The sequence below is a fragment of the Musca domestica genome, unplaced genomic scaffold (genome assembly GCF_030504385.1).
Source record: "Musca domestica strain aabys unplaced genomic scaffold, Musca_domestica.polishedcontigs.V.1.1 66, whole genome shotgun sequence".
Classification (NCBI taxonomy): domain Eukaryota; kingdom Metazoa; phylum Arthropoda; class Insecta; order Diptera; family Muscidae; genus Musca; species Musca domestica.
Genome location: NW_026712376.1, coordinates 918497 through 990585, shown reverse-complemented (window position 1 = coordinate 990585; position 72089 = coordinate 918497). Strand labels below are relative to the sequence as shown.

At 36.0% G+C, this 72089-nt stretch overlaps 1 protein-coding gene across 1 annotated transcript; it reads left to right on the top strand.

Moving 5' to 3' along the window:
• Nucleotides 1-30139: 30139 nt before the first annotated feature.
• Nucleotides 30140-66283, top strand: LOC101897413 (carbonic anhydrase-related protein-like). Its single transcript, XM_020037168.2, has 4 exons — nucleotides 30140-30611; nucleotides 54528-54940; nucleotides 64234-64458; nucleotides 64521-66283. The coding sequence occupies exons 1-4, from the start codon at nucleotides 30563-30565 to the stop codon at nucleotides 64737-64739; spliced, it is 906 nt and encodes a 301-aa protein (XP_019892727.2). The 5' UTR covers nucleotides 30140-30562; the 3' UTR covers nucleotides 64740-66283.
• Nucleotides 66284-72089: the final 5806 nt, after the last annotated feature.

Genomic DNA, 72089 nt, shown 5'->3' with positions numbered 1-72089 from the left:
TTCTAACAATACTTGTTCCAAAAGAGCTCAACGTACATAATTTAGTACCATTTGGAATTATGTGGACGGATAGTGATAAAATCTTGAAATTTGGTAGGATAATCAATTCTTTGAAATGGGGTTAATATAATATGGCGATTTTTGAAATGCCTACTACACAATTGGTAGAATTCCGTTGTGGGTGAACGGAAGTAACTAGTAATTTGAATTGTTGTTACTGGGATCACTGCTGGTGGATAGGTTTAAGTTAATTAGATGGTTTTTGGAAATGTCTAGCACAAGTGCATGAAATTTACTAAATAGTACTTTATTTGGTATGGGCTTTTGTCGGTTCAGGTCTTCGTATAGCCCACATATAACAGTACCTCCCTTGATTTGGTACTTTTAGGATATTAACGACATTATTGTCTGGAATTGTATCAAACTTACTTGAAGTTCGAAATCGGTACTACAGCCTATGACAAACAATTATACAGTTCCACGTCTTCATATAGCCCATAGCTTCATAGTTGATGTTTATAATAAATCAAACCTCCACCATTTGAAATAACTTGAAAAATTTCAAGAAAAAACAAGTAAAAAAACAGTTAAGTTCGACCGGGCCGCAATTCCGAAGGAACTTGAAGAATTAAAAAAAAATCGAAAACAACCACTTATATGAAAACCGTCATATGGGGGCAATACGAAGACGTGGACATGCATACGAAATTTTTTGCCATAATACCGAATATCGTGAAGTATCGTTGTATGGAGGCTATAGGAAGATCTGGACTTGCATACACAATTTTTTATCATAGGTTGCAGCACCCATTAGGATCTTCCAGTACGAAATTTGAAACGATTTCGGTGAATAATGTTGCTAATATCATCAAAATACCGAATATCTGGAGGTACCGTTATATGTGAGCTATACGAAGAATTGGACCTGTATACAAAAATGTTTGTCATAGGCTGTAGTACTCACTAATAACTTCAAACACGAAATTTGAAATAATTCCTGTTAATAATGTAGTTAAAATCATGAAAATACCGAATATCGGGAGGTACCGTTATATGGGGGCTGTAAAAAAACGTGGCCCGACATGGCCCATTTACGAACTTAACCTGCCTACTGGTAAACTGTGCATGTATGTAAAATATTAGCCTTCTATCTCAATTCGTTCGACAGATAGCGTGATTACCATAGACAGACGGACGTCGTTAGATCGTCTTAGAATTTTACGCTGATCCAAAATATATATACTCTGTAGGGTCTATTATGAATATTTCGAGGAGTTACAAACAGAATGATAAAATTAATATACTCTCCATAAAATGGTGGAGAGTATAAAAATCGGTCGAAAATACAGGCCCCGTTGTATGGGGGCTATAAGAAAACATGGTCCTGCATAAGGTATTTATGGCATAGGTTGTAGTAACGAAATTTGGATCAATTCCGGTGAATAATGTAGCTAATATCACAAAAATACCGTATATCGGGAGGTACCGTTATATGAGGGATATGCGATATCGTGGACCTATATAGACAATTCTCTTTCAGGGGGTAAAGTATTCACAAAGAACTCCTTGTGTAGAATTTCAGGCAATTCCTTTAAAAAAATGTGGCTAAAATCATCAAAATACTGAATATCGGGGGTACAGTTATATGGGGGCTATACGATATCGTGGACCGATATAGCCCATCTTCGAACTTGACCTGCCTGCAAAGAGAGATGTGTGCAAATTTTTAGCTTCTTATCATAACTCGTTTTGACTGTAGCGTGATTACAACAACAAAATAATATGTATACTTTCTTAGGTCTAACATTATTATTTCGATGAGTTATAAAGGGAATGACGAACTTAATATGTATGGTGGTGGAGGGTATAAAGATCAGATTGAAACAACTCTAATGGACATTATTACTTTACACTTTTGTAGACGGACTATGAAGCGGGCTGGTCTTCTTCTTCATAATCGTTACTATAATAATAATATTAGTAATAATAAATAATAATAATAATAATAATAATAATAATAATAATAATAATAATAATAATAATAATAATAATAATAATAATAATAATAATAATAATAATAATAATAATAATAATAATAATATTAATAATAATAATAATAATATTAATAATAATAATTGTAATAATAATATTAATAATAATAATAATTGTAATAATAATAATAATAATTAATAATAAATAAAAACAAGTAAGCAAAGGCTACAGTCGAGCGGGGCCGACCGTTGAATACCCTACAACACTATAATAAACGATACATTTTATATAGGCGAGATACTAGAAAGAATTCCACAAGATATTGTGACAAATTATAAAAGAATACCATCAGGTTTCGTTCTCTAATTTTCGAATAATAGCAACTTAAACTAATTTGCTCATTTCCAATTTATTGGTAGATGTTGCACTTAAATGGTCTTCCTAGATCTGGAACCAATATTTCCCAAAGACCTATAATTTCTTAGAAGTGGTAAAAGATTAAAATTTATTATTGGTTTTTGACTGAAACGCATCTATATGAGATACAGACATTTGACTATATTCGTTAACGAAATTGTCAGAAGTGCGTCTTTCCTGTATTTGTGAATTCTCGAAAAAGTCTCTGGAATGGACATTTTCGTATTTTGTCTACAAAAGTTGGCAAACTATTTCACACATTGAATATTTTTGGATGGCCATCCAAAACTGCTTGGCTTTCGCAATGTCCCCCTTTCAAATGTGCGTGATGATCGGGCGATAATTACGACCTGCCGACAATTTTGCAGTTTTTTGGTCCATTTCAACCCCTAAATATATGGCGATCATCTCCAAAAAGAGTAGGCTTCTATTCTGGCCCTCATCTTATCCCCATGTAAAATTTCGTAAGGATCGGGCCATAAATGCGATCTGTATATGATATTCTGATGTCATAACTACTTAGTTTTGTTAGCTGTAGAAATATTACCAAATGTTTAATTCAAAATGAAAATATGCCAAAAATATGACAAAATTGAAAAAATATGAGAAAATTTTAAAAAATCAATATTTTCATCTTTAGAGAGATATTTTTATGCGATTTTTTTAGACGTTTTTTCTTTCCTGCCAAGAGGCCATTCTGAATTAATGAGAACTGTCGAAATCAGTTCAGCCGTTCTCGACATATAAGGGATCTTCAAAGCATATCTTCTTTGATAGACATATATATCGAACATATTTTGCTATATATCCGATTTGTTGGATGTTAACATCAATGTAAAGGTCAGAAGTAACCTTGTCATGGCTTTGTGATTTCGCCGGGATATAAAATTTTCGCGTTTTAATGAAAAATGTTGAATTTTTTCAACACAAAATATATGGTCTATTTTACCCGCTAAATATTATCCGATGGCCACCCAAATTGGTAGGCTTTTTCCCCGTCCTAAACTCTAGCTAATTCCGCGTCGATTGGTCTATAATTGCGACATGTATAGCTACTGCAAAATCCGACATTTTTTCAGTATTTGGTCCATTTCAACTCCTAAACATTTGGCGATCATCTCAAAAAGAAATAGGGTTCTATTCTGGCCCAACCCGGACCTCCATTCCAAATTTCGTGAAGATCGGGCCATAATTACGACCTGTAGAGTGATTACAAATTAACATGGACAGACGGACAGACGGACGGACGGACATACATAGCTAGATCGACTCAGCTCGGCGAGCTAGGATGATCCATATATACTTTCCTATGTGGGAAACCAATATTTCGTGGTGTTACATAATTTTTGGCCCAATCAAACTTATAATACCCCCAACACATAGTGTTGTAGGGTATAAATAGTAATAAGATTGCTTAACAAGTTTTTCTTCATTTTTTTAATTGTTGGTGTTTGAGGATTGCCTATTTTGACAACCCCGGAATGTGTTTCATATGTAATTAAACACACTCCTAACTCAAGGGTTCGACTTGAGTATGTAAATTGACTTACTCTGGGCAATTGTGTTGTCTATAGGGCCACTTACGACAAAGTGTTTTAATACACCTCTCCACCTTTAATCTGACCACGGTTATCCAACAGCAAGTAGAATTCCCTGAGCAAGTTCTTTCTCCTGGAAGAGCAATTTGTCCAAATATGTTGTTTCTCTATTGAGACACGCCAAAATTCTCGCCTTCGTTTAGTTCCACAATCAAGACAATCAAATTTAATTTCTCCAAAATTAGTTTGCAATTTTTACTCAACCACTGTGTTGGGTTATTTTTTCCTTTTTTGTTTGCCTCTAGCCCGTCACCAAATTAAAACACTTCTTCACTCTTTAATTGTTTCAAAAAAAAAGAATGTTTTATTTCTTTTCTATTCTGGTTTAACAACCAAAGGAATAGCGGGACAATATTTTTTGCATTGAATAGCAGCAGAGCGATCAGCAGAGGCAGAGCAATAACATAAACAGAGATGATGCACTCAACGTATGTATGTATGTTTGTACGTATGTGCGTTCTCTGCCTATCACTTGATCGTCTGACTGCTCATCCATATTTACAATAACAATGCTAGTTATGATGGATTCTCTTTAGGGCGAATTCAAAGTAAATAATAGAAAAGGGAAAACAGAAAAAATGACATTAAGGTGGCTCTTGTAGCGTTAAAATATTAAGTACTGAAAATAATTAATTTAAATAATGTTATGTTTTCAAAAATGCTCTTTGAGCAACAAATCAAATTTAAATAATATTAAAAAATCATTTGAGTGATTTAACATCCCGGGCCCCATTGAAACCCTGGTTTCAATCAAACTTTATTCTTTAGGAAGTACGGCTAACTTTGCCACGGGACGCTTTAATGTAGTTTGTGATGTCTTGACTTCTGCCACTCGAACAAAACCGTCTGCTCCTGGAATAAGTTTGGTAACACGACCGATGGCCCATTTCATGGGGGGAACATTGTCTTCGTGTATGAGCACCATATCGTTGACTTGAAGATTTAGTTGTGGGTTTTTCCAGCGATAACGATTTTGTAACTGAGCCAAGTATTCTGTGTGCCACCTGCTCCAGAAATGAGACTTTATGGCTGAGATTCGTTGCCACTGTTGTAGATGAGAAATGTCAGAGTCATATTTTATCTTCTCTGGAATACACTGCAACGGGCAACCAATGAGTAAATGCCCTGGAGTAAGCGCTTCTAAGTCGTTGGGATCTGTGGATATCTGGCAGATAGGACGGGAATTTAAAATTGCCTCTATTTCAACAAGGGCTGTGCATAGCTCTTCAATTGTAAGACGAGCACTAGGGAGCGTTCTGAGCAAGTGGCCTTTAGCTGATAGAATGAAGGAAAATTCTATGAACTTCGCAGATGAATAAGGAGCAACTGCTTCCTTATTTTTGTCGAGGTGGAAAAATTTATGAAAATCAGTCAATTTCCTCTCTGCTCCAACAAAATTGGTAGCGTTATCGCAATAAATTCTTGACGGTACACCTCTGCGGCCAGCAAACCGTTTTAATGCTGCTATGAAGGCCTCGCTGGACAAGTCGAATACCGCTTCTAGGTGTACTGCCTTTGATGCGAAACAAACGAAGACAGCAATGTAGGATTTTGATAGAGCTTTCCCTCGAATCCTGAGATACGTTGGTATGGGACCAGCAAAATCAACTCCAACAACATCAAATGGGCGGAAACCGGTAACTCGATCCTTGGGTAAGTTGCCCATTTCCTGAGTGAGTAATTTCGGTTTGTATCTTGTGCAATGTATGCACTGATGAACCACCTTTCGGGCCAAAGACCGACAATTGACAATCCAAAATTGCTGCTGAACCAAAGATACTAAGGCTCTTGGACCAGCATGGTAATTAGAGCGATGAATGTAGATCACCATGATTTTTACGAAGGGATCGGTTTTGGGCAGGAGCAAAGGAAACTTCATCTCTGGTGTAAGCTCGGCATTTAATAATCGGCCGCCAACTCTTATTAATTGCACTCCAGAGACATCTTCTATAAATGGAGCCAATGATGACAGCTGACCAGAGTCAAATCCATGCTTTGATATTTCAAGGAATTCCTCCAAAAAATAATGTTGTTGAATGCACCAGACTATCCTATGGAGAGAATGTGTCAACTCATCTGGAGATATAGAGGGCAAGTGGAGCGATTTCCTTGAACGAATTCGAAATATATATGAGAATATTCTGAGACATTTTAAATAGTTACTGAATTTATGGACTGCTTTTAGGATATAGGGTAAGTCCTCCTTTTTTGTTACCAATGTAATTTTTCGTCTTTCAAGCTGCATGTCCGCTTCGCTTAGACTTGGGCCAGAATAATTTGGCCAATTGAAAGATGGGCCAATAAGAAAGGAAGGGCCTACGAACCAAGGCGAAACCAGTATATCGGAGACAGAACAACCTCTGGATACTAAATCAGCGGGATTGTGTTCAGTAGGAACATATTGCCATAGGCCATCAGGGCAAGTTTCTTGAATCTCAGCTACTCTGTTACCCACAAAAGTAGACAAGGTTGAAGAGTGGGAATTAATCCAATGAAGAGTAATCTGAGAATCCGACCAGAAGTAGATTTGGGAAATCGGGAAGTTAAAATATTGCTTTAATTGGCTCCAGAAGGTTGCGAGTAAATGAGCAGCACACAACTCTAATCGAGGCAATGTTCTCGTTTTCAAAGGCGCAACTCTTGACTTTGATGCGATTAAATTTACTGATATGTTTCCCAAAGAATCTTCACAGCGAAGATACAAACAGCAACCATATGCCTTTATTGAAGCATCTCCAAATCCATGGACCTCTATGTTAGTTGAATTTGGTAGTCGAATGTATCGAGGAATCTTTACTTAGGACAAATTATTGTAATCAGCCATGATGGATTCCCAAGCTGATTCAATTTCTTGAGGAACTGATTCATCCCAATCACATTTTATGATCCAAAGATGTTGGAGCAATATTTTTGACCTGATGATGAGAGGGCTTATTAAACCCATTGGGTCAAAGAGCGTCGACGTCAGGGAAAGAATGTTTCTTTTCGTATTATGTGCATACGTTTTGGATGGGCGAAACTCAAAATGGAATGTGTCATTATCTGAGTGCCATGTCATACCCAAAGTACTTGTGACGTCATCATTTAGCTTCATTTCCTTTACTTCATCTTCACTTGAGACATAACCTGGGTAATTGCTATGCCATTTCGAGAGTGAAAATTTCGAGTAAGATAAAATTTCGGTGACTTCGTTCTTAATGCGTTTTAAAGATACAAGGTCATCCGCTCCAGTAACCATATCGTCGACATAAAAATCATTCATGATTATGCCTTTTCCTACTTCGTATGGGTTGGGAAAACGTTCTGCGGCATAATGTAGGCTTCGAATTGCGAGATATGGTGCCGAAGCTGTCCCGTATGTAACGGTGTTGAGGGCAAATGTTTTTATCGGTTTGGTGGAGTCATCTCTCCACAGTATAAGCTGAAGTTGTCTATCCTCAGGGTGAACCAAAACCTGACGATACATTTTGACGATATCAGCTGTCATTCCGTAACGATGACACCAGAAACGAAGCAGAGTAATTAATAAATTGTTCTGGATTGTTGGACCCACCATCATAATTTCATTCAGGGATGTTTGTGAAGAGGTTCGACATGATGCGAAAACAACACGCAACTTGGTCGACACACTGCTGGGGCGAAGAACACAGTGATGTGGTATGTAATAGTTGGGAACTGAAATATTAGTGTCGTCCACCTGAGACATATGGCCCAATTCCTCATATTCTTTAAGAAATTGTGAGTAATCCTCTTTTAATTCAGGGTTTTTGTTCAATTTTCTCTCTATGGAAAGAAACGACGCAGGGCAATGTCTCGTGAATCGCCAAGCACATTTGGGTCACCTTTAAAGGGTAATCTCACCATTAAGCGTCCATCCGATTGAACTGATACATTTTTCACAAAATGGTCTTCACATACTTTTTGTTCTCGGGACATATTTTGGCATTTACTTTCAACGACGTCAATTTTCCATAGCATTTCAATATTTTTATTTATCTCTTGGAAAATATCTTTGTGTTGTACAATGGAGTAAGTAGACCTTTGTGATGATATTGCCGTTTGACTTGTATACTTTCCAGAGACAATCCATCCCAAGAGAGTTTTTTGTAAAGTGGGCAAATTTTCTCCAAGTTTAATTTCACCAACGGATAAGAGCGAAAAGAATGATTCTGCTCCGAGTAAAATATCGATTCCTCGTCGACGATGAAATTCTGGATCAGCTAGCTCTATGTTGGAGGGCAAATTGAAATCATTAACGGAAAGATTCTCATCAGGATGATAACCAGTTATATTGCGAGAAACCAGGAACTCTAATGACATATTGAAGTTATTAAGACGAGATCTTATTGTCGTTTGTGTTTTATGAGTGACTCTCAACTTCGAAGAGCCAACTCCAGAGACATCTGTTGAATTTGTGCATTTCTTGAGAATAAGAGATTTGCATAATGTCTCACTTATGAAGTTAACTTGAGAGCAAGAGTCAAGCAGAGCACGGCCCAGTTGATATTTTCCCTCTGAGTCACGAACCAATACTAATGCAGTAGCAAGAATAACAGCACTCATTTGGGGACTGGGTTTGTTTTGAAAGGTGCTATGTGTAGCAGCAGATGATGATGACGTTTCTTCTTCTTTCTGGGGACAGGTTGGTTCTAATTGCTTATGAAGAAGCGAGTGATGACGTTGTTTACAAAATCTGCATGAATATTTTGAGTGGCATTGTATGTAACCATGCCCTTTTGATAAACAGTTGAGGCAAAGTTTTTGTTGTTTAGCTTGTTCAATTCGTTGATTAGGAGTAAGAACGATGAACCGCTGACAAGTTGATATCATATGACCCGATTTGGAGCAATGACTGCACACAAAATCTTGAGCCACATTTTTTGTTACGAATGAATGTTGTTTTTGATTATTACTATGTGAGTAATTTGTTGTTATGGAAGGGTTATGCTGTTTTGAAGACCGTCGGCACTGTGCGTCCAATTGCTGACAACGCTTGTCCAACATGGAGCAACATTCAGTCCAAGAGGGTAATTTAGAGTAATCGATGTATTCATCCCATCGTTGTTTGGTTTCAGAATCAACCTTGCTCATTGCGAGATGAATTATGAAGGCATCACAAATTTGTTCAAAGGAGCCAAGCGATTTCAAAGAGCTATAGAGAGCAGAAATTGTATCCACAATATTTCTCAATTGCTTTGGAACAGGTTTATTGGACTTCGGAAGTTCAAACATTGATGTCACATTTTCAAGAAATATTAGTGTGTCATTATCGTACCGTTCCTTCAATCTTTTAAGGGCACTAGAGTAATTTTCATCAGTGACTTGGAATGCCTTTATGGTTGCAAGCGCTTCCCCACTAAGACACGAGAGTAAGTGGTTGAATTTTTCCGAAGTAGAAATATTTGGGTCATTGTGGACCAAATTGTTAAACGTATTTATAAAGTTCTTATATTCCAGATATTTCCCATCAAACTTAGGTAATTTTAAGCTGGGTAATCTATTTGATGGGACATGAGGCAACACAAAAGATTGATCAGATATACTAGGACGTCTACCTTGCCCAATTTGAGTAAGAATTTTAGTTTTAATTGAAACATATAGTTCCTCAATTTCGGCTCTTCCATTATCTCTGGGGGACAATCTTTCTATCTGGCTTTGGTAGTAAGAAGCTTGCTTGTAGTGGGATTCTACAATTCCCAACCGACACTCAAGTTCTGTATGAGACAATGAAGTGTTGGATTCAATTATATTTTTAATTCGGGTCATACTCCCCTTTGACGAGCCACGTTGTTGTTTCAATTCCTCAAGGGTTGTGTCCCTTTGGGAACCCTGGACTTGTTCATCAGTCATTTGGAATTATAATTTATTATAAATTTGTGTAAAAATGTTTTCCGTTGTTTACCGATGATAGGATTATGTTGCGCAAGAAAGAGAAGCCGGTATATGAGAATGCCGTCTCAGTCTAATTTTCAAGTTCAGCCACTTGAGCAACAATTTCCCTCTGAGAAAGAAGCAATACGATAGTTTTAGAAATTGCAGCAAAAAATTAGCTGAAAAGTACGCGAGAATGCTGTCTCACTCTAAATTTTCAATTCAGCAATATTCCTTATCGCTTATAAAAATGGCTTCGATTCTTTCGCAAAATGACGGAGTAATGGCTGACAGTAAAAAGGCGGGCAAACAAAATCCAAATGCACTTGGGTAAAATGGAGCAAAATTTTTAGGTTAAAAAGACACAAGTGTCCTGTCACGGTCGCCAATGTTTGAGGATTGCCTATTTTGACAACCCCGGAATGTGTTTCATATGTAATTAAACACACTCCTAACTCAAGGGTTCGACTTGAGTTTGTAAATTGACTTACTCTGGGCAATTGTGTTGTCTATAGGGCCACTTACGACAAAGTGTTTTAATACACCTCTCCACCTTTAATCTGACCACGGTTATCCAACAGCAAGTAGAATTCCCTGAGCAAGTTCTTTCTCCTGGAAGAGCAATTTGTCCAAATATGTTGTTTCTCTATTGAGACACGCCAAAATTCTCGCCTTCGTTTAGTTCCACAATCAAGACAATCAAATTTAATTTCTCCAAAATTAGTTTGCAATTTTTACTCAACCACTGTGTTGGGTTATTTTTTCCTTTTTTGTTTGCCTCTAGCCCGTCACCAAATTAAAACACTTCTTCACTCTTTAATTGTTTCAAAAAAAAAAGAATGTTTTATTTCTTTTCTATTCTGGTTTAACAACCAAAGGAATAGCGGGACAATATTTTTTGCATTGAATAGCAGCAGAGCGATCAGCAGAGGCAGAGCAATAACATAAACAGAGATGATGCACTCAACGTATGTATGTATGTTTGTACGTATGTGCGTTCTCTGCCTATCACTTGATCGTCTGACTGCTCATCCATATTTACAATAACAATGCTAGTTATGATGGATTCTCTTTAGGGCGAATTCAAAGTAAATAATAGAAAAGGGAAAACAGAAAAAATGACATTAAGGTGGCTCTTGTAGCGTTAAAATATTAAGTACTGAAAATAATTAATGTAAATAATGTTATGTTTTCAAAAATGCTCTTTGAGCAACAAATCAAATTTAAATAATATTAAAAAATCATTTGAGTGATTTAACAGTTGGTTTACTTTGAATGAATAAAATCGAAATACATTGAACAATTGTTGCAGTTATTATCCAACCACATGTTGCACAGAAACAACACACATTAATGGTCATTACTCAACCACATAATTCCACAGATATCACACACATAAACAGCTATTGTCGAACCACAGAATTTCCCTCCACCTCCTCCACAATTTATTGAACTGAATAAATATTTAATTGACACATTTGTATTTATAAAATTGTAAAGGACTGATCAAAAGCTTTCTTAGAACATATTAATGTACAAATCAAGTTGATATAAGTTATAATCTGTAAACACCGAAAACTAGTAGAATAGCCGTTAATCTTCCAAAAAATTCCGTCGATTAATATTGCTCAAAGGAAATCCGTTATAAGGGGGCTATGCGCAGATGTGGTCCTGCATAAGTAATTTTTGGCTGTAGTACCCATTAGGAACTTTAAATACGAAGTGTGAAACAATTCTGGTAAAATGTCGCTAATTCTAATATACTTGAAACAAAACCGGTGAATAATGTCGCTAATATCATCAAAATACCGAATAAAGGTAGGTCCCGTTATAAATGGGCTATATGAAGACGTGAACCTACAAATACAATTTTCTAATATACTTGAAACAAAACCGGTGAATAATGTCGCTAATATCATCAAAATACCGAATAAAGGTAGGTCCCGTTATAAATGGGCTATATGAAGACGTGAACCTACAAATACAATTTTCCGTCACAAATGGTAGTACCCATTATTAGCTTCAAGTACAAAATTTAAAACAATTTCGTGAATAAAGTCCTTAAAATCATCAAAATACCGAATATTGGGGGACCGTTATATGGGGGCTATACGATATCGTGGACCTATATAGACAATTCTTTTCCAGGCGGTAAAGTACTTTCTGCCAAATAGAGGTTAATAGATTAATCTTCTTTAGATGTTCACACCATAGAGCCAAGAAAGAATATGGGGCAATAATAACATTATTTATGATAACGAAAAATCCAATCCAATAAAATAGCAATATTCCCCAGTTTCTTAGACAGAAGTCCTTCTTTGAGAACATCGATCTATAGAAGATCTTTTGTTCTATGAAAGACCTATAAATCTTAATTGATTTAAATATAAATTCGATTGAAAAATGTGTCCGAAATCATGAAAATGCGGAATATCGGGAGATAACGTTACATGGGGGACATACGATCGTGGACCTTTATAGGCAATCCTCTTCCAGGAGGCAAACTACTTATAGAGAACTTCTTGTGTACATTTAGGGGGTAAATTACTCAGAAGGAATCAGAACAAATAAAGATATGAAGCTAACGGTTTGCACAGATCAGTGTTTTGTCTGCTGGTAGGTTGAGTTCGAAGATGGGCTGTATCGGTCCACGATATCGTATAGCCCCATATAACGGTACCCCCCGATATTCGGTATTTTGATGATTGCAGCCACACTTTTCATTGGAATTGTCTGAAATTCTACACAAGAAGTTCTTAGTGAGTACTTAACCCCCTGAATGAGAATTGTCTATATAGGTCCACAATATCGTATAGCCCCCAAAGAACGGTATCTCCCCACTTTCGACATTTCAATGATTTTAACGACATTCTTACTGACATCGTTTAAAATTTCATATTTAAAGTTCATAATGGGTACTACAGCCTAAGACAGAAAATTGTCTGTGCAGGTCCAAGTTTTCGTATAGCCCCCATATAACGGTACCTCCCGATATTCGGCATTTTGATTATTATTGAGACAATATTCACCGGAGTTGTTTCGACTTTGGTATTTGAAGCTCGTAATGGGTACTACCATCTGTGACAGATAATTATCTGTGCAGATCCTCGAGTGCGATATTAGCGAAATTTTTTTACAGGAATTGTTTCAAATTTCGTTTTTAAAGTTCGTAATGTGAACTACAGCCTTTGACAAAAATAACTTATTCAGAACCACGTCTTCGTAAAGCCCCAATAAACGGGTTTCCTTTGAGCGGTATTTTCGGCGGATTTTTTTGGGCATTTTTCAAGTTCCTTCCTTCCTTCCTTGGTACAGTGAAATAAAGGTAACCTCATTTCATATTAGCATTCCCAGCTCTGCATTCATTGTAGATTACCTTGTCAAATTTCAATGCATAAACAAGAGTTCCCATCTCTGATTTTGTGTGTATACAATGGGAATATGAATATACATTTTGACCATGAGATGTTGTCAAATGTAAAAATTTGAAAAAATTGTAAACTTATGATAACATGATTTTACCTTCTTAGTTCTACCATGCTTTACCATGGACATTAAAAGCTCGGCTCGACTGAACTTTGCTGCTTTTTTACTTGTTCTTTTCTAAATTCGTAGTCAATATTGTTGACGTGCCGATAATTTGTTGTGTTACATTTTTAAAACAGCATTCCTCAAATTATCTTTTCTTTTCGCCTTATTGTTTTCGGTTTTGGTGGCAATAAATCTACACAAAAATATATTGATATATACAGCAAGTGACATACGTACATTTTATAGCCTATTTGTGAATGCATATTGTTTTGATACACACACGTACGTATTGTTACATACTCCAGCGACGTTGCCTTGTCGGTCAATCAGTTGAATCCATGCGTATAATTATTTCTTTTGGACAATTCCCCTTTGTGTCGTCCCAGCGAACCAAACTGTCCGAGTTCAATCCGACTTCATATCAAAAGTCGAATGAAACTTCCGATTTCGGATGTGTTTTTGATCAGACTTCTAACCGAAAATTATACGGATTGATTGACCTGTTGTCGGACCGAAGGGTAGAATGAATATCTGAAGTTTAAGCCGACTTTCGAACGGAATTTACAAAGATATCCATGGGAAATTTGTTAATATCGTTTTTTTTTGGCTGTTTAATACAAACGTTACAAACAAGCAAAATAGAACAAGTTAAAAAGCAGTAAGTTCGGCCGGGCTGAATTTTTAATACCCTCCATCTGGAAATTTTCAAAAAATAAAATTCTAAAAAAATTCTGTTAAAATTTTAAAAATACCGAATAAAGCCGTTATATTGGGGTCTATACGACGTTGACCTACATAGATATTGTTTGTCATAAGCCATTGCGATATTCAAATTCGAAACTTGAAATAAACGGTGAATAATGCAAACATTAAATTTGAAACAATTCCGGTAAATAATGTCGCTAAAGTCATCAAAATACCGAATATAGGAGGTACCGTTATATGGGGGCTATACGAAGACGTGGACTTGCACAGACAATTTTCTGTCTCAGGCTGTAGCATACAATTCGAACTTCAAACGGCAAATTTGAAACAATTCCGGTTAATAATGTCGCTAAAATCATCAAAACACCGAATATCGGGAGGTTATATGGAGGCTATACGAAGACGTGGACCTGCACAGACAATCTTCTGCCTTAGGCTGTAGTATCCATTTCGAACTTCAAATACCAATTTGAAACAATGCCGGTAAATAATGTCGCTAAAATCGTCAAAATGCCGAATATAGGGAGGTACTGATATCAGGGGCCTATACGAAGACCTGGACCTGCATAGACAATTTTCTGCCACAGACTGTAATTTCCATTCTGAACTCTAAATACGTAATTTGAAACAATTCCGGTGAATAATGACGCTAAAATCATCAAAATACGGAATATTGGGAGGTACCGTTATATGGGGGCTATACGAAGACGTGGGCCTGCACAGACAATTTTCTGTCATAGGCAATAGTATCCATTACGAACTTCAAATTCCAAATTTGAAACAATTCCGGAAAATAATGTCGCTAAAATCGTCATAATACCGAATATCGGGAAATGCCGTTATATGGGGGCTATATGAAAACGTGAACCTACATGGCCCATTTGCAAACTTAACCTGCCTACTGGAAAAATAAACATGTGTGCCAAAGTTTTAACCTTTTATCTCAATTTGTTCGAAAGATAGCGTGATTACAACAGACGGACATGGCTAAATCGTCTTAGAATTTTACGCTGATCAAGAATATATATACTTTGTTGGGTCTGACCTGAGGAGGAGGAGTTACAAACTGAATGACAAAGTTAATATACCCTCCATAGAATGGTGGAGGGTATAAGAAAACACCTCAGACAAATTGCTCAGAATTCAGACTTACGTTGGTCAGACGAGTCGGACAAAACTTCAGACTTTGAGCAGATGCGTCGGATGTCCGATATTTGGTTCGCTGGGTTGTCCGATATTTGTTGTCTGGGTTATTACACAGTATTTGTTCATTAAATTAGTACTGTTGCTGTATTTATATATTTTATTGTACATATATATAATAAGTGTAGCGGAGAGTTTTGAAAATATTTTTAGACATTTTGGATTTATGTGCAACCTGCAGTCGGCCGGTTGGACATTTTAGTTTTGTATGGCGCTTCTTAAGAATATGGTTCCAAATAAATAATTTGTTTGGTTCCAATACTTTTAGCATTAATAAGGAAGCGAGGTAGATCCATAGTTACGTTTTAGGATCTTCACAGAATCAGAAATAAGTGGCTCAAATATTATCAAGATCGGTTCTGCTCTACGTCAAATAATGAGGGCTGGATCGTGATTTCGACAGACAGATGGACAGACAGACAAATAGACAAACATACAGACGGACATAGTTAAATCGACTTAGAATTTTATGCTGCTTATGAATATATATACTTTATACTGCGATGAATATTTAGGGATGTTACAAACGGAATGACAAAGTTAATATACCCTCCTTTCCAAGTTGGAGGATATAATTATTGCATTTTTCGATTTTTAGGGTATAATAAACCGTACCACCCTATATTTGGCATTATGGTGATTTTAGCAACACATTTCTTTAAAACCATTTCAAATTCGGAATTTGAGTAGTACAAGACGAATTGTATGAACGGTGTTTTTTTCCGACACAGTGACTTTGCCTATTCTATCATGTGCAAAAAATTTGATTGGCATTGACACACAACACCATCGCCCATTTTGATTCATGTATGTCATTGCTTTGGGTTCGAATGTGGCATGGCCGACTTGAATTCCCAGCGAACCAAATGTCGAACGTACGACACGTCTCCTCAAAGTCTGAAGTTCTATCCGGACATAGGTCGGACGGACATAGGTCCGAATTTTGAGCAACTTGTCTGCGGAATTTTTTCTTGTTGCGAACAAGCAAAAATAAAATGAATGGAATGAGTTTCCCTCTCTTTTTGAGACGAATTTCAGGCATACACCATGTGGAGGAAATGAATGCGTAATTGTTGTCGTGTCGTTGGGGAAACAATGCGTTCGCCAATTACTGTTCAACTGAGTTTGCGCGTGCGTGTGTGTGTGTGTGCTATTATTGTGAAGCAATAGACATTTTTAGAAATATAAAATTAGGTACGGATTCAATATTTAAAAATTACCGCTGTAAAATTGTGTAATATAATATTCTTCTAATTTGTGAAATTGTGAGCGGAGATATGACTCTCATTCAATAACAAAACCTGCATAAACATCAACAGGTTTATTGCCCTTCTTCTCTCCATTGATTGTAATTTCGTATGGTAATTTGTAAAATTCAGGCCACGGGCTCCAATTACTTAATTATACCCTCCACCTTGGATGGGAGGGTATATTAAATTTGTCATTCCGTTTGTAACACCCCAAAATATTCTTCTGGGACCCCATAAAGCACATATATTCGATTCTAAATTCTAAGTCGATTGAACGATGTCCAACTGTCCATCTGTCTTTTGATACAGCTGATACAGCTCACATTATTTGATGTAGAACTTTTAAATTTCGGAACAATAGTTTGCACTGTGTCTAGGAAGGTTGGCATTGAAAATTAGATATATCGGTACACGTTTTCGCATAGCCTCCTCCCGTTATTCGGTATTTTGATAGTTTTAGCCACATATTTCCACCAATTTGTCTACAAATTGGTATTTGTAATTTGTTTTGAGTTGTAGCTCTTGTGGCGGAGCATTGTACATATAGGTCCACGTTTTCGTATAGCCCCCCATATAACGGTACCTTCCGATATTCGGCATTTTGATGACTTTTGTTACCTATTTCAACGGATTTGTCTAAAAATTTAATATTTGTAGTTCATTATGGGTACTAGCTGCGATGGAGGAACATTGTACATATAGGTGCACGTTTTCGGTACCTCCCGATATTCGGTATGTTGATTGTTTTACCCACATTTTTCTACGCATTTGTCTAAAAATTGTTATTTGTAGTTCGTAATGGACTCTAGCTCCGTTGGCAGAACATTGAGGTCCACGATTTCCCATAGCGCACATAAAATGGTTAGATCGGATATTCGGTATTTTGACACATTTTCTAACAGATTTGTGTGAGATTTGGTATTTCAACTTCTACAGCGAGCGACAAAACACTGTCCTTATTGGTCTTAGTCATCCTAGTCACATTTACCCACGAAATTATGAACAATTTGGTATTTAAGACTCGCAATAGATTACAATCGTTGTAGTAAATGGACAATATTGGTCCATGTTTAGCAATAGCCACCATATAACGGTAAGTCCCGATTTTAGGTATTTTGAAGATTTCAGATACAATTTCCAACCAAATCAGCTGAAACTTTACATTTGGGGTTCTAGGTAGGTCTATTCTTTCTCTCTCCAAAAAATATTCGCTACAGGTCCGGTTGGTATAGCCACATATAAATGTACCTCCTGCTTTTCGATATTTGGGGTTCTAGGTACATTTGGGGTTATTGGTAGGTCTGTTTTCTCCTTGCGAAAAATTTTCGATTCATTGATAAAGACACCATATTACGGTTACTCCTGATTGTTTTTTTGGCATTCTCAGAATTTCTGTCATTTCTAAACAAATGAGATGTTTTCGGGTTATTTTGGTATTTTAACTATATAAAAAAGTTGGCCCCGTCGAACTTAAAGCTCTGTCTTTCGTAAAATCCTTCCCAATACAATTGCAAACAACCGAAAGAATTGGGGCTAAACTAAATTGCGTAGCTAAATAGACAATTTTCTGTCATAGAATATAGTTTCCGATGCGAACTACAAATGCTAAATTTGAAAAAATTCCGATGAAAACCGTGATACAAAATATCGAATATTTGGAGATAAAGTTTCATGGAAACTTGGACCTTTATAGACAGTTTTATGCGCATGATAACTTTCGAAGGGAGTATCCGATTTGGTCCAAATCTGGTACATCGTAATGTTATTATCAAATTTAGGTCGAGTTCGGAGATGGGCAATATTGGTCCGCTCCTTCTGGTACCTCCCTCAAAAAAATATTTTACTGCACAGAAAGAGAAAAGATAATACCATTTTGTTCCCACTTTGCAAAACCAAATATTTGCCTCAGCGATCGGTTAGGTGCGAAAATGAACAATAACGGTCCACTTCAGGAAACATGGACCTAGATATTCAATGTTTTGCCACCAGAGCTAGAACCCATTATGACCCAAAAACAATTTTTAGATAAATCCGTGGAAAATCGTTGCAAAAATCATCGAATATCGGGAGGTACCGTTATATGTTGTTCCGACACCGGAGCTAGAACCCCACTATGACCTTCAAATGCCAATTTTTGGACAAATCCGTGCAAAAAATGTCAAAATTCATCAAATTACCGAATATAGGGTGGTACTGTTTTATAGGGGCTACAAGAAAGCGTAGACCTATACATACAATGATCCGCTACCGGATCTTGAGCCCACTATGACCTACATATACCAATTTTTGGACAAAAACTGTAACAAAAATTATCAAACTACCGGATATCGGGAGGTACTGTTATATGAGGGCTATACGAAAACGTGGACCTATTCATATAATGTTCCGCCACCAAATCTAGAACCCATTTGACCCACAAATACCAATTTTTAGACAAATCCGTGGATGGCATGTTACAAACAGAATGACAAAGTTGATATACCCTCCTTTTTAAGGTGTAGGTTATAAAAATTGAAGAATTAAAAAAAATCAAAAACAACCTCTTATATGAAAACCGTCATATGGGGGCTATACGAAGACATGCATACGAAATTTTTTGCCATAATACCGAATATCGTGAAGTATCGTTGTATGGAGGCTATAGGAAGATCTGGACTTGCATACACAATTTTTTATCATAGATTGCAGCACCCATTAGGATCTTCCAGTACGAAATTTGAAACGATTTCGGTGAATAATGTTGCTAATATCATCAAAATACCGAATATCTGGAGGTACCGTTATATGTGAGCTATACGATGATTTGGACCTGCATACAAAAATTTTTGTCATAGGCTGTAGTACCCACTAATAACTTCAAACACGAAATTTGAAATAATTCCTGTTAATAATGTAGTTAAAATCATGAAAATACCGAATATCGGGAGGTACCGTTATATGGGAGCTGTACGAAAACGTGGCCCGACATGACCCATTTACGAACTTAACCTGCCTACTGGTAAACTGTGCATGTATGCAAAATTTTAGCCTTCTATCTCAATTCGTTCGACAGATAGCGTGATTACCACAGACAGACAGACGGACATCGTTAGATCGTCTTAGAATTTTACGCTGATCCAAAATATATATACTCTGTAGGGTCTATTATGAATATTTCGAGGAGTTACAAACGGAATGATAAAATTAATATACTCTCCATAAAATGGTGGAGAGTATAAAAATCGGTCGAAAATACAGCCCCCGTTGTATGGGGGGCTATAAGAAAACATGGTCCTGCATAAGGTATTTTTGGCATAGGTTGTAGTAACGAAATTTGGATCAATTCCGGTGAATAATGTAGCTAATATCACAAAAATACCGTATATCGGGTATACGGTATACCGTATATCGGGTATCAGAGGGATATGCGATGATATCGTGGACCTATATAGACAATTCTCTTTCAGGGGGTAAAGAATTCACAAAGAACTCCTTGTGTAGATTTTCAGGTAATTCCTTTGAAAAAATGTTGCTAAAATCATCAAAATACTGAATATCGGGGGTACAGTTATATGGGGGCTATACGATATCGTGGACCAATATAGCCCATCTTCGAACTTGACCTGCCTGCAAAGAGAGATGTGTGCAAATTTTTAGCTTCTTATCATAACTCGTTTTGACTGTAGCGTGATTACAACAACAAAATAATATGTATACTTTCTTAGGTCTAACATTATTATTTCGATGAGTTATAAAGGGAATGACGAACTTAATATGTATGGTGGTGGAGGGTATAAAGATCAGATTGAAACAAATAATAATAATAATAATAATAATAATAATAATAATAATAATAATAATAATAATAATAATAATAATAATAATAATAATAATAATAATAATAATAATAATAAAATAATATAATAATAATAATAATAATATAATAATATAATAATAATAATAATAATAATAATAATAATAATAATAATAATAATAATAATAATAATAATAATAATAATAATAATAATAATAATAATAATAATAATAATAATAATAATAATAATATAATAATAATAATAATAATAATAATAATAATAATAATAATAATAATAATAATAATAATAATAATAATAATAATAATAATAATAATAATATAATAATAATAATAATAATAATAATAATAATAATAATAATAATAATAATAATAATAATAATAATAATAATAATAATAATAATAATAATAATAATAATATAATAATAATAATAATAATAATAATAATAATAATAATAATAATATAATAATAATAATAATAATAATAATAATAATAATAATAATAATAATAATAATAATAATAATAATAATAATAATAATAATAATAATAATAATAATAATAATAATAATAATAATAATAATAATAATAATAATAATAATAATAATAATAATAATAATAATAATAATAATAATAATAATAATAATAATAATAATAATAATAATAATAATAATAATAATAATAATAATAATAATAATAATAATAAATAATAATAATAAATATAATAATAATAATAATAATAATAATAATAAAATATAATAATAATAATAAGAATAATAATAATAAAATAATAATAATAATAATAATAATAATATAATAATAATAATAATATAATAATAATAATAATAATAATATAATAATAATAATAATAATATAATAATAATAATAATAATAATAATAATAATAATAATAATAATAATAATAATAATAATAATAATTGTAATATAATAATAATTGTAATAATAATAATAATAATAATAATAATTAATAATAAATAATAATAAATAAAAAATAGTAATAAGATTGCTTAACAAGTTTTTCTTCATTTTTTTAAGTGTTGGTTTACTTTGAATGAATAAAATCGAAATACATTGAACAATTGTTGCAGTTATTATCCAACCACATTTTGCACAGAAACAACACACATTAATGGTCATTACTCAACCACATAATTCCACAGATATCACACACATAAACAGCTATTGTCGAACCACAGAATTTCCCTCCACCTCCTCCACAATTTATTGAACTGAATAAATATTTAATTGACACATTTGTATTTATAAAATTGTAAAGGACTGATCAAAAGCTTTCTTAGAACATATTAATGTACAAATCAAGTTGATATAAGTTATAATCTGTAAACACCGAAAACTAGTAGAATAGCCGTTAATCTTCCAAAAAATTCCGTCGATTAATATTGCTCAAAGGAAATCCGTTATAAGGGGGCTATGCGCAGATGTGGTCCTGCATAAGTAATTTTTGGCTGTAGTACCCATTAGGAACTTTAAATACGAAGTGTGAAACAATTCTGGTAAAATGTCGCTAATTCTAATATACTTGAAACAAAACCGGTGAATAATGTCGCTAATATCATCAAAATACCGAATAAAGGTAGGTCCCGTTATAAATGGGCTATATGAAGACGTGAACCTACAAATACAATTTTCCGTCACAAATGGTAGTACCCATTATTAGCTTCAAGTACGAAATTTAAAACAATTTCGTGAATAAAGTCCTTAAAATCATCAAAATACCGAATATTGGGGGACCGTTATATGGGGGCTATACGATATCGTGGACCTATATAGACAATTCTTTTCCAGGCGGTAAAGTACTTTCTGCCAAATAGAGGTTAATAGATTAATCTTCGTTAGATGTTCACACCATACAGCCAAGAATCCAATAAAATAGCAATATTCCCCAGTTTCTTAGACAGAAGTCCTTCTTTGAGAACATCGATCTATAGAAGATCTTTTGTTCTATGAAAGACCTATAAATCTTAATTGATTTAAATATAAATTCGATTGAAAAATGTGTCCGAAATCATGAAAATGCGGAATATGGGGAGATAACGTTACATGGGGGACATACGATCGTGGACCTTTATAGGCAATCCTCTTCCAGGAGGCAAACTACTTATAGAGAACTTCTTGTGTAGATTTAGGGGGTAAATTACTCAGAAGGAATCAGAACAAATAAAGATATGAAGCTAACGGTTTGCACAGATCAGTGTTTTGTCTGCTGGTAGGTTGAGTTCGAAGATGGGCTATATCGGTCCACGATATCGTATAGCCCCCATATAACGGTACCCCCCGATATTCGGTATTTCGATAATTGTAGCCACACTTTTCATTGGAATTGTCTGAAATTCTACACAAAGAGTTCTTAGTGAGTACTTAACCCCCTGAAAGAGAATTGTCTATATAGGTCCACAATATCGTATAGCCCCCAAAGAACGGTATCTCCCCATATTCGGTATTTCAATGATTTTAACGACATTCTTACTGACATCGTTTAAAATTTCATATTTAAAGTTCATAATGGGTACTACAGCCTAAGACAGAAAATTGTCTGTGCAGGTACAAGTCTTCGTATAGCCCCCATATAACGGTACCTCCCGATATTCGGCATTTTGATTATTATTGAGACATTATTCACCGGAGTTGTTTCGACTTTGGTATTTGAAGCTCGTAATGGGTACTACCATCTGTGACAGATAATTATCTGTGCAGATCCTCGAGTGCGTATAGCCCACATTTAAAGCCACATCCCTTTATTCGATATTTTGATGATATTACAGAAATTTTTTTACAGGAATTGTTTCAAATTTCGTTTTTAAAGTTCGTAATGTGAACTACAGCCTATGACAAAAATTACTTATTCAGAACCACGTCTTCGTAAAGCCCCTATAAACGGGTTTCCTTTGAGCGGTATTTTCGGCGGATTTTTTGGGCATTTTTCAAGTTCCTTCCTTCCCTGGTACAGTGAAATAAAGGTAACCTCATTTCATATTAGCATTCCCAGCTCTGCATTCATTGTAGATTACCTTGTCAAATTTCAATGCATAAACAAGAGTTCCCATCTCTGATTTTGTGTGTATACAATGGAAATATGAATATACATTTTGACCATGAGATGTTGTCAAATGTATAAATTTGAAAAAAATTGTAAACTTATGATAACATGATTTTACCTTCTTAGTTCTACCATGCTTCACCATGGACATTAAAAGCTCGACTGAACTTTGCTGCTTTTTTACTTGCTCTTTTCTAAATTCGTAGTCAATATTGTTGACGTGCCGATAATTTGTTGTGTTACATTTTTAAAACAGCATTCCTCAAATTATCTTTTCTTTTCGCCTTATTGTTTGTGGTATTGGTGGCAATAAATCTACACAAAAATATATTGATATATATAGCAAGTGACATACGTACATTTTTTAGCCTATTTGTGAATGCATATTGTTTTGATACACACACGTACGTATTGTTACATACTCCAGCGTCGTTGCTTTGTCGGTCAATCAGTGAATCCATGCGTATAATTATTCCTTTTGGACAATTCCCTTTTGTGTCGTCCCAGCGAACCAAACTGGCCGAGTTCAATCCGACTTCATATCGAAAGTCGAATGAAACTTCCGATTTCGGATGTGTTTTCGATCAGACTTCTAACCGAAAATTATACGGATTGATTGACCTGTTGTCGGACCGAAGGGTAGGATGAATATCTGAAGTTTAAGCCGACTTTCGAACGGAATTTACAAGGATATCCATGGGAAATTTGTTAATATCGTTTTTTTTTTGGCTGTTTAATACAAACGTTACAAACAAGCAAAATAGAACAAGTTAAAAAGCAGCAAGTTCGGCCGGGCTGAATTTTTAATACCCTCCATCTGGAAATTTTCAAAAAAATAAAATTCTAAAAAAATTCTGTTAAAATTTTAAAAATACGGAATAAAGCCGTTATATTGGGGTCTATACGACGTTGACCTACATAGATATTGTTTGTCATAAGCCATTGCTATATTCAAATTCGAAACTTGAAATAAACGGTGAATAAAGCAGCTAAAATCATCAAAATATATAATCGGAGCTGTTTGAAGACCTGGAGGGAGGTACTGATATCTGGGGCCTATACGAAGACTTGGACCTGCATAGACAATTTTCTGCCACAGACTGTAGTTTCCATTCTGAACTGTAAATACATAATTTGAAACAATTCCGGTGAATAATGACGCTAAAATCATCAAAATACGGAATATTGGGAGGTACCGTTATATTGGGGCTATACGAAGACGTGGGCCTGCACAGACAATTTTCTATCATAGGCAATAGTATCCATTACTTCAAATGCCAAATTTGAAACAATTCCGGAAAATAATGTCGCTAAAATCGTCAAAATACCGAATATTGGGAGGTACCGTTATATGGGGGCTATACGAAGACTTGGACCTGCACAGACAATTTTCTGTCATAGGCTGTAGTACCCATTATGAACTTCAAATACGACATTTTAAACGATGTCAGTAAAAATGTCGTTAAAATCATCGAAATACCGAATATGGGGAGATGCCGTTCTTTGGGGGCTATACGATATTGTGGACCTATATAGACAATTCTCTTTCAGGGGGTTAAGAACTCCTTGTGTAGAATTTCAGACAATTCCATTGAAAAATGTTGGCTATAATCATTAAAATACCGAATAACATTTACGAACTTAACCTGCCTACTGGAAAAATAAACATGTGTGCAAAATTTTAGCCTTCTATCTCAATTCGTTCGAAAGATAGCGTGATTACAACAGAAGGACATGGCTAAATCGTCTTAGAATTTTACGCTGATCAAGAATATATATACGTTGTTGGGTCTGACATGAGTATTTCGAGGAGTTACAAACGGAATGACAAAGTTAATATACCCTCCATAGAATGGTGGAGGGTATAAGAAAATACCTCAGACAAATTGCTCAGAATTCAGACTTACGTTGGTCAGACGAGTCGGACAAAACTTCAGACTTTGAGCAGATGCGTCGGATGTCCGATATTTGGTTCGCTGGGTTGTCCGTTCTTAATGCACAATCACCCGCTACTGTATTATTACACAGTGTCTGTTCATTAAATTAGTACTGTTGCTGTATTTATATATTTTATTGTACATATATATAATAAGTGTAGCGGAGAGTTTTGAAAATATTTTTAGACATTTTGGATTTATGTGCAACCTGCAGTCGGTCGGTTGGACATTTTTGTTTTGTATAGCGCTTCTTAAGAATATGTCCAAATAAATAATTTGTTTGGTTCCAATACTTTTAGCATTAATAAGGAAGCGAGGTAGATCCATAGTTACGTTTTAGGATCTTCACAGAATCACTTTTTATATACAGATCAGAAATAAGTGGCTCAAATATTATCATGATCGGTTCTGCTCTACGTCAAATAATGAGGGCTGTATCGTGATTTCAACAGACAGATGGACAGACAGACCAATAGACAAACATACAGACGGAGATAGTTAAATCGACTTAGAATTTTATGCTGCTTATGAATATATATACTTTATGAGGTCTACCATGAATATTTAGGGATGTTACAAACGGAATGACAAAGTTAATATACCCTCCTTTCCAAGTTGGAGGATATAATTATTGCATTTTTCGATTTTTAGGGTATAATAAACCGTACCACCCTATATTTGGCATTATGGTGATTTTAGCAACACATTTCTTTAAAACCATTTCAAATTCGGAATTTGAGTAGTACAAGACGAATTGTATGAACGGTGTTTTTTCCGACACAGTGACTTTGCCTATTCTATCATGTGCAAAAAATTTGATTGGCATTGACACACAACACCATCGCCCATTTTGATTCATGTATGTCATTGCTTTGGGTTCGAATGTGGCATGGCCGACTTGAATTCCCAGCGAACCAAATGTCGAACGTACGACACGTCTCCTCAAAGTCTGAAGTTCTATCCGGACATAGGTCGGACGGACATAGGTCCGAATTTTGAGCAACTTGTCTGCGGAATTTTTTCTTGTTGCGAACAAGCAAAAATAAAATGAATGGAATGAGTTTCCCTCTCTTTTTGAGACGAATTTCAGGCATACACCATGTGGAGGAAATGAATGCGTAATTGTTGTCGTGTCGTTGGGGAAACAATGCGTTCGCCAATTACTGTTCAACTGAGTTTGCGCGTGCGTGTGTGTGTGTGTGCTATTATTGTGAAGCAATAGACATTTTTAGAAATATAAAATTAGGTACGGATTCAATATTTAAAAATTACCGCTGTAAAATTGTGTAATATAATATTCTTCTAATTTGTGAAATTGTGAGCGGAGATATGACTCTCATTCAATAACAAAACCTGCATAAACATCAACAGGTTTATTGCCCTTCTTCTCTCCATTGATTGTAATTTCGTATGGTAATTTGTAAAATTCAGGCCACGGGCTCCAATTACTTAATTATACCCTCCACCTTGGATGGGAGGGTATATTAAATTTGTCATTCCGTTTGTAACACCCCAAAATATTCTTCTGGGACCCCATAAAGCACATATATTCGATTCTAAATTCTAAGTCGATTGAACGATGTCCAACTGTCCATCTGTCTTTTGATACAGCTGATACAGCTCACATTATTTGATGTAGAACTTTTAAATTTCGGAACAATAGTTTGCACTGTGTCTAGGAAGGTTGGCATTGAAAATTAGATATATCGGTACACGTTTTCGCATAGCCTCCTCCCGTTATTCGGTATTTTGATAGTTTTAGCCACATATTTCCACCAATTTGTCTACAAATTGGTATTTGTAATTTGTTTTGAGTTGTAGCTCTTGTGGCGGAGCATTGTACATATAGGTCCACGTTTTCGTATAGCCCCCCATATAACGGTACCTTCCGATATTCGGCATTTTGATGACTTTTGTTACCTATTTCAACGGATTTGTCTAAAAATTTAATATTTGTAGTTCATTATGGGTACTAGCTGCGATGGAGGAACATTGTACATATAGGTGCACGTTTTCGGTACCTCCCGATATTCGGTATGTTGATTGTTTTACCCACATTTTTCTACGCATTTGTCTAAAAATTGTTATTTGTAGTTCGTAATGGACTCTAGCTCCGTTGGCAGAACATTGAGGTCCACGATTTCCCATAGCGCACATAAAATGGTTAGATCGGATATTCGGTATTTTGACACATTTTCTAACAGATTTGTGTGAGATTTGGTATTTCAACTTCTACAGCGAGCGACAAAACACTGTCCTTATTGGTCTTAGTCATCCTAGTCACATTTACCCACGAAATTATGAACAATTTGGTATTTAAGACTCGCAATAGATTACAATCGTTGTAGTAAATGGACAATATTGGTCCATGTTTAGCAATAGCCACCATATAACGGTAAGTCCCGATTTTAGGTATTTTGAAGATTTCAGATACAATTTCCAACCAAATCAGCTGAAACTTTACATTTGGGGTTCTAGGTAGGTCTATTCTTTCTCTCTCCAAAAAATATTCGCTACAGGTCCGGTTGGTATAGCCACATATAAATGTACCTCCTGCTTTTCGATATTTGGGGTTCTAGGTACATTTGGGGTTATTGGTAGGTCTGTTTTCTCCTTGCGAAAAATTTTCGATTCATTGATAAAGACACCATATTACGGTTACTCCTGATTGTTTTTTTGGCATTCTCAGAATTTCTGTCATTTCTAAACAAATGAGATGTTTTCGGGTTATTTTGGTATTTTAACTATATAAAAAAGTTGGCCCCGTCGAACTTAAAGCTCTGTCTTTCGTAAAATCCTTCCCAATACAATTGCAAACAACCGAAAGAATTGGGGCTAAACTAAATTGCGTAGCTAAATAGACAATTTTCTGTCATAGAATATAGTTTCCGATGCGAACTACAAATGCTAAATTTGAAAAAATTCCGATGAAAACCGTGATACAAAATATCGAATATTTGGAGATAAAGTTTCATGGAAACTTGGACCTTTATAGACAGTTTTATGCGCATGATAACTTTCGAAGGGAGTATCCGATTTGGTCCAAATCTGGTACATCGTAATGTTATTATCAAATTTAGGTCGAGTTCGGAGATGGGCAATATTGGTCCGCTCCTTCTGGTACCTCCCTCAAAAAAATATTTTACTGCACAGAAAGAGAAAAGATTTTGTTCCCACTTTGCAAAACCAAATATTTGCCTCAGCGATCGGTTAGGTGCGAAAATGAACAATAACGGTCCACTTCAGGAAACATGGACCTAGATATTCAATGTTTTGCCACCAGAGCTAGAACCCATTATGACCCAAAAACAATTTTTAGATAAATCCGTGGAAAATCGTTGCAAAAATCATCAAACTACCGAATATCGGGAGGTACCGTTATATGTTGGCTATACGAGAACGTGGACCACTTCATAAAATGTTACGCCACCGGAGCTAGAACCCACTATGACCTTCAAATACCAATTTTAAGACAAATCCGTTGAAAAATGTGGCATAATTCATTATACCGAATATAGGGGCTACAAGAAATTGTTGACATATACATACAATGTTCCGCCACCGGAGCTAGATCCCACTATGACCTACAAATACCAATTTCGAGGCATAAATTGTGGCAAAAATGATCAAAATACCAGAAATCGGGATATACGATTATATGGGGACTATACGAAAACGCGGACATATACATGCAATGTTCCGCCACCGGAGCTAGAACCCACTATGAAATTTGAATACCAATTTTTAGACAAATCCGTTGAAAAAAGTGGCAAAAATCATAAAACGACCGAATATCGGGAGGTACCGTTTTTATGAGAGCTATACGAAAAACGGGCTCCTATACATACAATGTTCCGCGACCGGAGCTAGATCCCACTATGACCTTTAAATAACAATTTTTAGTGAAATCCGTGGAAAAATGTGGCAAAATTCATCAAACTACCGAATATCTGGAGGTAATGTTATATAGCGGCTATACGAAAACGTTGACCTATACATACAATGTTCCGCCACCGGAGCTAGAACCCTTTTTACCCACAAATACCAATTTTTAGACAAATTTGTGAAAAATGTGGCAAAAATCATTAAACTACCGAATATCGGGAGGTGCCGTTATATGGCTACAACAAAATGTGGACCTATATATGCAATGCTCCGTCACCGGAGTTACCGGGATATTACAAACGGAATGACAAAGTTAATATATCCTCCTTTTCAAGGTGTATGTTATAAAAATTTCTTTCTAGTTGGGTCACCCTCTAGAACTACAAACGATTAAGAACCGAATTTATGCCAGAAGTCGCGAAAGTCTATTAAGATATAGCCATTACACCCATATATATGTTTATTTCCCATATATATGAGCTGTCACTGAAATAATTTTAACAGCTGTCGGACAAGAAAAAGCTTAGAAAAGACAGTAGTCTGAAGTTGGTTGCAGTTTTTTCATCTCACCCTGTATGTAAATCAGATACGAAATGGAGAATATTAGACCACTCCTTTGGAACCACTCCTAACGCAAGTCAACATAAATTAAAATAACCGAACAATGACTGAGGTTATGCTGCTGTCGTCAATACCGACTGATTCCATTTAACTTCTTTTTGAAAAATCTTTTAAACCCTTTGACCCATCAATGCTTCCAAGCGTTGATGCATCTACCATGCTTTACTACCTTTGTTAATCAATTACAAACAGCCTGATCAACTTTGTATACCTTTTATCACGATAGTTTTCTTTTCTTTCATAGAATGAGGAGAGTGGGTAGTGGCACTCTCCTCATTCTATGAAAGGACTGTTGCATTTGTTAAACGTTCGGAAGCTGACCGCAGTTATGCCCGGCACGACTGATGTGTTCATAGCCGAGTAAAATCGGTCGGTTTCATAGGTTTTTTGATAGGGCCATTGTTGTGAGACCATCATACCGTTTATATGAACTCATTAAGCAGGTCGTGTGTCATTGCACACTAATTGTCGGTTTATTATTAATAAATTAGCAAAGCGAAAGCAAATATTTGAATAATTTTTGTGGTGTTACTTCCATGTGAATATTGCGAGCTATTGAAAAAAAAAAAAAAACAAAAAATAATAATAAAAAAAATACAAATAAATAATTAAACCGAAGAAAACATTTATAACGCCTAATTTGAAGTGATTCCTAAGAAATAAAAATGAAAGTTGTTTCCTTGTTGCTTTTTTTGGGAGCTTTCATTGGTGTTGGTAAGTGCAAAAAGTGTAAAGTTTTAATTTAAATCAAATAGACTGCTTCAATGTTTTCGACAGCGATTTCCAAGTTCGAAAAATAATAAAAGAAACATATTGTTGCTGTTGACATGTTTGTTGTACCGTAGAACGTTTTGCCATTTTGCAATGCATCGGCATTAAAAACAGTTAACTCAAAACTTCAAAAAAAGTTTAATGAACAATTACTTGTTTTCCAAAAATGCATTAAAATATTCGATAAAGTATCAGTAGTGGTATTATCTAAATCATTTTTTTAGCTACCCAAAAAATCGCTAAAACCAAAATGTGAACGAAAAAAAGCAAAACTCAAAATTTTTGATGGGAAATCTATATTAAAGTTGACAGTGAAGGGAGGTGGATTAAAATCATACAGAAAATAAAGCAGGATAGTTTAAACAAGTAACAAATTTGCTCCGTTCAGTCCGGCCGAACTTTTTGATGGGAAATCTATATTAAAGTTGACAATTAAGGGAGGGGGATTAAAATCATACAGAAAATAAAGCAGGATAGCTTAAACAAGTAACAAATTTGCTCCGTTCAGTCCGGCCGAACTTTTTGATGGGAAATCTATATTAAAGTTGATAATTAAGGGAGGGGGATTAAAATCATACAGAAAATAAAGCAGGATAGCTTAAACAAGTAACAAATTTGCTCCGTTCAGTCCGGCCGAACTTTTAAGGAACTTGAAAATTTTCCAAAAAATGAAAAAAAAAAAAACGTCGAAACATACCCCTCAAAGGAAAATAGTTATTTGCGAGCCATGCGAAGACGTGGTACTGTATTATTTTTTTATAATCCTCCACCATAGTATGGAGGGTATATTAAGTTTGCCATTTCCTTGGTAACACCTCGAAATATACATTTTAGACCCCACAAGATATATATATATATATATATATATATATATATATATATATATATATATATATATATATATATATATATATATTTTTTTTTTTTTTTTTCTCGATCAGCATAAAATGCTATGTCGATTTAGCGATGTCCGTCCGTCTGTCTGTCTATCCGGAAATCACTCTAGCTTCCGAACGAATTGTATATTATGTCTGCAGGACTTTTAATATTGAAAATGGGCCACATAGGTCCACGTTTTGGTACAGCCCCCATATAACGGTACCTCGCGACATTCGGTATTTGAGGTACTTGTTTCTAGGCTGAATGCGGTCGGTCGTGTCGAAATACATTCCATTTGGACGGATGTATTCGTATTTCGAATATTACACATTTAGCGCACAATAAAATCAAAATCGGATCACCAACTTCAATATGGTTCGTCTTTGGGCCAATCAAATGAAATATGGAACATTTCATCTCAATCGGACAGTAAATGCGACCTGCATTTTAGTCACAAAAATGCATGGACAGACACAAAAACCTGATGCCCTGTATTATGTCTTTGTGCATTTGGTTGTAAAATGGAGCAGGAAACGAGATTGCCCCATAGTTACTTTTGAGATTCCGCATAGTATCACTTTCTGAGTCGATTCATAAATTTCCGTTCGTCAACAGTGCGGTGTATTACTTTCCCTATCTTTATTTAAAATCATTTCATGCTGATGTGGTTTTGCTGCCTCGAAGAATATTGTTGATGGTGTGAGGTGCGCAGTTTGCTGACTATCGTTTGGTTTTCATGGCCACTCTGGCATTGATTGCATTGTGTTTATTGCTACTCGAGTAACGCCAGTTGTGAGCATATTTCGAAGGTGGAACCTTGAAAGAGGATTTTGAAAGTTGGGTGTTTTCTGCGAAATATTATGAAATAATTGAATATCATACGTTAGCAAAACCCCAAATTCCATTTACTTTCACATTTCACATTGTCCATTCGATATTCTGGATATTTCAATTAAAGGATTAAGGACTAAGTACAAAGGAAGCTTGAAGTCATGGCTAGGCATATTTTGTGACATTTCACAAAGGGATTACAGAGCCGCACTAAAATCCAGCCGTCGTTTTCCATTATAATTTGACATTAATATGCCTAGCCATGACTTCAAGCTTCTTATGTACTTAGCCCTTTAGAGTCTTTCAGTCGGACATTTGAACATAAGACATTTATGAAATATACAGGGTGAGATAAAACAAGTAAGAAAAACACATTTAGTTCGGCCGGGTCGAACTTTTTATAACCTCCACGTTAGGGTAAGGAAAACATTAGTCATATTCGTGGGAAAATGTGGCAAAAAAAAAACCTTCAAACTATCAAATATCGGGAAGTACCGCTATATGGGGCTATACAAAAACGTGAACCTATACATACAATGTTCAGCCAACGGAGCTAGAACCCATTAGAACACACAAATACCAATTTTTAGACAAATCTGCGAAGAAATGTGGCAAAAATCATCAAAATACCGAATATCGGAAGGTACCATTATATGACACCACCAACCATCCTAGACACAATACAAATTGTTCTGCTAAATGTTGACGCTCTAAATCAAATAACGTGGGCTGTATCGTGATTTCAACAGACAGACAGACATACGGATATTGTTAAATCTACTCAGAATTTAATGCTGATTATGAATATATATTCTTTATGGGGTCTACGCCGAATATTTATTTTATTTTATCTTTCCAAGGTTGAGGGTATAAAACCTGCAACAAAGTCAAACGCCATAGGTTTTACATTTATTTTTTTAATTTTATTGAATGAAAGCCAAAAATTTCGGAAATAGTATCAAATTTTAGAATAAGTTTAGATTTATTCGAATTGGTCACCTTTGGCACGATTTATGGTTTGTTAACAAACAGCCAATGAAACCGTCACACGCTATCCGAATGTTACTCTGCGCTATTTTGACCCATTTCCGGCGAAGCGCTTGCTTGAGGTGATCATCACTTTGGTATTTTTTAGTACCAACCTTGCTTTCCAAAATACTCCAGACACAATAGTCCAACGGATTGGTATCCGGAGATTTTGGTTACCATTGTGCGTTGGAAATGAAGCGAGGAACCTGCTTTTGTAGCCATTCTTGGGTGGTGCGTGCTGAATGCGATGGCGCTGATGGAGTCCTGTTGGAATGTCCAAAGTCTGCGGCCAAAATGTTTGCCTGCCCAGGGTTTAATACACCCTCCAGAATATATTCGCGATCATATTCGGCCAAGGTCGATTAATACGATCGGAGAGCGACCATCGGCTGTTATGGCGGCCTACACCATCACCATGGCCAAATGTGCACATTTTCAGCTGACCTCTTTGGCAAGTAAACACGATCAGTTTGTTTGTTAACAAACTCCTGGACAACGAATGTTTTCTCTTCGGAGAAAACAAAATTCGGCAGTTCACCACTTTCGGTCAAGCTCTTTTGAGTCTATTTTCTTTCTGTTGCGGTGTAAGTTCTTGTACTTTTTGGAATTTCCCCCGGGGTATTTCGAATACCCCGATCTAATTTTTCAATATTTGTTGATAGGAATATTGCGATATGTTCAGCTCACGAGCCGTTTTTCATCCCCTGCGACGCAGGTTTCGATCAAGTCGCTTCTTTACTTTTCGGATCATTTCTGCTGATGTTGCTGTTTTCTTCCGTCCATTTCCTTGACGTTGAGCTACGATACCAACGAGTAATGAGCGATGGTACGAGGCACAAAAGATTTGTTCACATTTAAATGCTGGAGTGCTCCGACGATATCCATATGTGGTTTTCCCAGCCAAATATGAGGAAATCACACTATCACGCTTGAATTCCATCAGGAGTAACATTTTTTCTGGAAAATTCTCACCAAAATGCTTTTGTATGCTTGTAAACAATATAATGAACTGTCACTGGAATAATTTTAACAGCTGTCGGACGAGTGGCTTAGAAATGGCAGCAGTCTGTCAGAAGGGGTTCGCAGATATATACCATCATCACAACAGATCTTGTGTTAGCAAAAATGTTTGTAATGGGGTTTACCTCATGTGGCAGAGCATTGTCTATATAGGTTCACCTTTTCTTATAGCCCCATATAACCGTACCTTCAGATATTCGGTATTTTAGGAATTTAAATCACATGTTTAAGCGGAATTGTTTATAATACGATTCGTCACTTGGGTAAAAAAGTTTTTTCTTGTCATAGAAGTTATTTTAACATAACTTCTGGGAAGAATATGCAAACAAAAAGCAAGGAAACTGACTTTTAATATTGAAAATGGGCCACATAGGTCCACGTTTTGGTACAGCCCCCATATAACGGTACCTCGCGATATTCGGCATTTGAGGTACTTGTTTCTAGGCTGAATGCGGTCGGTCGTGTCGAAATACATTCCATTTGGACGGATGTATTCGTATTTTGAATATTACACATTTAGCGCACAATAAAATCAAAATCGGATCACCAACTTCAATATGGTTCGTCTTTGGGCCAATCAAATGAAATATAGGTTCACCTTTTCTTATAGCCCCATATAACCGTACCTTCAGATATTCGGTATTTTAGGAATTTAAATCACATGTTTAAGCGGAATTGTTTATAATACGATTCGTCACTTGGGTAAAAAAGTTTTTTCTTGTCATAGAAGTTATTTTAACATAACTTCTGGGAAGAATATGCAAACAAAAAGCAAGGAAACTGATAAGGATTGGTGACTCTTTCCGAAACTTAGGTATTCCCTTCCTTACGCCTGGTAAACATTACCATCGTTCTCCACTAATAAACAAAGGTTGTTTTTATAAAAACAACAATTAAGGGATTAAGCCAAACGATTTTGCAACAACAAAATACTACGATATCCCGAACAAACATGCACAAAACTGTTCTGTTCACAGCTTTCTATAGCCCTCATATGACGATACTTCCGGATATTTGGTGATATATGGTGTTAAATGGGTTTACACGAAGACGTGGACCCTACATCCAATTATCTGCAAATACCAAGTTTCAGATAATTCCATTAAAAAATTTAGGTAAGTAGTAGCAGTAGTCCGGCCGGCTCTGAATACAAAATTTAAAACAACTCCGGTGAATAATGTCGCTAAAATCATCAAAATACCGAATATCGGGAGGTAATGATATATGGGTGCCATAAAAAGACGTGGGCCTGCATGCGCATTTTTTCATAGGCTGTAGTACGAATTCTAAATACGAAATTTAAAACAAATCCGGAGAATAATGTCCCTAAGATCGTCAACATATCGAATATCGGAAGTACCGTTGTCTTCCAGGTGCTAAAGTGCTCAGAAAGAACTTCTAGAATGGATTTTTAGACAATTCCATTGAAAAATGTAGTTAAAATCATCAAAATACCGAATATCGGGAGGTACAGCTATATTGGGGATATACGATATCGTTGACCTATATAGACAATGCTCTTCCAGGGTGTAAAGTGCTCGGGAGTGTGTGGGGGTTTCCGTTATATGGTTATATATACGATATCGTCGATCGATGTAGCCCATCTTCGAACTTGACCTTGCTGCAGACAAAAGACTGATCTGGGCAAAATGTTAGCTTCCTATCTTTATTCGTGTTGGATCTAGCGTGATTACAGCTAACGGTCAGACGGAGGGATGGACAAGGCTAAATCGTCTCAGAATTCTACGCTGATCGAGAATATATATACTTTGTTATGTCTAAAATTATTATTTCGACCATACTATGTATGGTGGAGGGTTTAACAATATCGAATATTTTTATGAAAATACCGAATATTGGTAGATAATGTTATGTGGGGCCTATGAGAAGGATTTACGATTTCTAAATTAAAAAAAAAATCCAGTAAGGTGTGTCCAACATCATCAAAATACCGAATATAAGGAGTTGCTGTTTTTTTTTATATGGGGGGCTATAGGAAGTTGTGGACACGCATAAGGAAATTTCGATTCCACATTTAAAACAATTCCTCTGAAATGTGTGACTTAAATCATCGAAATACCGAACATCTGGAGGAACAGTTACATGGACCTATATGGAGAATCCTATGCAAGAACTGCTAAACTTGTGATTGAAACAAGCAAAAGACTATATATCTGCCGGTACAGTCATATGGGGACTGTACCAAAACGTGGACCTAAATAGCCCATTGTCGGTACCAAAAGTCCTGCATGGCACACATCTGAGAAAAATTGTATCAACCTACTTCATAGCTAAATTGACATACGCTGATCAAGAATACAGGGTGAGATGAAAAAACTGCGACCAACTTAAGACTGCTGTCATTTCTAAGCCACTCGTTCGATAGCTGTTAAAATTATTCCAGTGACAGCTCATTATTTTATTTTCCAGAAAAAAGGTTATTCGTGATGGAATTCAAGCGTGATAGTGTGATTTCTTTATATTTGGCTGGACAACCACAAGTGGTTATCGTTAGAGCACTCCAGCATTTAAATGTGAATAAATCTTTTGTGTCTCGTACCATCGCCCGTTACCGTGATACTGGTATCGTAGCCCGACGCCAAGGAAGTGGACGGAAGAAAACAGCAACATCAGCAGAAATGGTTCGAAAACTAAAGAAGCGACTTGATCGAATCCCGCGTCGCAGTAGCCGAAAAATGGCTCGTGAGCTTAACATATCGCAGTATTCCATTCGGCATATATTGAAAAATGAGCTCGGAGTAAAGCCATTGAAATTTTAAAAAGAGCAAGAACTGAACCCGCAACAGAAAGAAAATAGAATCAAAATAGCTAAAGAGTTGATTCGCTTGGCCGAAAGTGGTGAACTGCCGAATTTGGTTTTTTCCGATGAGAAAACATTCGTTGTCCAGCAGTTTGTAAACAAACAAAATGATTATGTTTACTTATCGAAGAGGTCAGATGTCTGAAAATACGCACCTTCGGTTGGCCACCAGAATTCAAGCGCCGCCCATGGTGATGGTGTGGGCCGTCATAAAGCCGACGGTCGCTCTCCGCTCCTATTAATCGACCGTGGCGTCAGAATAAATGCCGAATATTATAGCGAAAATATTCTGGAGGGTGTATTAAAGATTTGGGCACGCAAGGTTCCTCGTTTCATTTCCAGCGCATAATGGCCACCAAAATCACCGGATACCAATCCGTTGGACTATTGTGGTTGGCATTAAAAAATACCAAAGTGTCAATCACTTAAATCAAGCGCTTCGCCGGGAATAGGCCAAAATACCGTCGAGCAACATTCGGGCAGCGTGCGACGGTTTTATTCGTGCCAAAGGTGACCAATTCGATTAAATCTAAACTTATTCTAAAATTTGATGCAATTTCCGACGTTTTGTGCTTTCATTCAATAAAATTTTAAAAACATGTAAAAATCAGGGCGTTTGACTGTGTTGCAGTTTTTTATCTCACCCTGTATATATAGTTATAGGGTCTAAAATGTATGTTTCGAGATGTTTCAAACGGAATAACAAACTCCATATACCTTCATACTATGTCGGAGGGTAAAAAAGTGATTAAGGAAAGTTGGTTAAATTATCCGTTCTGGATGGCATTTTCGTAATTTCACTTTACTCCATGGACTCATCAACATCCAACTGACATTTTTCAATCTGAATATTGTAAATTAGTTTATTTTAGTTACTTTTATTTTATATAGAAGAGAAGCACTTAAAATTCGCATCAGTTTGCACTGCACAGCAAATATTAAACACAAGGTACGAAATAACGGGTAGCACAATTGGATTAACGTTTTTTCCACACACTGACATTGTCTACTCCTCAATCATGTGCAAAGTATTTGATCGGCATTGACACACAGGAACAACATCGCCCAATTTGATTCATGTGTGTCATTGCTTAAGGTTCGATTTTAGCATGGACGACTCAAATTTTTGCATGGTGTTCTCCAATAAAGCAGTGTGTCTTCGATGACAGCGAGCCATGTATAATTTGTGTGCGTGTGCTTACATTGAGTGTGTGTGTGTGTGTGTGTGTGTGTGTTACTAAAGTAACGACGCACAGTAGGGTGAGATCCTCAAAAACGGAGATTAATTCAGAGAAGCATTATTTCGCTTTTTTGCTTAGACATTTGCACTACTCCTAGGATGTCTGGGACACATTGGTCCACGTTTCGGTATGGCTCCCATACAACGTTATTTCTTGATTTTGGGTATTTTTATTGTTTTGACCACAATTTTAAACCAAATCATGTGTAAGTAGTTGAGATTTAGAGTTCTGAATCTCTCCGTGTCAAAAAAAAGATTGCTCCACCATTTGGTATGGGCCCCATATTACTGTACCTCAAAATTTTCCATATTTTTAGGGTTTCGGCCATAGTCATAAACCCAATCATGAGTAACTTGACATTTTGAGTTCAGATCTGAAAGTATCTCTTCCTGCTAGATTTTGTGAAGATAGGTCCACTATTATGTACTGACCATAGATATAAGTTCGTTACTTTAGTTACAGCAAGGTATACGTTCGATACATTATCCCTCCTTCCCCAGCAATCAAATTATTCACATTAATTGGCCTATCTGTCGAGTTCAATGGGGGAAATCTTCTCTTCCCCTCAGCGAATTGTGGGAAAGAGCTTACGCTCTCCTTTGCACTTTTTCCTGCAGGTCATATTCGCTCAGTTCGGATGCAGAGAGACATTTTCCAATGTTGCGGTTGTGGGTGTTGGTCACGACCTTCTTCTGCTATTTAGCGGCTATACCAAAATGTGGATATTTGCCACTTTTTTTAAGGGTTAGTCTTAAAATTGGTATTTGTTAGTCATTATGGGTTCCAGCTCCGATGGTGAAACATTGTATGCATAGGTCAATTTTTTCTTATAGCCCCTATATAACGGTACCTCCCGATATTTGGTAATTTTATTATTTTTTTTTTACTTTTTTTACGCGGTTTTGTTTAAAAATTTGCTATATAATGGGTTTTAGCTCCAGTGGCAGAATATTGTATGTATAGGTCCACATTTTTGTGTAGCCCCCTATATAACGGTACCTCGAGATATTCAGTATTTTTATTATTATACCCTACAACACTATGTGTTGGGGGTATTATAAGTTTGATTGGGCCAAAAATTATGTAACACCTCGAAATATTGGTTTCCCACATAGGAAAGTATATATGGATCTTCCTAGCTCGCCGAGCTGAGTCGATCTAGCTATGTATGTCCGTCCGTCCGTCTGTCCGTCTGTCCATGTTAATTTGTAATCACTCTACAGGTCGCAATTATGGCCCGATCTTCACGAAATTTAGAATGTAGGTTGGGGCTTGGACCAGAATAGAACCCTATTTCTTTTGGAGATGATCGCCAAATGCTTAGGGGTTGAAATGGACCAAATACTGAAAAAATGTCGGATTTTGCAGTAGCTATACAGGTCGCAATTATAGACCAATCGACGCGAAATTTCGCATGTAGATAGAGTTTAAGGCGGGGAAGAAGCCTTCTAATTTGGGTGGTCATCGGATAATATCTAGCGTAAAATAGACCATATCTTTTGTGTTGAAAAAATTCAAAAATTTTCATTAAACCGCGAATATTTTAAATCCCGGCTAACTCACAAGGCCATGACAAGGTTACTTCTGATCTTTACATTGATGTTTACATCCAACAAATCGGATATATAGCAAAATATGTGCGAGGATATGCTTGAAAGATATGCTTGAAAGTCTCTTATATTTCGAGAACGGCTGAACTGATTTCGACAATTCTCATTATGTCAGAATGACCTCTTGGCAGGAAAGAAAAAACGTATAAAAATATCGCATAAAAATATCTCTCTAAAGATAAAAATATTGATTTTGTGAAATTTTCTCATATTTTTTCAATTTTGTCATATTTTTGGCATATTTTCATTTTGAATTAAACATTTGGTAATATTTCTACAGCTAACAAAACTAAGTAGTTAGGATACCAGGATATTATATACAGATCGCATTTACGGCCCGATCCTAACGAAATTTTGCATGGGGATAAGATGAGGGTCAGAATAGAAGCCTACTCTTTTTGGAGATGATCGCCATATATTTAGGGGTTGAAATGGTCCAAAAAACTGCAAAATATGTCAACAGGTCGTAATTATTGCCCGATCCTCACACACAAGCAGTTTTGGATGGCCATCCCAAAAATATTCAATGTGTGAAATAGTTTCCAACTTTTGTAGACAAAATACGAAAATGTCCATTCCGGTGACTTTTTGGAGAATTCACAAATACAGGAAAGACGCACTTCTGACTATTTCGTTAACGCTGATTTCGTTGCGTTTCAGTCAAAAACTAATAATAAATGTTAATCTTTTGCCACGTCTGAGGGATTATAGGTCTTTGGGAAATACTGGTTCCAGATCTAGGAAGACCATTTACGTGCAACATCTACCAATAAATTGGAAATGAGCAAATTAGTTTAAGTTGCTATTGTTCGAAAATTAGAGAACGAAACCTGATGGTTTTCTTTTATTATTTGTCACAATATCTTGTGGAATTCTGTCGAGTATTTCGCCTATATAAACTGTATGGTTTATTATAGTGTTGAAGGGTATTCAACGGTCGGCCCCGCTCGACTGTAGCCTTTGCTTACTTGTTTTTGCTACATTTTTTTAGGGATTTGTCAAAAATTTGTTATCTGTAGGACATAATGTGTTCTAGTTCCGTTGGCGAAACATTGTATGTATAGATACATATTTTAGTATAGCCTCTATGTAACGGTTCCGTCTGTCTGTTGAAACCACGGATCCGTCTAAAAATTGGTATTTATAGTTTTTAATGGGCTTTCGCTCCAGTGGCTGAATATTGAATATGTTTTCCTATAGCCGTACCATTATATACCTACTGATGTTCGGTATTTTGATAATCCTTGCCATTTTTTTTTTAATTTAACTGCATTACCCAAACGGTCTTGCTGGTATTTGTAGTTTAAAGTGGAACGCGGTTGAATTAGAATGATTCTATATAAAAATGTTTTCTTTACCCAATGGTGGAGGTTATTAAAAGTTCGGCCCGCCTGAACTTCTTTTTACGATACAGTAAAACCTTTCTCAACCCTAGCACTGTGTAACTAGAAAACTAAACAACGCATTACTTTGAAATGCTCGGTACTGAAGTAGAATTTTGTGCTATATAATAGTTAAAAACAAGTAAAAAAGCTATAAGTTCGGCCCGGTCGAACTTTAATATCCTCCACCATTTAATATCCTCCATCATTTGATACAAATTTGGCAATTTCAAAAAAAAATAAATAAAATACGTTAAAAATTCTGTTATATTCTTAAAAATACCGAATGCTTATACGACGACGTGGTCCTGCATAGGCAACTTTTGTCATAAGTTATTACAATATTTAAATGCGAAACTTGAAGAAAAATCTGTTTATAATGTCGCTAAAATCATCAAAATACCGGATATGGGGGTACCGTTATATGGGGGCTATACTAAGACGTGGACCTGCACAGAGAATTTTCTGGCATGGGCTGAAGTATCCATTACGAACTTCACATGCGAAAATTTGAAACAATCCCTGTAAATAATGTCGCTAAAATCATCAAAATACCGAATATCGGGGGGTACGGTATATGGGGCTATACGAAGACGTGTACCTACATGGCCCATTTTCTGTTCTATGCTGCAGTATCTATTACGAACTTCAAATACCAAATTTGGAACGATTCCGTTAAATAATGTCGCTAAAATCATCAAAATACCGAATATGGGGGGTACCGTTATATGGGGGCTATATGAAGACGTAGCCCTACTTGGCTCATTTTTTGACTTAGGGTGAAGTATCCATTACGAACTTCAAATACCAAATTTGAAACTAAAATCATCATAATACCGAATATTGGGGGTACCGTTATATGGGGGCTACACGAAGACGTGGACCTGTAGTATCCATTACGAACTTCAAATGACAAATTTGAAACAATTCAGGTGAATAACGTCGCTAAAATCATCAAAATACCGAATATCGGGAGATACCGTTATATGGGGGCTATATGATAACTTGGGCCTACATGGCCCATTTACGAACTTAACCTGCCTACTGGCAAAATATACATGTGTGCAAAATTTTAGCCTTCTATCTCAATTTGTTCGAAAGATAGCGTGATTACAACAGATAGACAGATAGTCACACAGACAGACAGACAGACATGGCTAAATCGTCTTAGAATTTTACGCTGATCAAGAATATATATACTTTGTTGGGGCTGGCATGAGTATTTCGAGGAGTTACAAACGGAATGACAAAATTAATATACCCTCCATAGTATGGTGGAGGGTATAAAAACATTAAGTTCGACCAGGCCGAACTTTTAATACCCTCTACCTTAGAGTAAAGGCAACATGGGTTATAACATTTTGACCCATAAATACCAACATTTAGACATATTAATGGGAAAATGTGGCACAAATCATCAAAAATAATGCTATACAAAAACGTAGACCTATACATACAATGTTTTGCCACCGGAGCTAGAGCCCATTATGACCAACAAATACCAATTTTTAGACAAATCTGTGAAAAAATGTGGCGAAAATCATCCAAATACCGAATATCGGGAGGTATCATTATAGGAGGGCTATACCAAAGCCTGGACCTATACATGCAATGTTTCGCCACACGAACTATCGGGAGGTACCATTATAGGAGGGCTATACCAAAGCCTGGACCTATACATGCAATGTTTCGCCACACGAACTATCGGGAGGTACCATTATAGGAGGGCTATACCAAAGCCTGGACCTATACATGCAATGTTTCGCCACACGAACTAGTATCCATTATGACCTGCAAATACCAATTTCAGACAAATCCGTGAAAAAATGTCGAATGTTGGGAGGTACGTTATATGGGGACTATACTTAAACGTGGACCGATATATCTCTACGTCAAATAATGTGGGCTGTATCGTGATTTCAACAGACAGACTAACGGACATCGTTAATGAATATATATACTTTATGGGGTCTACGACGAATATTTAGGGATGTTACAAACGGAATGACAAAGTTAATATACCCTCCTTTCCAAGGTGTAGGGTATACAAATTAATTTCAAAAGACCGATTTTGTATTTTTAAATTATCTCCGTTTTTGGGGATCTCAGAGTTAGAGTTTGTGTGTGTGCTATTTTTGTAAAGCAATAAATATAGTTACAAATTTGAATTAAAGTACGGACTCAATAATTTAATATAAATATAAAATTAGATAATATAATATTATTTTACAATTTTAGAATTAAATTGTGGGCATAAAATGACAATATATGCATAAACATCAACAGGTAAAATTCGCTCTATAAGGGTGAAAAGTACTTAAATGTACTACATTTGGTATCATGTGAACGGTGAAAGCTAAAAACTTTAAATTTCAAATGGGAATCAAAGTTGAGGAGTGGGGTCAATGTAAGGAGATAGTTTAGGAAGTGTGTAGTCTTGCTACTTCTACATCCAATTACGGTATCCAGAAATATTGCAACTATGGCAGTTAATGTACTTTGTAAAGGAGGAACTGATGTATATTAAGAATAATGGTTTTGCCATAGCTCGCGACTTGTGGAAGCACTATTTTCTAAGGAAATAAATATATTGGTGCCACTGTCCTCTTCTATAAATAATACTGACAAATAAGGGACTATATAGTGTGAAAAATACGGGTTAAGTTATTCTTATATGTGTGTTGAATTCTGCATCTATTATTTTCAACAAAAAAAAAATCGGTTTTGCCGACAGATGTCTACCCTCAGTCAATGTTTGATTATTTTAATATATTTTGACTTCTGTTATGATCATTCAAATTGTTGACCCTCTATGGAGTGGGTTTCGAAAGAATGGGCCAATATAGTCCATTTCGTATCAGACCTAAATAAATATCGTATAAATATTGCAAATATTGCAGATATGTGATCAGACCCTTTTGTGGGGCAGGTATCAGAAGGAGTGGAGCAGCAACATCTACAGAAATAGTTTGAAAGGTAAAGAAGCGACTTGATCGAAACCCGCGTCGCAGTGGCCGAGAAATAGGGAATGACCCAAAATACCGCAGAGCAACATTCGGGCAGAGTGTGACGGTTTCATTGGCCGTTTGAAGGCCATAATTCGTGCCAAAAGTGACCAATTCGAACAAAAATTTGATGCTATTTCCGACATTATTTGCTTTCATTCAATAAAATTTAAAAATGTAAAATTAAGGACGTTTGACTTGGTTGCAGTTTTTTATCTCACCCTGTAAATAAAAAATCATCTTCAGTTATCTTCAATAAACGCCTTTCTGCAAGTCTACTCTACATTGAGTAGCTGCTCGACTATCAACGTCATCTTAGCGAAGAGACACTGCAGTTTTTCACAAAAGACTCAGGCTTCTTTATCTTTTTGAGTTTTTGATTCAAATCTCAAGTACTTTTTAAGTATAAACAGACCTGTGAACTGCGAACCGATAGCTGAGAAATTAGTAAAAAAGAATACGCACAATCCAAAAAAGAAACAAATTTCGAGGTATCACAACTAATTTAGCCGAACATCCCCTTGTGAGTAATTCTGTCGCTGCTTACTATGAACAAATCAAGGTTCAAAACTAAAGCGAATGTTCCTTTCTATCTTTACCTGAAAGACATAAACGTTTCGTAAATATTTTCTGCTTTGGCATCCCCCAACTATTACTTGACTGATATTTCTAAGTATTCAGCATTTAGGGTGTGGGGGTGGTGAGGGTGGGATTTGGACTTTAAATAAAATTTAAGTTTGATTGCCACCAATATTTCCCATCGGAAGAATATTTTAAGAAGTCATTTTGCCACTACCCACATCAGTCAGTCAATATTTTGTGTTTCCCCTGACCAGTGGTCGCATCACAACATCCTTTGTAACAATGAGACGTACAAGGTTGTTGCAGATCTTGAAAAACTGAGAGAAGACTCGTTTGTTTGGTGTTGCGGTTAATTTGCATTACCTCACACCTTACATTGCCATTTGTCCGTAATGGAGAAGACTTAATGAACGTTTAAAATTCTCTGGATGGGGAAGAAGCAAACTTTTCTTATATGCCTTTAATATATTATATCAAAATATTCCCTTGAGATGCACATTTTTATGGATGTATTACCCAATTGCGGTCGGTCAACCAATCTATCACTATTATATATATTACACTGGATCAATTATAAGTTCACTAATGGCGTAAAACAATACTCGTTGCAGCAAAGGGAACGTTCTAAATCCCTCATTACTTACAAGAGAACACACAAGATCTCCAGAGAACGTTTGAAACTCCTCTCAACCCTAATGATGCTCACAAATGTTAGGGTTAAGGGAACGTTGCAAACCCTATCCAACTCTAACTACAAAACACTACAATCGTTGCAATCAAGGGAACGTTATAAACCCCATTCTACTTCAACAAAACTCTAACTACTGCTACTATTGCCTGCTAAGGTAACGTTATAAACCCTCTTGCCTTCAACCCTCATCAGCATTCAACAGACGACTGACCACGAACAATAATTTCAATTTATTCATCAATGTCCATAAAAAATTTTAAAATACCTTACGGCTAACAATATTTCCTTATATCGATACTTAACATAAATCTTATTTTTCTAAGTTTATCTATATAATACTTAACTGAGGCTACAGTGAAGCTGTAGCCCGTCTCTACTGCTATTTTAATTACAAATATACTTATAATTACGCTTATAATTATAATGTTCTCCAAAAAAAAAAAAAATGATGTTTAAAAAACTGGAGTCCCTAACATTTAAATTTCTACTGTTATCTACTGTTAAATATACTTAATTTCTAAAGATAAATCTACTTATAAGTACTTAATCTAATAACTAATCTACTATTTACAATGGATGCTACACCGGCTACTGCAATACCTTATAGACAGGGTTTTCTAACGCGAGCGTCCCAAACGTTCGATGATAGAAAAGGAGATGGTCTTCTCTGTAAAGAAGATGCTCTTCATTTATCGTTAGTAAACTGTTCGGTGGCCTATAATGGCCCGAGCTAGTCTGTTCAATTCTGTTTCATGTACAAGGCTTTCTCTTACTAACCTATTACCGACGGATGCAGCTCAGTCTAGGCACTTTAGAGGTAAATTAAAATTCGCCTCTCCCAAATGCGGAGTTTTCCATTTGGCTGGAAGATATTCCAAACAAAATAGGAAAAACATATGCAATCAGAGGTCTTATTATCTGTTTGTAGATAAGTAATCTAACCTTAACAGTCAGCCCTCCAGTAGCATTTATAGCACGCTGGTAGGCCCAATATATACACTTGACTTTTCTAAGTATGTAGTCAATATGCCTAACAAACTCAAAGTTGCTATGCAAAACAACGCCCAGATATTTAATCTGGTCCGAATTGTGAATTTGCTGCCCTCCAACCACAAGATTTGGCTCATACTGCCTGGCTCTGCGGTATAAGTATTTTTTCTTGCCCTTCACATTTGTCTACGTTTAAGCGCATTTTCTAAGTATGGAAATATTCGGAGAATTGCTCCGGCAGTAGCGATGATGATATCATCTGCATATGCCAGGAGTAAATTTCCTTCGGGCGCATGTGACCAGGAATAACTCTTCTGCATCTCCTTTTATACTCTGCCGTCAGTGTGATCGCTGGAAATTTTCAAAAAGTATCATTTCTTGACAAAATTGGCACATATCATTGTAAATGGTGGCACAGAAAGTGGCACAATTTATTTCACATTTTATTTAAAAAACAAGTAAAAAAGCTATAAGTTCGGCCGGGCCGAACTTTTAATACCCTCCACCATTTGGTACAAATTTGGCAATTTCCAAAAAATAAAACCCGTTAAAAATTCTCTTAAAATCATAAAAATACCGAATGCTTATACGACGACGTGGGCCTACATAGGCAACTTTTGTCATAAATTATTACAATATTTAAATGCGAAACTTGAAGAGAAATCTGTTTATAATGTAGCTAAAATCATCAAAATACTGAATATGGGGGGTACCGTTATACGGGGGCTATACGAAGACGTGGACCTGCACATACAAATTTCTGGCATGGGCTGAAGTATCCATTACGAACTTCACATGCGAAAATTGAAACAATCCCTGTAAATAATGTCGCTAAAATCATCAAAATACCGAATATCGGGGGGTACCGTTATATGGGGGCTATATGAAGACGTGGACCTATATGGCTCATTTTTTGGTTTAGGATGTAGTATCCACTACGAACTTCAAATACCAAATTTGAAACGATTCCGGTAAACAATGTCGCTAAAATCATCAAAATACCGAATATGGGGGCTACACGAAGAGGTGGACCTGCACAGATAATTTTCTGTCTTAGGCTGTAGTATCCGTTACGAACTTCAAATGCCAAATTTGAAATAATTCCGTACCGTTATATGATATGATATGATAACTTGGACCTACATACGAACTTAACCTGCCTACTGGGAAAATATACATGTGTGCAAAATTTTAGCCTTCTATCTCAATTTGTTCGAAAGATAGCGTGATTACAACAGACAGACAGACGGACAGACAGACAGACACACAGACAGACAGACGGACATGGCTAAATCGTCTTAGAATTTTTTGCTGTTCAAGAATATATATACTTTGTTGGGTCTGACATGAGTATTTCGAGGAGTTACGAACGGAATGACAAAATTAATATACCCTCCATAGTATGGTGGAGGGTATAAACAACAGTTTAGAACAAAACAACAAATTCATCTATATTTAATACTATATATAGTAATAATATATGTATGTACATATTGCATATTTAACATGTAAAAAAGCTGTAAGTGTAAAGACTGAATATTTTAGGATTCTTAGACCTCTTCACATTAAATCTATATATATAGATTTAATGTGAAGAGGTCTAAGAATCCTAAAATATTCAGTCTTTTGTTATTAGTATCAATTCTCGCCAATATTTGATCACATGCATATTGATAAAATTTAAGTAAATTGCCTTTAATTAGAGAAACATTTTCTCTGTGATATTTTCAGAAGAAATTAATGTTTGCGCCTCATAATCTATATATATTTTTGGGTTACATCCTTGATGTGACAACAATTTTTATAGTCAATGGTCCAAATTTCAAGACGATTTATGAATTCCTTTTTTACAAAGTTTCTGAAAAGTTTAAGTGAAATGGAAATGGAAATGTAGTTCAAAGAAAGGTGGCACAATGTATAAAAAAGTGGCACAAAAATTCAAAAAAGTGGCTCATTTAGGATCAAAATAAAAAAGTGGCAAAATTGATACTTTAGTGGCACAGCGGTCACGCTGTCTGCCGTACTTTACGCAGTCCCCTGTTTTTTTTTATTGACGGCGTGATTTAATTCTGGTATCCGCCGCCAGGTACATTCGCACGTAGTTTGTTTGGAGTAATATCACTAGCTACCACTGGGAGACCATTCCGTTAGATCAAATGTTTGTATCCAATAAGAACTGTAACGACTTTTGGTCATTTCACAATGTTGGGTGTATCATAATTATTTCAATGAGTCACAAATGGAGCTGCAAACTTAATAAACCTTCCATACGTAGCATACTGGATGGTGTTTCAAAAACATAATATAATGCTGAAAAAATTTCAATATTTCATTTTTGTCCACATAATTTAAAAACAAAAAAAAAAAAAAAAAAGCAAAAAAATGGCCGAAAAAGCCTAATGGGGCTCATTTCAAAACGTGAACCTACTTCTTTCATGTGACAATAATCCGTCCAAGAGAGCTCAAAATGCAAAATTCTTTGGGAGTACAATCAGTAAAATACCAAGTTTAAAGGTTGGAAAATAGTAGAGCGAATGGGACTTTTAGTAAGAAAAGTGCCAACCTTGCTTTCCAAAATACTCCAGACGCAACAGTTCAACGGATTGATATCCGGAGATTTTGGTGGCCTTGGTAAGCTGGAAATGAAGCGAGGAAGCTCATTTTGTAACCATTCTTGGGTGGCGCGTGCTAAGTGCGATGGTGCTGAGTCCTGTTGGAATGTCCGAGGTCCAGAATATTTTCGCGATAATATCCGCACGGTCGATTAAGACGAGCGGAGAGCGACCATCGGCTGTTATGGCGGTACACCCCACCACCATGGCCGGTGCTTGTGTTCTGGTGGCCAAACGAAGGTGCACATTTTCAGCTGACCTATTTGGCAAGTAAACACTATCATTTTATTTGTTTACAAACTGCTGGACCACGAATGTTTTCTCATCGGTGAAACCCAAAATCGGCAGTTCACCACTTTCGGTCAAGCGAAGCAACTCTTTACCTCTTTTAAGTCTATTTTCTTTCTGTTGCGGTGTAAGTTCTGGCACTTTTTGGAATTTCAATGGATTTACCTCCCCAAGCTCATTTTTCAATATTTGCCGAATGGAATATTGCGATATGTTTAGCTCACGAGCCACCTTTCGGCCACTGCGATGTGAGCTTCGATTTGGTCGCATTTTTACTTTTCGAACTATTTCTACTGATGTTGCTGCTGTTTTCTTCCGTCCTCTTCCTTGACGTCGAGCCACGGTATCAGTATCACGGTAACGGGCGATGGTGTGAGACACAAAAGATTTATTCACATTTGAATGCTGGAGTGCTCTAACGATAGCCACTTGTGGGTTTCCAGGCAATTATAAAGAAATTGTGCAATCACGCTTGAGTACCACGAGTTCACGAATAACTCCTTTCCGGGAAAATTCTCACCAAAATGCTTTTGTACGCTTGTAAACAATACAATGAGCTGTCATTGGAATAATTTTAACAGCTGTCAGACGAGTGGCTTAGAAATGACAGCAGTCTGAAATTGGTTGCAGTTTTGTCATCTCACCCTGTACCTCTGTTGTTATGATATCATAACAACATAGTTACCAATGTTAACTGATTTAAACCAATTAGGCAACATGCAATTTTTCGGAAAGGTCTATGGAATAGAATTTCAAAACCACATTTTATTTGTCGTTCGTGTCTGTAATTGTTGTTTTTATATTAACATGCATCTGTCATGAGCTGTTACTCTATGTATTGTAGACACAAACCACTTTGTCTAGTCATTACCATTTCAGGTCTTTGTACTATGTATGCGGAGGTTATAAACACACATACCCACATACGTTTTAATGTGCCATCGAACAATCACCATGACAACTAAAATAGTGAATTCCTTATTATAATTATATACCCATAACCATTAATGTGCCTCATTAACCTTTCAAATATATTTATGATATTTCGCTAAAATTAATTACTTTTCAATTAACATTTTTTATATGGTCACAATATGATTGTTTTTTTTTTTTAATATAATCATTATTGCATCGTTCCAATAAAGAGGGGAAGAAAACCCGGAATAAAACAAAAGCATTTTAATTTCTGAATCAAATAAATAGATGGTCACTTTATTGATTATCCAGCTGAATGATAATGAAATTCTTTCTGCATAATTACACACAAACGTGTAATGTGAAACAAATAAAAAAGCTGTAAGTTCGGCCTGGCCGAACTTTGAACACCCTCCATCGTTTGGAACGAATTTGGCAATTCTCAAAAACAATAAAATCCGTTAAAAATCTTAGAAATACCGAATGTAGCTGTTATATTGGGGTCAATACGACGACATGGACCTGCGTAGGTAACTTTTGTCATAAGCCATTACAATATTCAAATGCGAAACTTAGAAAAAAATCGGTGAATAACGTAGCTAAAATCATCAAAATACCGAATATCGGGAGGTACTGTTATATGGGGGCTATACGAAGACGTGGACCTGCACAACGAATCTCCTGTCATAGGCTGTAGCGTCCATTACGAACATCAAATGCCAAACTTGAAACAATTCCGGTTAATAATGTTGCTAAAATCGTCAAAAACCCGAATATCAGGAGGTACTGTTATATGGGGGCTATACGAAGACGTGGACCTGCACAGACAGTTTTCTATCGTAGGCTGTAGTATTCATTACGCACTTCAAATACCAAATTTTAAATAGATCCGGTAAATAATGTCTTTAAAATCATCAAAATACCGAATATTGGGAGGTACTGTTATATGGGGGCTATAACAAAACGTGACCCATTTTACATGACCCATTTTCAATACAAAAAGTTCTGCAGCCATAATATACATTTGAATAAAATTTTATCAATCTACTTCATTTCGTTCGGAAGCTAGAGTGATTTTCACAGACGGAATGACGGATACACAGAAATCGACATACAATTTTATACGGAATGACAAACTACGGCCTAAGACAGAAAACGGGCCATGTAGGTTCACGTCTTCGCATAGTCTCCATATAACGGTACTTCCCGATATGCGGTATTTTGATTTTAGCGACATTATTTACCGAAATTGTTTCAAAATTGGTATTTAAAGTTCGTAATGGATACTACGGCCTAAGGCATAGCCCCCATATAACGGTACCTCCAGATATGCGGTATTTTGATGATTTTAGCGACATTATTTACCGGAATTGTCTCAAAATTGGTATTTAAAGTTCGTAATGAATGCTACGGCCTAAGACAGAAAACGGGTCATCTACGTCTTCGTATAGCCCCATATAACAGTACCTCCCAATATGCGGTGTTTTGGTGATTTTAGCGACATTATTTACCGGAATTGTTTCAAAAATGGTATTTAAAGTTCGTAATAGATACTATAGCATAAAACAGAAAACGGGCCATGTTGGTCCACGTTTTCGTATAGCCTCCATATAACGGTACCCCCGATATTCGCTATTTTGATGATTTTAGAGACATTATTTACAGGAATTGTTCCAAATTTGGTATTTGAAGTTCGTAATAGATACAAAATCCTAAGACAGAAAATAAGCCATGTAGTCTTCGTATAGTCCCGTCTTCGTATAGTCCCCACATTTTAGAGACATTATTTACCGGATCTATTTAAAATTTGGTATTTGAAGTTCGTAATGAATACTACAGAATATGATAGAAAACTGTCTGTGCAGGTCCACGTCTTCGTATAGCCTCCATGTAACGGCACCCCCCGATATTCGGTATTTTGATGATTTTAGTGACATTATTTTCCGGAACTATTTCAAATTTGGTATTTACAATTTGGTATTTGCATATACAATTTGGCTGTCTTAGGCTGTATTTCCGATTCCGAAAATCAAATATGAAATTGGAAACCCACTAAAATACCGAATATTGAGTGGTACTATAAAATTGTCTATGTAACCCATATATAACAGTACTTCTAGATATTCGGTATTATGATGGTTTTACACACATTTCAAACCGAAATAAGCATCAGTTTGTTCATTTTACTTGTTCTTTGTTCGACAGGTAACACATACAGTTCTCCGCTGAATCAAAAACGATAAAATTCGTGTCAGTAGTTGCAGAGAAATTCAAGGTCAAGCTTCAACTTTTGATTATACCAATAACGGTTTTAGACTCTAGGTCTCTTTGGGCTAAATCCGTTTCAGGACATTTGTAGTAGATCTAGCGACGTCCGTCCGTCCGTTTGGTTTGCTGGCTGGTGCGCACGATAACTCTCGAAGGGAGTATCCGATTTGGGCCAAACTTAGTACAACGTAATATAATTATCAAACATAGATCGAGTTCGGAGATGGGCAATATCGGTCCACTCCATCTGGTACCTCCAAACACAAAAAAATCGAAATATTCCAAAAAATATTTTGTTGTACAGAAAGAGAAATAATAATCCGATTTTGCTCCAACTTTGCAAATCCAAATATCTGCGTCAGTGCTAGATCAGGTGCTAAAATGGACAATATCGTCCTACTCTATCAAGTACCTCCCTCATGTATGAGTCTGATTTCACACATCCCTAAAGTTTTATTAAGCCAAGGTCTGGTGTTAAGATAATCCGATTATCCGATTCCATTTAGACTTGGCACATCTTAATATTTCCATCAACACAGGATCTGCTATTAAGGCGGTTAAGATCGGACTATTCCTTCTGGCCCCTCCCCTACAGGGGTCAAAGTTTTGAATAACCAAAACGTTTATAAAATCCGAAATAAGTATCACGTTCTCCTTATATTTCACACATTTCATTATTTCTTCTAACACAATATCTGTTGTGAAGGTGGGATATATATGTTATCTCCTTCTGGTACCTCCACCACAAATGGTCAAAATGTTGAATATCCATAGAGCACATTAAACGCATAGGTTCACTTTTTTTAAAAAAAAATCGTGGGCAAATGTGACTAGGATCATCAAAACAGGTCCTCTCCTTCTGGTACTTCCCCCACAAAGGCGAAATTAACATCCGATTCCATTCACACTTGACACATCTCAATATTTCCATCAACACAAGATCTGTTATAAAGATGGTGGAGACCGGACCATTATTTCGGGTACCACCCCACTCAGGGTTCAAGATTTTTAAAAACAAAACGCTCGAAGAAAGAGAACACAATATCTGTGTTTAAGATGACATATATTTGCGAAACCCTTCTGGTACCTCACCCACAAAGTTTCACAAAGCTTTGATCTGTCATAATTTGCGAAACAAGTCAGCGATTCTTCACCACTTGCTACATCTAAATATTTCTCTCAACCAGAAAACTGGGATAAATATGGAAAAAAAAATCAAAATTGTTAACCCTTTGTGAGGGAGGTACTAGAAGGAATGGTCCGACCTCTACCATCTTTATAACACATCTTGTATTGATTGAAAAATTGGGATGTGCCAAGTCTGAATGGAATTGGATGGATATTGAAAATGTTAACCCTTTGTGGGGGTGGTTCTTGATGGAATGGACCGATGTTGTCCATTTTCGCACCTGACCTAGCACTAATACAAATTCGGATTATCCTTTTTCTCTGAGAACAGAAAAATCTGTTTTGCGGCTTTAAGTCTATAGATTACAAAAAAAATAGACAATCAAATATACAAACATTTTTATCTGTCCGACCTTATATAGGCCTTGCTTTGTAACAAATTTTGACTGACACAAACCAATTATCAGAGAATAAATCATTTGAACTTCATAAACAATTCGTTACCATTTTGTTAAGTTTTTTTTTATGCCTTTCGATTTATTTTCTAATAAGAATGTATAATTTCAGGTAAACCGCAGCCAGAAGACTGTAATAAACCGAACTATCAATGCGCGGGAAAACACAAACTTCCAATAAATGCATTTCATTTTGATGTCTTAGGCAAAACCTTCGTGGATCTGAAATTTAGGCATTTTGATAAGATGCCGCAGAACGCCGTAATGACAAACAAGGGTTACTATATCGTTCTGGATTTAACATACGATGGCGCTCCACCGTTAATATCCGATGGTCCTCTTAAAGAAAATGAAGTCTACGAACTGGATCAAATTCGTTTTGAATGGGACAGGACCACAGGTGTCAATGACACAGCCATAAGGCCAATGGAGATGCACATCCTGTTTCGAAACACAAAAAAGAAAGATTTTGATGAGGCTTCGCACGCCGATAATGGACTAGCTGCATTGGCCTTTTTCTTTGCGGTATGAAACTTGTAGATATGATCTTGATCGCCATGAATATTGTACCTAAAATCATCATAATACCGAAAATATGGAGACACTGATATATGGGGCCTATACAAAGAACTGGACCTGTATAGACAATTTTCTGACATAGATTGTAGTTCCCACGAACGAACTCTAAACATGAAATTTGAGACAACTCCCTTGAATAATGTCGCTAAAATCACCAAAATACCAAATAATGGGAGGTATCGATATGGAGACGATACAGACGTAAGTCTGCATACACATTTTTTATACCCTCCACCAAAGTATGAAGGGTACATTAAGTTTGTCATTCCATTTGTAACACCTCGAAAAATACATTTTAGACCCCACAAAGTGTATATATTCTTGATCAGCATAAAATTCTATGTCGATTGAGCAATGTCAGCCCTTCTCTCCGTCTTTACGCCTGTGGAAATCACTCTAGCTTCGGGACGAAATGAAGTAGGTGGATAAAATGTTACTCAAATGTGTAATATGTCTGCAGGACTTTTATTTTGAAAGGGTATTGAAAATGGGCCATGTAGGTCCACGTCTTCGTATAGCCCCCATATAATGGTACCTCCCGATATGTAGTATTTTGATGATTTTAGCTACATTATTTACCAGAATTGTTTCAAAATTAGTATTTGAAGTTCGCAATGGATACTACAGCCTACGACAGAAAATGGGCCATGTAGGTCCACGTCTGCATATAGCCCCTACATTATAAACAGATGTTTTTTTCAAGTTTCGAATTTTAATATGGTAATGGCTTATGACAACAATGCCTATGTAGGTCCCCGTCGTATATACCCCAATATAACGGCTACTTTCGGTATTTTTAAGATTTTAAAAGAATTATTAACAGATTTTATTTTTTTTTTTTTTGAAAATTGCCAAATTTGTATTTGAGGTTATTCAAAGTTCGGCCCGGCCGAACTTACAGCTTTTTTACTTATTTTTGCATATACTGTAGTACCCATTACGAATTCTAAATACGACATTTGCAACAACTGAGGTGAATAATGTCCCTTAACTCGTCAAAATATCGAATATCGTGGGCTATACCATACGTGGACCTATGTCGGTCTCTTCCAGGGGGTACAGTGCTTAGGAAGAACTTTTAGTATGGATTTTTAGACAGTTCCATTGAAAAATATATCTCAAAGCATCAAAATGCCGAATATAGGGAGGTACAGTTATATGAAGGATATATTATATCGTGGACCTACATAGACAATACTCTCCCAGGGTTTAAAATAAAATACTAGAAGGAACTCCTTTTGTGGGTTTTCAGACAATTTCACTGAAAAATTTGGTTACTTACATAAAAACACCGAATATCGGGTACACATACATGGGGGCTATACGATATTGTGGACCGATATAGACCATCTTCAAACTAGTCATGCTTGCAGGCAAAAGACTGATCTGTGCAAAATTTTAGCTTCCTATATTTATTTGGACGGACGGACAGACATGGCTAAATCATCTTAGTATTTTACGCTGATCAAGAATATATATCTTTGTTAGGTCTAAAATTATTATTTCGATGTGTTATAAACGGAATGACGAACTTAATATGGAGGGTATATGTATGGTGGAGGGCATAAAAATAAATAAATAAATGTCACTAAATTCACCAAAACACCGAAAATCGGGAGGTATCGTTATATGGTGGCTATAAGAAGACGAGGACATGCATAGATAATTTTCGGAATTTGAAACAATTCCGAAGAATATTCTCCTTAAATTCATTAAAATGCCGAATATCGAGGGTACCGTTATATGAGGGCTATACGAAAACGTGGATCTATATAAAAAATTCTCTTCCAGTGGATAATGTGCTCAGAATCATCAAAATAATCAAAATCGAGGGTTCCGTTATAAGGGGGTTATACGATATAGTGGACCTATATAAACTATTCTCTTCCGCGGGGTAAAGTACTCAGAAGGAACTACTTGTGTCAGTTTTCAGACAATTCCAAAGGACTAAATATGCCGAAGTATTTGTATCTTTTAAATTCGGACTTGTATTGCCCATTTGTTGCAAAATTAATTTGAAATCGGATAAAAATATATATGGGAGCTATATCCAAATTTGAACCGATCTCGATAAAATTTGTCAAAGATATTTCTGAGCTGTATTTGATATATTTCCCTAAATATCGTTGTTACGGAGTGCATATTACGGCTGCGGAGCACAAAAATAACAGATCGGATGAGCAATATATATGGGAGCTATAGCTATATCTGAACCGATTTCGATCAAATTTGGCATACTTATTTTCAAGCCTAATTTGATTGTATGTGCCAAATGCCATACTATTCGGGCTGATGTTACACGTTTGGTGCACAATAAAAGGCATATCGGACGAAGCGACGAGCTATATCTAATTTTTTACCGATTATCTCCAATTTCAATAGGGTTCGTCCTTGGGCCAAACAAATTGCTTGTGCAAAAATTTCATCTCAATCGGATAATAAATGCGACCTGCATTTTGTTCACAAGATTACATGGACAGACGGACGGACGGACAGATGGACTGACATGCATAAATCAACACGGAAAGTGATTGTATGGAGATCTTCAAAAGTAACTATGGGTCTGTCTTGCCTCCTTCTCCATGTTACAAACAAATGCACAAGGACATAATACCCTTACCACTATGTGGTGTAGGGTATAATAACGAAAAACGATTTATGTGTCCGACAACATCACTTTTTAACCCTTTGTGGCGCCATGTTGTATTTCTGCAACATGCCATTCAAGGGGATTTAAAACTGCATTAAATGCTAATTGAACGATTTTACTCGGTGTAGTACAATAGCAACAAAGTTCCAAAACGATTTAATATCAAATAATCTTAGTATATGGCAACACTGGAATGTGCTACTTATTTTTAGAAAAGCACATGTGCAAACCGGTTTCGCGATTCTCGATTTTTTTTTACAAAAGTATTTAAGTGGAAAAGGCAAATAATACATTTGTGAAATGTTTATATAATAAAGGCGATAATCTATTATTCAATAATGCGTTAACGTTTTCTTGGATAATCAGATCCTTTTTTAGTTTTGGCCTGACTTGTGTTTGTTACATTTATGCAACATTGCGTTATGCGATGTATTTTCCCCCATTTTTATACCCTCCACCATACTATGGAGGGTATATTAATTTTGTCATTCCGTTTTTAACTCCTCGAAATACTCATGTCAGACCCAACAAAGTATATATATTCTTGATCAGCGTAAAATTCTAAGACGATCACGCTATTTTTCGAACAAATTGAGATAGAATGCTAAAATGTTGCACACATGTATATTTTGCCAGTAGGCAGGTTAAGTTCGTAAATGGGCCATGTAGGCCCAAGTTATCATATAGCCTCCATATAACGGTACCTCCCGATATTCGGTATTTTGATGATTTTAGCGACATTATTCACCGGAATTGTTTCAAATTTGGCATTTGAAGTTCGTAATGGATACTACAGCCTAAGACAGAAAATAATCTGTGTAGGTCTACGTCTTCGTATAACCCCCATATACCATACCCCCCGATATTCGGTATTTTGATGATTTTAGCGACATTATTAAACGGAATCGTTCCAAATTTGGCATTTGAAGTTCGTAATAGATGCTGCAGCATAAAACAGAAAATGGGCCATGTAGGTCCACGTCTTCGTATGGCCCCCATATACCGTAACCCCCGATATTCGGTATTTTGATGATTTTAGCGACATTAATTACCGGAATTGTTTCAAATTTCGCATGTGAAGTTCGTAATGGATACTTCAACCCATGTCAGAAAATTGTCTGTGCAGGTCTGATGACGACGGTGCAATCGATCCGAAATATACATTCCGATGAGGAATGTAGCAACCGCATCTTACCGCTGCTATGGTCATTAGCTTCGATTCCCCAAGCACAAATTTTGCAGCAGCTTCAAAGTTGTCTGATCGTAATGCTAAGGCTAGTATCACATGGAAATCGAAAAGTTTACTGTTAAATGATGCGCAACAACGTTTTCGTGTTTCAGAAAAGCTTCCTCCAGAGATACTTAGTTTAGACACTCCATTTGAGATAGTTTCGTATCTTATTACTGACGATATGATCAACCTAATTACAGACCAGACTAATCTATATTCCGTTCAGAATGATTCCAATAAACCAATAAATGTAACTGGTCAGGAAATAGTTTATTTTATTTCAATTAGGTAGCTCTGGTTGCTTGGAGAGATAATAAAATCGTCACCTTACCATCAAATTTTGCATTTTGCAACTACAGTTAAAAGATGAGATAAGTCGGGAAAGAAATACGTTTTTATTGAGCGCCCTTTTCTTGTTTCCGAATACAATCAACACACGGGCGGCGTAGATCATTAGACTCCGTTATGGGTTACTGCAAAAGTAAAACTAAGAAGTAAACGTTGGTATACAGGTATTTTTTACCACCTATGGATATACAAAGTGAAAGGATGCTCAGGTAAAATACTTAGCTCTTCTGAGTTCAGAATTGCTGTAGCAGAGACGTTATGTAAATATAAAACTGTTGACCGGTTAAAACGTAAGAGTGATATTGAAAACCAAATTAAAAACAAAAAGAAGAAGGGTTCGGTACAACATGCTCCTCGAAAAGATTTCAGGTTGGACCAATACGGGTACCGGCCGGTTGCTGCGAAATGCGATGCAAGTGGCTGCGAAAAATATGGTATTAGTTTGTGTTATAGTAAGCAAAAAACTGTTTCAACAATTTTCAGACTTCTTATAAATAAGTTCAATTTTTCACAGCTTTGAGCGCAATGTTACACTTCTGCAACACAAAGTTTTTTAATAAAAATAAGTACTTAAACTATAGAAATAAAAAAGTAGTTATTATTTCCGCCAATAAAATCATATTTAAGACCCTATACACATAAAACAAAAAAAAAAAAAAAAAAAAAAAAAATTATGTCCTCGCGCCACAAAGGGTTAATCTATTGAAAATATGTAATAACCGGCCATAGACGTGCTCGCTAATTATTTAGCTTTTTATACCCTCCACCATACTATGGAGGGTATATTAATTTTGTCATTCCGTTTGTAACTCCTCAAAATACTCATGTCAGACCCAACAAAGTATATATATTCTTGATCAGCGTAAAATTCTAAGACGATTTAGCCATGTCTGTCTGTCTGTTGTAATCACGCTATCTTTCGAACAAATTGATTGCACACATGTATATTTTGCCACTAGGCAGGTTAAGTTCGAAAATGGGCCATGTAGGTCCAAGTTATCATATAGCCCCCATATAACGGTACCTCCCGATATTCGGTATTTTGATGATTTTAGCGACATTATTCATCGGAATTGTTTCAAATTTGGCATTTGAAATTCGTAATAAATTCTACATCCTAAGTCAAAAAATGAGCCATGTAGGTCCACGTCTTCATATAGTCCCCATATAACGGTACCCCCCGATATTTGGAATTTTAATGATTTTAGCGACATTGTTTACCGGAATCGTTTCAAATTTGGTATTTGAAGTTTGTAATGGATACTACATCCTAAGTCAAAAAATGAGCCATGTAGGTCCACGTCTTCATATAGTCCCCATATAACGGTACCCCCCGAAATTCGGTATTTTGATGATTTTAGCGACATTATTCCCCGGAATTGTTCCAAATTTGGTATTTGAAGTTCTCAATAGATACTGCAGCATAAAACAGAAAATGGGCCATGTAGGTCCACGTCTTCATATAGCCCGCATATACCGCACCCCCCGATATTCGGTATTTTGATGATTTTAGCGACACTGTTTACCGGGATTGTTTCAAATTTCGCATGTGAAGTTCGTAATGCCATGCCAGAAAATTGTCTCTGCATATAAACAGATTTTTCCTCAAGTTTCGCATTTAAATATTGTAATAACTTATGACAAAAGTTGGCTATGCAGGTCCACGTCGTCGTATAAGCATTCGGTATTTTTAAGATTTTAACAGAATTTTTAACTTTAATTTTTTAATTGCTAAATTTGTGCCAAGTGGTGGAGGATATTAAAAGTTCGACCCGGCCGAACTTATAGCTTTTTTACTTGTTGTTATTCGGATTTTCGTCCAGCTAACATAGTTTCACAACGCCCGTTCTTCAAAAGGTAAATAATATAAGTTCTTCGAATAATCAATAAACCCGCCAATTTTTATTATATAAAAATTCAAATATTTTTGAAACGCGTCGCATAGTGGTGAGTGTGTGATAGTGTCTATCTGGCTTTCCTTTTCACTGCAAATTTCAGATCATTAAGCTCGTCTCGAAAGAGAAAACAAACACATATTTTGTGTTTTATTTATCATTTTGTTTATTTTTCACTATTCCGCAACACCATGTGCGGTGGATAACAAGTCCCGTTATCTTAATATCGATTTTGTTTCGTACTTTGAGAAAATACGAAAAGTAACGATTACAAACATTTTATATAGTTTATGCTCGTACGCTGACCACCACCACAATTTAGAGGTGGCCACACCAGAGGAGAACAGCTGAGCAGCAAATCTGTCATAATTCAAACAACACTCCAATTCCACGCAAAAAATATTCACTCTTTTGACCAGCAACCAATTATGAAAGTAAACTAAACAAATTTTCTTCACTCTTAAAATGTTTCTTTCGCTTCTCCATAATTATCCGCTTTTATGTTCGTCGCCTTCGCATTTTTTATTCTCAACCAGGAATGAATGTCCATGAGTCAAAAAGGTATTCTTCTCTATGTCTTCCCGACATTGGACACTTCTTTGAAATCGATGATTTGCGATAAGTAAAGTATTCATGTACCAGAACTTAATATGGTTGGTTGCAGGCTATCGGTTATTAATTCTTTCCGGTTATTCTTATCGGTTATTTATCCATGCTAGTTACTTTTTAATCGATTTCTTGTCTTATTTGCCTGCGTTACAGCCATGGTAGATGAATACAGGTAGTCGCATCGCCACAGCTGTTGGGACAATGAAATGTTAAACCAATTCTGGAATTGAAATTTTTATACCCTCCATAGTATGGTGGAGGGTATAACAATTTTAATCCCAGAATTGGTTTAACATTTCATTGTTTCATTCATTAACTTCGTCATTCCGTTTGTAACTCCTCGAAATACTCATGTCAGACCCAACAAAGTATATATATTCCGGATCAGCGTAAAATTCTAAGTCGATTTAGCGATGTCCGTCTGTCTGTCGAACGAATTGAGATAGAAGGCTAAAATTTTGCACACATGTTTATTTTTTCAGTAGGCAGGTTAAGTTCGTAAATGGGCCATGTAAGTCCCCGTTTTCATGTAGCCCCCATATAACGGTACCCCCCGATATTCGGTATTTTGATGATTTTAGCGACATTATTAACCGGAATTGTTTCAAATTTGGTATTTGAATTTCGAAATGGATACTACAGCCTAAGACAGAAAATTGTCTGTGCAGGTCCACGTCTTCGTATAGCCCCCATACCTCCCGATATTCGGTATTTGGATGATTTTAGCGACATTATTTACCGAAATTGTTTCAAATTGGTATTTGAAGTTCGAAATGGACACTACAGCCTAAGACAGAAAATTATCTGTGCACGGTACCTCCCGATATGCGGTATTTTGATGATTTTAGCGACATTATTCACCGGAATTTTTTGAATTATCTATGCAAAACTTGGGTTACGGACGGACATCTCTAAATGGACCCCAAATGTCCTGAAACAGATTTGGTCCAAAGAGACCTAGGTCCTCTGGAGACTTAAAACCGTTATTTCGATGAAGTACGTTGTAGCTGTGTCAAACCTTCTCTAGCCATATGGCTGAGGGTACAAAATTGTGGCGAAAATCATCAAAATACCGAATATCGGAAGGTATCATTACAGGGTGAGATAAAAAAAAAAACTGCAAACCAATCTAAGCCCCTCGACCGACAGCTGTTAATATTATTCCAGTGACAGCTCATTATATTGTTTACAAGAGTACAAAAGTATTTTGGTGAGAATTTTCCAGAAAAAAAGTTATTCGTGATGAATTTCAAGCGTGATAGTGTGATTTCTTTATATTTGGCTGGAAAACCACAAGTGGCTATTGTTAGAGCACTCCAGCATTTAAATGTGTCTTTTAATCTTTTGTGTCTCGTACCATCGCTCGTTACCGTGATACTGGTAGCGTAGCCCGACGTCAAGGCAGTGGAGGGAAGAAAACCGCAATATCAGCAGAAATGGTTCGAAAAGTAAAGAAGCGACTTAATCGCAATCCGCGTCGCAGTGGACGAAAAATGTTTCGTGAGCTGAACATATCGCAATATTCCATTCGCAAATATTGAAAAATGAGCTTGAGGAGTTAAATCCATTGAAAATCCAAAAAGTGCAAGAACTTACACCGCAACAAAAAGAAGATAGACTGAAAAGAGCTAAAGAGCTGCTTCGCTTGGCCGAAAGTGGTGAACTGGCGAATTCGGTTTTCTCCGATGAGAAAACATTCGTTGTCCAGCAGTTTGTAAACAAACAAAATGATCGTGTTTACTTGCCAAAGAGGTCAGCTGAAAATGTGCACCTTCGTTTGGCCACCAGAACACAAGCGCCGGGCATGGTGATGGTGTGGGCCGCCGTAACAGACCATGGTCGCACTCCGCTCGCATTAATCGACCGTGGCATCAGAATAAATGCCGAATATTATCGCAAAAATATTGTGGAGGGTGTATTAAAGCCTTGGGCACGCAAGTATTTTAGTCGCAGACCTTGAACATTCCAACAGGACACAGCACCAGCGCACTCAGCATGCGCCACCAAGAAAGGTTACGAAATGAGGTTCCTCACTTCATTTCCAGCACACAATGGCCACCAAAATCTCAGGATGCTAATCCGTTGAACTATTGTGTCTAGATTATTTTGGAAAGCAAGGTTGGCACTAAAAAAACCAAAGGTTGGCCCTAAAAAATGCCAGTAATTTCAACAGACAGACGGACAGACATACAACGTTAAATCGGCTTGGAATTCTTTTTAGGTCTACTAGAAATATTTAGGAATGTTACAAACGGAATGTCAAAGTTAATATATCCTCCTTTTCAACGCGGAGAGTATGAAAACAATAGGTTGGTTGAACATTTAGGGATGTTACATACGGAATTACAAAGTTAATAAACCTTCTTTGGTTTTAATGTAAGTAGTTGCCAAGAATAAGTTAGGAAACCTATTATTTGGCAATAGAAAGTTTTGCTTGACAGCTTTCCTCCTGAATCATGCCATTTCATATGTTTTATTTAAAACAATTATTTTCTCTTTTCAATAGATGGGAAATGATTTCTATGCGGGATATGGAATTTTGGCAAAATTTTTGAAAGAAATCAAAACGCCAAATACATCGACAGCAGTACCACCTATGCCGTTAATCCACATGATGCCAAAAGCCATAGTTTCCTACTACCACTATTCCGGCACTTTATTGGCTCCACCCTGTTCGAGCAGTGTTATATGGATGGATTTTCCTACGCCCATCGATCTGCCGTTGTCTTTGGTAAATATAAGTATATCCACGTAATTAAATAATACTATCATAGATGTGATGATCTTTCTCAGGCTATTCTATTCAATGGGCTCTATACACCACACCCTTACACCAACGATAAAAGGCCGGCTACTGGTCAACTTGGCTCTGTCATAAATTTTGTCGCCGAAGTCAACTCCGTACCGGATGGCAGTATTGCAATCGATGATTGGAATGGGAACGTCAAACATACATTGATCTCGCTTCCCCTTCTATTGTTTTGTATTTATATGTTAAATGTATACATTTAAATTAGACATTAGATGTTGTGTTGACATAAATTACACTGTGCTACAACACTGACATATGATAAAAATAACCATAACCTTGTGGGTGTACACCCACATAACAGATATGTGAACCCATTTTCGTGCAGGTAAATTTGATAAAATACTGTGCTGGATGCTGGATTAATTGAAATGAGGCTGTCTTGAAATAATTGTGCCACGAACATTATTATATCCTATACAAATATTGTTATATATGTAATAATATAGTCTTTATAAACATTAGGGTTATGACTTTTTGAAAGAATGAATTTTTACACACTTATATCCATGGTATAATTATTAGAATGTGGAAGCAAACCTACAGCCAATGCAATTCCACTACAACCACACAGATGTGTGTTATTGAAATGAAGCTAGTGTCATAGATAGGCGTCCAAAAATTATAAATGAATTATTTTAATTTTAAAAAATATTTAAATTTTTATACTCTACACCACATAGTGGTAAGGGTATTATGTCTTTGTGCATTTGTTTGCAACATGGAGAAGAAAACGAGATAGTCCCATAGTTCCTTTTGGTGATCAGCATAGAATCACATTTTGAGTCGATTTATGCATGTCCGTCCGTCTGTCTGTCCATGTATTTTTGTAAACAAAATGCAGGTTGCATTTATTATTCAATTGAGATGAAATTTTCTAAATAAAATTTGTTTGGTTCAAGGACGAACCCTATTGAAATTGGTGAAAATCGGTCCAAATTTAGATATAGCTCCCATAAATATCTTCATTTTAGGTTTCTTGTGCACCAAATGGCTAATATATGTCCAAATGGTGGGAATTTTGCTACACCCGACCGAATTCAGCCTAAAAGCATGTGCTTCAAATTTGGTGAAAGTCGGTTGAGGTATAGCTACAGCTCCCATATATATCTTCATCCGATTTTAGGTTTCTTCTGCACCAAATGGCTAATAGCAGTTCAAATGGTGTGAATTTTGCTACATCTGACCGAATTCAGCCTACAAACATGTGCTTCAAATTTGGTGGATATCAGTTCAGATATAGCTATAGCTCCCATATATGTTTCATCCGATTTTGGTGTTTAAGTCCCTCACATTCGTAATATAAACCCTACAAAATGATATTTATTTATTTATTTTACACCAGATATCAGATACCACCTAGCAATTCATGATTCAAATTTTATCAAGATCGGTTCCGATTTGGATATAGCTCCCATATCTTCATCCGATTTTTGGTTTCTTGTGCACCATATGGCTAATATCAATACAAATGGTGTGAATTTTGGCACTTCAGATCGAATTTAGTATAGAAATAAGTACTTCTAATTTGGTGAACGATACAAGAATAATATTTGGTACAAGATATCAGATGCAGCCAAGAAATGGCTGTTTTCAATTTTATGAAGATCGGCTCAGATTTGGAAATAGCCTCCATATATATGATAATTCGATTTCATATATATATATATATATACCAAATAGCTAATATTAGCACAAAAAAATATCCCCTCTATGGATATTTGCCATATTAACAATTTTGCTGGTTCTCTTATGAACTGGCCTTCACCATAGTACCCCACAAAGAATATATATTCTTGATATGCATAGCAAACAAAATGAAAAAGGTGGATCAATGTATAGACCCCCATATATATAACTATTTTGAGAGAATTAAAGTTTTATATTCGGTATTGTGATGATTCGTATCACATTTTTCAGCGGAATTGTTTCAAATTTGATCTTAAGAGTTTGTAATGGACACTACCTCCCATGACAGAGAATTCACATCTTCGCATAGGTCTTACATAACTGTTCCTCCCTATATTCGGTATTTTTATACCCTCAGCCATATGGCTAGAGAGGGCATATATCATTTTATACTTCGAAAACTTACCTCGTCGAAATACCGGTTTTAGAAATAGGGTCTCTTTGGACTAAATAAATTTCAAGACATTTTTTAGTCGATCTAGTGATGTCCTTCCGTCCATCTGTCTGTGTGGTGCGTACCACCGATTCGTCCACACTTATATTATCAAACTTAGATCGAGTTCGGAGATGGCCAATAACGATCCTCCCCTTGTGATACCTCCCCCACAAAGTGTTACAATTTTCAAAAAAAAAAAAAAAAAAAAAAAAAAAAATATATATATTTGATATATATATATATATATATATATATATATATATATATATATATATATATATATATATATATATATATATATATATATATATATATATATATATATTTTTTTTTTTTTTTGTGTGCTGCACAGAAAGATTTTGCGTCAGTGCTAGGTCAAGTGCTAAAATTGAAAATATCGGTCTGCTCCAACAAGTACCTCCCCCCAAAATTTTGAATAATTACAACTCTTATAAAATGTGATGTAAGAGTCCGATTGTCTTCCAATTACACACGTCACAATATTTTTAATAAACCAAGGTCTGGCGTGAAGATGGAATATTTGGGTTTAGTCATTCTGTTACCCCCCTACAAACGGTCAAAATTTTGAATGCCTATGAAGCTCACAAAACTCGAACTTAGCACGCGATTCCATTCAGACTTAGTTCCTCCCCCATAAAGGGTCAACACTTTCATATTCCACTCATCGTATTATTTAGATCAAACAAGATCTGCTGAGAAGATGGAACATATCGGTCCACTCCTTCTGGTATCTCCCCCACAAAGGATCAAAATTATGAAAGTCAATAAAGATCATATAACGCAAAGTTAACATCCGAGTCCATTCAGACTTGGTACATCTCAATATTTCCACCAACACAAGATCTGTTATAAAGATGACAAACATCGGGACATTTCTTCTGGTACCTGCTCCACAAAGGGTCAAAACTTTGAATAACAAAAACGATCATAACAAGTAAGCAAAGGCTACAGTCGAGCGGGGCCGACCGTTGAATACCCTACAACACTATAATAAACGATACAGTGTATATAGGCGAGATACTCGGAAGAATTCCACAAGATATCGTGACAAATAATAAAAGAAAACCATCAGGTTTCGTTCTCTAATTTTCGAATAATAGCAACTTAAACTAATTTGCTCATTTCCAATTTATTGGCAGATGTTGCACTTAAATGGTCTTCCTAGATCTGGAACCAATATTTCCCAAAGACCTATAATCTCTCAGAAGTGGCAAAAGATTAACATTTATTATTGGTTTTTGACTGAAACGCATCTATATGAGATACAGACATTTGACTATAGTCTTCAACGAAATAGTCAGAAGTGCGTCTTTCCTGTATTTGTGAATTCTCCAACAAGTCACTGGAATGGACATTTTCGTATTTTGTCTACAAAAGTTGGCAAACTATTTCGCACATTGAATATTTTTGGATGGCCATCCAAAACTGCTTGGCTTTTGCAATGACCGGTAACCCCCATTCAAATGTGCGTGAGGATCGGGCGATAATTACGACCTGCCGACAATTTTGCAGTTTTTTGGTCCATTTCAACCCCTAAATATATGGCGATCATCTCCAAAAAGAGTAGGCTTCTATTCTGACCCTCATCTTATCCCCATGCAAAATCTCGTAAGGATCGGGCCATAAATGCGATCTGTATATGATATCCTGATATCCTAACTACTTAGTTTTGTTAGCTGTAGAAATATTACCAAATGTTTAATTCAAAATGAAAATATGCAAAAAAAAAAAATATGACAAAATTGAAAAAATATGAGAAAATTTTACAAAATCAATATTTTTATCTTTAGAGAGATATTTTTATGCGATATTTTTAGACGTTTTTTCTTTCCTGCCAAGAGGTCATTCTGACATAATGAGAACTGTCGAAATCAGTTCAGCCGTTCTCGACATATAAGAGATTTTTCAAGCATATTTTCTTTGATAAACATATATATCGCACATATTTTGCTATATATCTGATTTTTTGGATGTTAACATCAATGTAAAGATCAGAAGTAACCTAGTCATGGCTTTGTGATTTCGCCGGGATTTAAAATATTCGCGGTTTAATGAAAAATTTTGAATTTTTTCAACACAAAAGATGTGGTCTATTTTACCCGCTAAATATTATCCGATGACCACCCAAATTGGTAGGCTTCTTCCCCGCCCTTAACTATAGCTACATGCGAAATTCCACGTCGATTGGTCTATAATTGCGACCTGTATAGATACTGCAAATTCCGACATTTTTTCAGTATTTGGTCCATTTTAACCCCTAAACATTTGGCAATCATCTCCAAAAGAAATAGGCTTCTATTCTGACCTTAACCCCACCTTCGTGCAAAATTTCGTAAGGATCGGGCCATAATTGCGACCTGTAGCTTGATTACAAATTAACATGGACAGACGGACAGACGGACGGACATACATGGCTAGATCGACTCAGCTCGGCGAGCTAGGAAGATCCATATATACTTTCCTATGTGGGAATTCAATATTTCGAGGTGTTACATAAATTCTGGCCCAATCAAACTTATAATACCCCCAACACATAGTATTGTAGGGTATAAAAACTGAAATAAAAATCCGGTACTCTTCATATTTCCCACATCCTATTATATCGAACTACACAAGATCTGCTGTGAAAATGGAATACATCGGTCCACCTCCCCCACAAAGTGTCAAAACTTTAAATAAGAAAAACGATCAAAAAATCTGAAATAAACATTCGGTTCTCTTCATATTTCCCACATCCTATTATTTCGATCAACACAAGATCTACTGTGAAAATGGAATATATCGGTCCACTCCTTCTCCCCCACAAAGGGTCAAAATTAGGAAAGTCCATAAAGCTCATATAACGCAAACTTAACATCCGATTCCGTTCAGACTTGCTACATCTCAATAATTCTGTCATCACAAGATTTGCTATAAAAATGGTAAATATCGTACCATTTGTTCTGGTACCTCCCCCAGGGTTCAAGATTTTGAAAAACAAAACGTTCGAAGAAAGCGAAATAAGCATCCAACTCTCTTCAAATATCACACAGATAGTAACCAATATAGTCCAAACCTGATACGTTGCAATATTTATATCATATTTATTTAGGTCCAATACCAAATGGACAAAATTGGCCCATTCCTTCGGAGCCTACATAGAGGGTCAAAAAATTTGAATAATCATAAAAGAAGTCAAGATATAGTTGAATAATCGAACATTGGTTGAAGGGATACATCTTTCGGCAAAACCGACTGGCACATTTAAATCTGTTTTTATTAAATTTATTTTTTTTATAGTTAATATTAAGATTTTATCTAATGTTAAGCATCAAACTATGATACAGGGACATTAGGCTGGATGAAAGTCATAACCTATATTGCAAAAAAAAAAAAAAAAAAAAAAAACAACCCACAATGCAAAATGGAGTTGCAGCTATGATATTAATTGAAACAATGTATATGTGACCTGATGTCTAACCTAAGAAAATATATTATCCTATCACCTCAATAAGATCAGTTAATTGTGAATACTTTTGTGTGAAACTGAAAATTAAAAACCTATATTTCTGAATAAAATTAGTCAAAAACAACCAAATATTTTTTTTAATTTCCATGAATTATTGCCAAAACAAATCCCCAAGAATCCAATATACAGGGTGAGATAAAAAACTTCAACGAAGTCAAACGCCATAATTTTTACATTTTTTATAAATTTTATTGAATGAAAGTAATAAATGTCGGAAGTGGCATCAAATTTTAGAATAAGTTTAGCTTTGTTCGAATTGGCCACCTTGGACACAAATTATGAACGGTCAATAAAACGGTCACACGCTGCCCAAATGTTGCTCTGCGGTATTCTGGCCGATTTCCGGCGCAGCGATTGCTTGAGGAGATCGACACTTTGGTATTTTTTAGTGCCAACCTTGCTTTTCAAAATACTCCAGACACAATAGTCCAACGGATTGGTATCCGGAGATTTTGGTGACCATTGTGCGCTGGAAATGAAGCGAGGAACCTCATTTTGTAACCATTAATACACCTTCCAGAATATTTTCTCGATAATATTCGGCGTTTATTCTGATTCCACGGTTGATTAAGACGAGCGGAGAGCGACCATCGGCTGTTATGGCGGCACACTGCATCACCATGGCCGGTGCTTGTGTTCTGGTGGCCAACCGAAGGTGTAAATTTTCTGCTGACCTCTTTGTCAAGTAAACACGATCATTTTTTTTTTTTGTTTACAAACTGCTGGACAGCGAATGTTTTCTCATCGGCGAAAACCAAATTCGGCAGTACACCACTTTTGGCCAAGAGAAGCAACTCTTTGGCTCTTTTGAGTCTATTTATATTTTTGTAAACAAAGTACAGTTCGCATTTATTGCCCTATCTAGATGAAATTTTGCACAAATCATTTGTTTGGCCCAAGGACGAATCCTATTGAAATTGGAGATAATCGGTCAAAATTTAGATATAGCTCCCATATATATCTTCGTCCGATTTGCTTTTTATTGTGCACCAAACGTGTAATATTAGCCCGAATAGTATGGAATTTTGCACATGCAACCAAATTAGTCCTGAAAATAAGTATGCAAAATTTGATCGAAATCGGTTCAGATATGGCTATAGCTCCCACATATATTGTTCATGCGATTTGCTATTTTTGTCCTCCGCAGCCGTAATATGCACTCTGTAACAACAATATTTGGGGAAATATATTAAATACAGCTCTGAAATACATTTGCTAAATTTTATCGAGATCGGTTCAGATTTGGATATAGCTCCCATATATAACTTCGTCCGATTTTCCCTTTTATTGTGCACCAAACGTCTAATATTTGTCCAAATGGAATGAAATCTGGTAGTTACGACCGAATTTAGTCTAGAAGCTAGTATGTCAAATTTGATCGAAATCGGTTCAGATATGGCTATAAATAGCCATATATACTGTTCATCCGATTTGTTATATTGGTTTCCCACAGCCAAAATATGCACTCCGTAACAACAATATTTGGGGAAATATATTAAATACAGCTCAGAAATATCTTTGCCAAATTTTATCGAGATCGGTTCAGATTTGGATATAGCTCCCATATATATCTTTATCCGATTTCAAATTGATTGTGCACCAAATGGGCAATACAAGTCCGAATTTAAAAGATACAAATGCTTCGGCATATTTAGTCCTTTGAACTCTAAATTATAATTATAATCATAGCGTGTATGATTGAATTCTCCCATAAAAACTTTTAATTGTTATGCGCAGCTCTACTAAATTAGCAAAGTGGTGTAGGGTATCATAAAGTCGGCCCCGCCCGACTTTAAGACTTTCTTTACTGGTTTTTTTCTTTTGCGGTGTAAGTTCTTGCACTTTTAGGAATTTCAATGGCTTTACGCATAGCTTATTTTTTAATATTTGCGGAATGGA

What these genes read in the sequence shown, in the direction of transcription:
- LOC101897413 (XM_020037168.2), top strand. Translation starts at nt 30,563, where the DNA reads ATGAAAGTTGTTTCCTTGTTGCTTTTTTTGGGAGCTTTCATTGGTGTT. An exon ending in GGGAGCTTTCATTGGTGTTG is followed by an intron (nt 30,612 to 54,527) that starts GTAAGTGCAAAA and finishes GTATAATTTCAG; the next exon opens with GTAAACCGCAGCCAGAAGAC. An exon ending in CATTGGCCTTTTTCTTTGCG is followed by an intron (nt 54,941 to 64,233) that starts GTATGAAACTTG and finishes TCTTTTCAATAG; the next exon opens with ATGGGAAATGATTTCTATGC.